Source organism: Manis javanica, chromosome 11, assembly GCF_040802235.1.
Source record: "Manis javanica isolate MJ-LG chromosome 11, MJ_LKY, whole genome shotgun sequence".
In the NCBI taxonomy this organism is placed as follows: Eukaryota; Metazoa; Chordata; class Mammalia; order Pholidota; family Manidae; genus Manis; species Manis javanica.
In genome coordinates this window covers 113,414,191-113,473,857 of record NC_133166.1, presented here as the reverse complement: position 1 = coordinate 113,473,857, position 59,667 = coordinate 113,414,191, and the positions used below count along the sequence as shown (strand labels likewise).

At 53.8% G+C, this 59,667-nt stretch overlaps 2 protein-coding genes and 2 long non-coding RNA genes across 5 annotated transcripts; 3 read left to right on the top strand and 1 right to left on the bottom strand.

The window, feature by feature from the left end:
• Window positions 1–1,567: 1,567 nt before the first annotated feature.
• Window positions 1,568–15,923, top strand: LOC140844550 (anthrax toxin receptor-like). The gene is made up of 15 exons (XM_073217416.1): window positions 1,568–2,574; window positions 3,855–3,923; window positions 4,635–4,706; window positions 5,868–5,949; window positions 6,060–6,093; window positions 7,087–7,166; window positions 7,249–7,317; window positions 7,685–7,765; window positions 7,853–7,913; window positions 8,456–8,548; window positions 9,655–9,724; window positions 10,288–10,378; window positions 11,902–12,126; window positions 14,061–14,147; window positions 15,627–15,923. The coding sequence occupies exons 1-15, from the start codon at window positions 2,390–2,392 to the stop codon at window positions 15,843–15,845; spliced, it is 1,518 nt and encodes a 505-aa protein (XP_073073517.1). The 5' UTR covers window positions 1,568–2,389; the 3' UTR covers window positions 15,846–15,923.
• Window positions 15,924–18,820: 2,897 nt separating this feature from the next.
• On the bottom strand, window positions 18,821–24,202 carry LOC140844549 (uncharacterized). 2 transcript variants are annotated; one of them, XR_012123064.1, is made up of 4 exons: window positions 24,133–24,202; window positions 21,743–21,951; window positions 20,470–20,651; window positions 18,821–19,674 (listed from the first exon to the last, which is right to left on the bottom strand). It is a non-coding gene; the product is annotated as an uncharacterized lncRNA (long non-coding RNA). The 2 variants fall into 2 exon arrangements; XR_012123063.1 differs by lacking the exon at window positions 18,821–19,674 and having other exon boundaries at window positions 20,134–20,651.
• A 5,169-nt stretch (window positions 24,203–29,371) lies between these two features.
• On the top strand, window positions 29,372–36,605 carry LOC140844314 (uncharacterized). Its single transcript, XR_012122469.1, has 3 exons — window positions 29,372–29,664; window positions 33,792–35,291; window positions 36,558–36,605. It is a non-coding gene; the product is annotated as an uncharacterized lncRNA (long non-coding RNA).
• A 91-nt stretch (window positions 36,606–36,696) lies between these two features.
• Window positions 36,697–49,648, top strand: LOC140844704 (anthrax toxin receptor-like). Its single transcript, XM_073217742.1, has 13 exons — window positions 36,697–37,409; window positions 38,569–38,650; window positions 38,761–38,794; window positions 39,788–39,867; window positions 39,950–40,018; window positions 40,386–40,466; window positions 40,554–40,614; window positions 41,157–41,249; window positions 42,356–42,425; window positions 43,008–43,098; window positions 44,623–44,847; window positions 46,740–46,826; window positions 48,311–49,648. Exons 1-13 carry the CDS (start codon window positions 37,351–37,353, stop codon window positions 48,527–48,529), a joined length of 1,251 nt encoding a protein of 416 aa, XP_073073843.1. The 5' UTR covers window positions 36,697–37,350; the 3' UTR covers window positions 48,530–49,648.
• The last annotated feature ends 10,019 nt before the right edge of the window (window positions 49,649–59,667 follow it).

Below are 59,667 nucleotides of genomic sequence, written 5' to 3'. Positions count from 1 at the left end.
CACTTTCTCCTTGGGGTTCTTACTGGTGGAGGCACAGGGTGAGGGCAGATAGCATGTAAAGGGGAGCAGCTGTCTGGGCAGAGCACAGTCCTTTACCTCAACATCTCTTCTGCTCAAAAACCCGGAAACCATCCTCCTGCCCCCACTTACCTACAATTCCCAGGGTGAACCCAGACCCCTGGGAGCTGTAGTTCCTACAAGAGGACAAGCGGTCAAGAGCAGGGCCTGCAGGGCAGCAGGGACGCAAGGCAGGGGACGATGCACGGAGCAGAGGGGCGCTGTGCACCGTTCCCAGGAGTGCCGGCACCTGCCGCGCTCTGGGCTCTCAGCCCTGCCCTCAGCTGCCACACTCCCCTGCGTGTCTCAGACATGCGAGTAGAGGCTGTGGCCAAACTTCCCCCACGAGGCTCAGGCCAGCCAGGTCCCCTCTAGGGTTTCAGGCTCAGCAGTCACAGCCCCACGCGTTGAAAACAAGAGCCCAGGGCATTCCAGAGGAGCTGCGTGACAGCTGTTCAGCCGGGTCTAGAGCAGAGGTGGCATCCTCTGTGGCCCTGGATTGGGCACGGACAGCAGATCCTGACCCTCTGACTGCCAAGTGTTGGGGGAAGCCACGTACCCTGTTGAAACCCCACATTCTCTTTCCTCAAGCACGGGTCTGGCTTCTCTGGCTTCCATTCTGCCGTAGGCCCCCCAGAAAGACGGGGGTGGGGGGGGACGGGTTAGACAATTGACTCCAGGCGGCAGAAAGTCCCCAGGCCCCCAGGTGTGCGTGTGCAGCTCAGACATGACCCAGGGCTGACTCACCAGGAGGTCTTGGCTCCTCTCTCAGTTATGTCGGGGTTGCCTGGTCCCTGCCTGCACTCATTAGCGGGCACCTTGGGATTTCAGAGCAGAAACCTCTGGCTGGGTTTGCACCTATGGAGGGAAGTAGGCCGGGGGCTGGTTCAGATGCAGGCACATCCCCACAAGTTCCTGGGAGTTCTGTTTTGGGGGCCGCCTGCCATAGTTGTGATCTGAGGAAAACACTTCAGCCCTTCCTCGCACAGACATATGGATGTTACTGTTGCAGTTAACGAGAAATCGAAGGTTATCGGAAAAGGCTTCCAAGATGTAGACAACAGGGAGGAAGTTATTTGTCAATTCAGATTTGGTAACGAGAAATTCCCGGTAAGTAGGCCCCTCCTTTCCTCCAGTGACAACCGTCCCGCATCGGGCTGCCTCCCCACAGTGAGCCCAGCCTGGACACCTGCCAGTGACACCCAGGAACTAATCCGTCCCCATGCACCACCGGGCACCAGGGAGTAGCCTTCACTGCAGCCCACGCTGGGATTGGGGCAGGGTGGCCCTCAGAGCTGCGTCCCCCTCTGTGCGCCCCCTGCCTGCACCCAGTAGGGGGCACCTGGGCATTTCAGATCAGAAACCCGTGGCTGGTTTTGCCCCTAAGGAGGGAAGCAGGGCGGGGTGCCTGATGTTCACTGGTGAGAGTGGTCCAGACAGCAGATTCAAATCCCTCCAAATGTATCTACATATGTAACTTCTGTTTTGCTAAAATACTAAGAGAGGTTTAGGAGAGTGGAGAATGTATGATATGATTCCAGAATTTACATGAAAGAGCAAGTGGGTTTTCCATGGAGGAAAGTCAACCCGTGCCCGCTCAGACATCTCTGAATTTCTAATCCACAGAACCTGTGCGCATATGAAATTTTTCTGCTTTATGTCCCTAGGTCTGCGATGGTTCAATACACAGAGCAGATAACTGGAATGTCCCGCATTCACAAAGGACACTGGCCTGCTTTCACAGCCTTCTTCTAGATCCTTCTATCCCTTGGGTGACTTCAGTGTCCCCACAAATAAACTTAGAGCAATCTTCTCTCCACCTCCCCACACTCAGTGATGTCTGTGTGGAGGCCCCCTCAGCTGCCCTCTGTCAGTTTACCAAAGGGCCGGGTTTCCTTGAAATTGTAGACTCCCTGGGAGGGTTTGGGATAAGGGACAAATGGAGGCCTCATCTTACTGCCCCTTCAAACTCCTGCCTGGGGATGCCCACAGGGAGAGCACCCGGCAGAGCTGCAGTTCACAAGGTCACCAGGGCAACCTATTGTCCATCATAATGGACCTACGTCAGCAGGGCGGGGTGAAGGTGCATAAGTAGCGGGGCCATCACCCCACAGCCCACCACTTGCTACTTGGACCCACAGGGCAGGTATCAGGTGGCTGCTGGCAGGTGCAAGGTATACTGATCAGAGCGTGAGTAGCGCTGAGGTCGGGAGTGCCGAGGACCCTGAGCGCGCGAGGAAGCAGAGGAGGTGTTAGCCTGAGGTGGCCTGCAGTTTACGGGGCCCGCCTGGGCCCCCAGGGACTGGGCCGAGGCAAGAACAGCGGCCCCAGGATGCGGGGCCCCGTGCTGGTGGTCTTCCTGCTGCTGCTGCCGCCATCTCCGCTCCCGACCACCAGGAGCACCCTCCGCCACCCCACCCAGGACCAAGGTCACGACCCCAGCTCCAGGCTCCAGGAGAGCCCAGCAGATGGGGAATCCTGCTGGAGCACTTACGACGTGTACTTCGTCCTAGACTCGTGAGTGGCCCACCTGCTCTAGTCGCTGCCATAGAACAGTGCTGTCCCTGGGGTCAGTAGGGGGCCCCAGGCTCTGAGAGAGGGAAGCAGGGACTGTCCGGTCACATTCAAGGAACAGACTCTCTGCGGACTCCCTGGGGCAGAAAGAATGCCCCAGGCATTTGTTCCCTGGGACTTTCCTCTTGAAAAGGATTGAAGGCCACCATGTGGTTTCTAGAGGACTCAGTCCCTCCAACCACATGGCCCAGATCTGTGGCCTGCATGCCCCTTAATCAGCGGGCGGGGAAATTGCTGTGCTGGGATTGGGGTTCCTGGGGTTCCTGCGTCTCTGTGTCTCCTGCTGCTTTGGGGTTCCATGTGTGCGTGATCTTTCTGTCCCTCTCTGTATAAAAGGTGGTGGTCACTTCAGTCTCCACTCTTCTTCAGGGTGAAAGACTCTGTGTGTAAGTGTAGATCTGGTGGAGAAGGTGACTTCAGGCTCTCTCTACTCCACCATTTACCCAGAATCCTGTTTCACTGGCTCTTGTTACCATTTTTGGCTTGAAGACTATTTTATCTGATATAACTATGGCTGATTTCTTCTGATTTCCACTTGCATGGAATTTCTTCTTCTATCACTTCACTTTTAACCGACATATATCTTTAGAGCTGAATGAGTCTTTTGTAAGCAGCAAATATTTGGGTTTTATTATGTACTCAGCCACCCGGTGCCACACACATTTAGAGTGATGCTTGGTGTGTAAGGCCTGGCTGTATCATCTTATTGTTTGCTTCTGCTTGTCTTGTATGTCCATTCTTTCTTTTTCCCTCGGTTTCTGCCTACCTTTGTTGTTTTCCGTGGAAGTATACTGTTTCCAGTTTAAACCTCTGTTTGGTCAGTGTTTCTTTGTGGAAACTAAGGCTTAGAGCTTCCCAGTCTGTCTTTTTCACACTTCATGCCACTAGTTTGTCTGTAATTTCATTTTTAAATTTATCAAGGAAATGCTTGAACATAAATTTAAGATAGAACACATTACAAATGCACACAACACACACACACACACATACACGCACACACACGCACACACACACACGCACGCACGCACACACACACGCACGCACACACACACACACACGCACGCGCACACACACACACACGCACACACACACACACACGCACGCACACACACACACACACACGGAGGAGCCTGCTAAGGGCCAGTGGAAGGCAGGGAAGGCAGCAACCGTGCTCACATGATACATGCACCTCCGTCTCTGACTCACGTCTTCTTCTTTTTCAGATCACAAGGTGTACACAACTGGATGTTCACACAGAGCTTTGTGCGGGATTTGGTGAACAGATTTAAAAAGTACGGCTTTTCAGCTCTGTGTTGCAGGGCGATTTCCTCTCTGAGTACTTTGCTGTTTAGATGCAGTGGACCCGGGCCTGCCTCAGGTCGCAAAGCTCAGGTCACTGTTCCGAACAGGAGAGAAGGACAGATCACACTTGTTTCCTAAAATCTCTGCAGCCCTGCTTGGCTCCTTCCTGGGGGTCTGTCCTTGTTTTCAGGGGCACATCTTCCCTGGAGGCCCTCACAGATTAGGAAATATGAATGGCTGAGGAGGGAGCATAATTTCTTTGAGGCGAGGGGGAGGGAGGTGGGGAAGATCGTCCAGGGAGGAGGAGAAGGGAAAGGACCAAGAATCTGTCAGGAGGGGAGAGGGGCGGCCAGCGAGGGAGGCCCTCGTGAAGAGCAGGTAGCTGCCTGTCTCCTGTGCACGCAGCAGCCCTGTGCGCGTGTGTGTGAGTGAGAGAGAGAGAGAGGCAGAGAGGGAAACAGACTTCCGGGCTTTGGGTCCGCAGGGCGCTCTGCCGCACTCTGACAGGAGGGCTGCGCGCCTGCCGGGCCTCATGATCCTTCACTAAAGTGATGAGAACTTGTGGAGTCCAGGAAATGGGCTCCACACTAAGAGACAGAACGGAGAGCAGGGAACTTGGGGGGCGCCCCCTGCCTGTTGCACACCAGCATCACTTTCACCCTGTGTGTATAGTTGCTCACAAGTCCATGTTTCCTCCCAAGCCCTGAACAGCGCATGTCATTCATTACATACTCGACGCAAGGCCACGTCAATATGCAGCTGACCTCGGACAGGTAAGTGTTTCATTGATCCCCTAGAGCAGACCCAGCGATCAGGCCAACAGGGAGGGCCAGGGAGCAGAGGGGGTCCCTGAGCCGCACCGAGGAGCACACGGGTGTGCAGGCACGGTGTCCTGGGCCCTCCCCTCTCTGCCCACCCCCCACCTACAGCCCTGGCCCCCCGGGCCCCACTGCAGCCTGTGCACTGGCCCTGGCCGGACCCTGTGCTGGTAGGCAGACTCCTCCCCTCCGAGTCCAGCCCTCCATGCTCAACCCTTTCCCTAGAGCAGGCCGACTGCGAAGATTCCCAGATCAGGTGGAGCAGATGTGGGGGCCTCTAGGGACACAGCCTGGCACCTGCGGTTGTGTGTCACTTTCTGCCCCGGGCCACTGGGGAAGAGGGGACAGTCAGAACCAGGGACGAAGGGATGGTATCACCCAAGTGTGGGTGCTGCAGTGGAGGGGAGCATGTTCCCCCCGAGTCTGGTGAGGGGAGCCCAGGAGTGGGTCCTGAACACCAGGCTGGGGCAGGGTGCTGGAGGAAGGCCCCGTGGGCCTGCATCCCAGGAGGGTCTAGGCGGGAGGCGGGAGGGGATGGAGCTTCTGAGTAGCAGGGAGGTTCAGATTCTCATGGAGGAAAATGGTTGGGAGTGGGAGGAGCAGCAGAAGGCCCGAGGACCCTGCACTGGAGGGGCCCAGGGCCCGTGGACAGGAGGGGCCACGGTGACCTTCCCAAGCTCTGCCTTAAGGGTGGGAGAAGAGTGCACCCTCTCCAGGGCCCCCGGGGGGCGGGCGTGCTGCCAGTCACACTGTGATGGAATCACACTTGGCATCTCCCCATACTCACCGGGGGCAGTCAGGGTGTATCCCGGGGTGAGGTCCCCAGTTCTGCACGGCTTAGACAGAGCTGAGCGCAGAGAGCCCAGGCCACATCTATGGGGCTAGACAGACGCATGCCCTCCCCACCCCACTCACCGGATACGGGACTGGGACGGTGGGAACCAGGCCAGCCAATGCCAAAGGCACGGGGCAGAGGGCCGGGCCAGGGCTGCTTGACGTGGCCCTCACCCGTCCCGGAAGGGCTGCTCGTGCAGACGGACAAGGGCAGCCTGGGGCCGCTTGTAAGAGGCAACCCCTCATTCCATCTCCCACCTGCTCTGATTTTTTTCTTTTCAGAAATAAAATAAACACTGGTCTTGTCGATCTGTTGAATGTCATACCTTCAGGAGCCATAAATATGCAGCACGGATTGAAAAGGGTACGGAATCTGGATTTCTGGGATGTGCCTCTGCTTTATGAGGTTGGCAGAGGGTCATCACTGGGTCGTCTCACTGTCCCCCCCCAACATCTTCCTTCCTTTTGCTGCAGGCGAATGAGCAGATGGAAAGAACACGTGCTGCAGGTAAGGGAGCTGCTTCCTCCTTCCTGGCGGTGGAGTCCCGGGAAAGAGCCAGGCCTGGGCCTTCCTGAGGCCGGGGCGGCCCTGCCCAGGCCGCGTCCTGGCGCTGACGCCGGGACCAGCTGCTTGCCCTCTCTGAGCGGCAGCCTCCCGCTCTGAGGGGTGGGGCTGAAAGCCACCCCGTGATGTTCCGCAGCACAGCCAGGGGTCCCGCGGACGACGCCATGGTTCCTAGGAAGTGGGGGGCGCTGGCCCTGGAGCCGGGCTGCATGAAGGAGAAAGGGGGAGACCCAGAGGGTCCTGGAGCGGTGGGGCCTCAGGGTGAGGAGGGAGCCCGCGCTTCCCCCTGCTGAGCAGGCGCTCCGCCCTGACTCCTTCTCCCTCCAGCTCCCGCCCTTGGGCTGAGGCTCCTGCTCTGGGTCTCCCGCAGTGTGAGCGACTGTGCCTGTCCCAGAAGCATCCTCACCTTGGCTGTAGGGTCTAGGGAAGCTGTGTGGCCCCGGGAGAGGCACTGAGCCTGGGAGGGGGTCTACTGCTCACCTGCCTCTTACTCGAGCCCTGAGCCTGGGTGTGCAGGTGCCCTCGGGAGAGCTGTGGGTGAGGCCCAGAGCTGGAACGGGCCTGCGTGGTCGGGCGGGAGTCGCGCACAGTAGGGGTGCCCCCTCCTGCTTTTGCTCCTCTGGAAGGCTGGTGCTTGTCCTGTGAAATTGCTGGCGTTGCCTTTCAGGGCTAAGGTTGTGCCATCTGGGAGAAGTGACAGTTCTGTAGGAGGAACCCTAAGCTGGGCTCAGTCTCCTCATCTGCAAAGTGGGTCCTGGGCTGGAGGCCCTCCTTGTTGCATGATAAGCTGCAAAGCCTTCCAGGCATGTGGGTGGCAGGTGCTCAGGTCGGGGTGGCCTCTCCCCAGGAGGGTGAGGTGTGGGGAGCAGTGCTCGGGTCCTGGAAGCCGGTGGCCGTTGCTCTCATTGACCCAGTCACGCCCTGCCTCTCCCGCAGGAGAGAGGGTCCCCAGCCTCATCATCGCGCTGACAGGTGGACCACTCCTACCAGAATCCTTTGCGGAGACAAAAGTTGAAGTGAGTTAAGCCCATTGTTAGCAGCCTTTGGGTCCACATATTTGGACCAAATTTATTATACCCAAGACTTCCTCTTTCTCAGGCTGAAAAATCCAGGCAGCTGGGGGCAACTCTGTATTTCGTGGGTGTGCAAGATTCCCAGAAATACCAGGTAATTCTGAGCAGCGAAAGGGGGGTCCCTTGGGAGCCTCGCAGGGGAAAGCTTCAAAGACGGCGCTCTCAGGGTCGCCCAGACGATGGGCCTCCACCCACCAGGAGGTCCCTGGGGAGTACGGGGGGGCCTGTCCGCTGAGGCTGGGCCCAGGGAGTTGAAAGATGTGCAAGGTGGCCGTTCAGAATGAGTAGCAAGTGTTGTGTAAGACCTGCACAGCAGAGGTGAGCGTGGAAGTGTTTTCCCTCCCCTGAGCGGGGGCTGCTGGAGGTGCCGGGGTGTAGCCCTCCGTGTCTGTGTCCTGGGACGGGGACCTCTGGGTCATCACCCCTGGCTGTGGGCCCAGGCTGTCTCCTCTCCCTTTCAGCTCCTGGAAATTGCTGGCACAGTGGGTCATGTGCTTGCAGTGGACACTGGGTACAGCGGACTGGAAGACATCGTTGACCCCGTGAGTGAGGGGCATGGAGGGGGCTGCACGCCGCGCCCCCGCCGTGCACGCCCGTGACCCTGCCACTCCTCTCTCTCTCTATTGCAGCTCATAGCCAGGTCTTGTGTAGAGATTACGTCTGTGGACTTCTCCTCTCTGTGCACTAGAGGTGATAACTGGGGTCGCTGTTGTAAACGCAGGAGTGTGTGTGTGTGTGTTTTGTGAATGTGCCATGTGTGTGGTGGGAGTGTTGTATGTGGTTCCAGTCTGTGTGGTGTGTATGAGCGCACCGTGTGTGTGTGTGTGTGGCGTGTGTGGCACATGTGGTGTGAATGTGTATAGTCTCAGGGTTGCCTGGTCCCTGCCTGCGCCCATTAGGGGGCACGTCGGGATTTCAGAGCAGAAACCCCTGGCTGGGTTTGCACCTATGGAGGGAACTAGGCTGGGGGCCTTTAATGGATGGACTTCGTGGGTCATGGGAAGTGGGGAGAGGCACCTAAGACTGCACCCAGCCCAGGCTCCCGGGAGTACGCCGTCAATGACCGAAAGGAGAAGATTTGGCCAGGGGGTTGCCCAGATGTGGGTTCAGCTACAGCTGCACGCCCCAAGGGTTCATGGGAATTCTGTTGTGGGGGCGGCCTGCCATAGCTGTGATCTGAGGAAAACACCGCCACGCTTCCCCACACAGATGTCTGGATATTACTCTTGCAGGGAAAAAGACCGTCAAGGTTATTGGAAAAGGTTTTCAGGGCGTCCGCAACGATGACGTTGTCTGTCAGTTTCGCACTGGGAAGGAAATCATCCGTAAGCAGCCCCTCCTGTCCCCCGGTGACAGCTGTCCCCCAGCAAACCAGGGCCCATGCTGGCCATTCACTGTGCACACCCCAAAAACCAGCAGCATGGACAGTGGAAGGGGTCACTGGCTGGGTGCTTGGGCACCTGCCGCTCGTGCCCAGGACTGAATCGATCCCCAGCACCATCATACCCCCGGGAGCAGCCTGTCCTGTAGCCCTGGTGGGGTTTTGGGTGGGGTGCGCCCTAAGAGATGCACCCCCGCCCTTTCCTGGGCTCTCCCTTCCCTTGGGAGGCAAGGACTCGAGTCCATGAGTCTATGGGAGGGAAGTCGACGCAGCCCCAGGGCTCTGAGTCTCTGCCAGGTCTGCCAGGATGGTGTGTTCACTTGAGATTGAAACATGATGCCATAAAAAACCCTAAAGGCTCCATTCCAAAACTACTGGAACTAATATCTGAATTCAGCCAATTCTCAGGATACAGAATTAGTACACAGAAATCTGTTGCATTCCTATACCCTAATGATGAACTAGCAGAAAGAGAAATCAGGAAAACAATTCCATTCACAAATGCATCAAAAAGAATAAACTACCTAGAAATGAACCTAACCAAGAAAGTGAAGGACACTCTTAAGAGAAATTAGAGAGGACACTAATAAATGGGAGTTCATCCCATGCATGTAATACTGGTTTGAAAACTCCTTTCCAGTCACTCATGCCTGTCCAGGCCCCTCTGCGTGCTGGGCTGCCGTCCCATCCTCCTCCTCTCCGGACTGGGCACATCCAACGGGAAAGTCAGTTTGCACCGCTTTGGGTATTTTTGCCCATTTAATCCTAGCCTTTCCCCACCCAGACACCAATCCTTTCCCCTGACCATACTTAGCATTGAGTTTTCATTCTGAGCTCCAACGAAGGGTAAGAATGTTCAGAAGGTCGCAGCTGAAATGACAGTCGGGTCAGCAGCACGGCACTTGGTGTGAGGCAGGTGCTCCCAGGCAGGCAGAGAACGGAAGCCGACATCCGCCAAGGGGCGAGCTCTGCTTGCCAAGGGCCACAGGAGGGGCGTCGGGGATGTGGGGACATGTCCATTGACATTATTTGCGTGTCACTTTCTTCCAGGAATGAAGGCTTTATCGGTGGAAGACACCTCCGTTACCTGCCCAGGACTGAAGATGAATAATCGGGGCCGGTAAGCGTAAAGCTCAGGGAATGTGGTCAGTTATGGGCACTATGGCGGGACCAGCGTGCGTGATGCGTCCTCTGGAGGAGCTGCTCACACCAGTTCTGGGAGGGCTCAGGGCTTCCTCTGCACCCACCTGTGCGGGTGGTCCCCTGAGGGGCTGTGATCCCCTGTCACCCAGGCTCTCTCAAGGAGGGCAGGATGCAGGAGGTGCCGGGCCCCAGGGACGGTACCTGTGGCCCAGGCACCTTTCAGGGCCAAGCCAGCATGCTCTGTCATGGAAAAGAGTTTGGGAGGTGACACCAAACAGCCCGCCTGGCCACTTGGCCCGTGGCCACGAGGGCATCTGGGCCCTGCAGGGCTCCTCACAGCCTGCTCAGCCTTCATTGCACAGGGGGCCTCATCTGTCCTGGGGTGGGCCCTCCTGCCCCGTGCTGCCCCCTACTCAGGGTCCTGAATACCCGCTGATCAGAGCTGTTACAACGAGGACCACGGTCGGGTGCAGGTTGAGCCAAGCGCACGCACGGTGCCGTCTGGGCTGCGGGTCACCGTCTGCCCTTTCTGTGCTCTAGGGCCGTCCTCATCGATATCAGCCTGGATAATGGCCTCACCTTCATCAAGAAGGATTTAGAGATCAGCAGGACGACCTGTGCGACGTCCAGGGTGAGACTACTGCCGCCCCCTGGGACTGTACTCTGTGCATCCCCGGACAGGGAGACACACTGGGAAGCCAAAGGCAGGAACAGTGTCCAGGGCAGGCCCAGCAAGTCGCTTGGGCAGCTGGGCACCTGGGCAGCACCTCACAGCCACGGCAGCCCCTGAACCTTTCCCTGGGGAGCGGTGCCCCCGCTCAGGCTTCAGAAGTGCCCTCGGGGTACCCCTGTGAAGGTGTCTGCGGCCGTGCAGCTCCTCTGCCCTGTTGCAAGCCCAGGGTCCCTGAAGGCACATGGCACCCTGCACTTGGAGCTCCAAGCAGACTCCGGGACAGTGCTGAGAGCGGCCCCTTGACTCCCACCTTGCCGCCTCCCTGGCCTGGGTCTCCTGGTGGGGAGTTCAGAGCTCCCTCTGGGTCTGGCTTAGGTGGGGGGTGGAGGCTGGAGGCTGTGTGCAGGGAGCTAGAGTCCAGGCCCTCAAAACTGGGGTCTCAGACCCAGGAGCCCTGGAGGCTGGGACCCCCTCCGGCCCTGCATAGTGGAGGTGAATTCCACTGCACTGGTGCTCGGGCCCCGCTGCGGGTACAGCCCCTGCTCCCACGCCTGGCTTCCGACAGCACTGACACTCCTGGGCATGTCTGTTTATACTTATCCCTGGATGTCTGCTCCCGGCAGCAGACGGAACTGACCCACTTGCCCATTGGGGTCCCACCTGGTGACAAGCGCCCTTCAACAGGCACATTGGGAGAAGAACTCAGGAGCCAACCGGTGTCTACTCCCAGCACAGTGGCTTCCCCCCCGCCCTGGCCTGGCCTCCCCTCTCCTCGGCCCTGCCTCCTGGGCACGAGTCCACGTCGCCCTGTCCCTCTCCCCCTAACCTGAAGCATCGCACTTGGGTGACCGGTTCAGGCCTTGCAGCCCCTGACTGCACAGATACAGTGGGCTTCTCCGTGACTATGAAGAAGAACAGGACAGGAGCCCCCATTCCTTACGGGCCTGCCCTGTACCAGGATGGGGTTTGAACCCTAAACCTCACAGGTGTCCCCTCACTCGCTCCTCCGGATGTGGAAGTGCAGCTCAGAGGGGCTGAGCAGCTCTGGGTAGGGGCCAGGGAGGGCCAGGCTATGGGGAGATAGACCCAGGGTGCTGCCCTGATGCTGCAGACCCCCTTCATCCCGGCCCCAGGAGCCCCCCTGCACCCCATGTGTGCCTTCACTGGTGGGCACCTCCCCAGGCCCCTGTGCTGTCAGCCCGGGCATGCAGTGGGCACTGCCTGTGGCCCAGCACGGAGGATGCCGGACACCCTGGCAGGGTTCTGGGTCAGAGCCTCTGAGCAGGGTCTGTGGCCCAGGGTGCTTCAGGGCCCTCAGGGCCCAGCCCCTGGCTCCTAGTCCTGCTGTGGCCTCTCAGAGTGGGGTAATCTGAGTGTAAGGGGGAAAGGTGGATTTGGAGGTGTGGGGTGGGATGCCAAGTGATGGGCACCACAGGAAGCTGCCCAGGTGCACGAGGACTTAACACGTGTGCTTTCCTCAGGAGGGGACCCCACCTGCCTTACTGGGTGCCACACCACCGCCTGCCCAACAAAGAGCCCTTCCAGATGGTGGGCCGGAAGACAAAGAGGATACTCAGCCAGATGGAGGGCCTCCCAGAGGGGTGTTCCTCAGTTTACACTCTCTCTACTGGGCTGTGCCCCTCCTGATGCTGCCCTTTTTCCTGGTGCTGTGCTGCTGCTGTATCTGGCGATGGCGCAGTAAAAGTGTGAGTGACCCCTGACTACACAGCCCTGTGGCCCAGGCACTCCCCAGCCGTCCCCCAAAGTATGGGGACTCCTGGCTGCCCCGGGATTCCACCTGTGGGAAGGTTCCCGTCAGTTCTGAGGTCATCACCTGCGCACATGGGGGCTCAGAGCCACCCTCCCATTCCTGGGCACACAGCCTGGCCTCTGAGGGGCTTTGTGCCTCAGGCTTGGCCCAGAGAGGGGACCTGTGAGCGGCCCTACCCCTGAGGAGAAGTGACCCCAGGCCCGACTCAGGCTTCTGAAGGACCCACAGGGACAAAGGCCAGGGAGGGGCCTCTGCTGTGGATTGGAGGAAAGCACAGACCCTGCCTGGGCAGCGATGGCCCCAAAGGGAGGGCCAGGTGCCCCCCGAATGCTCTCCTCTGGGTCAGCTGTACCTTTCAAAACACACATGGCCTCTGCCCATCTCTGGAGCCCTGTCCTTCCTTCCCAGTCACTACTCAGGGCCCAGTTGTCAGGGCTGGGCGCCAGGCTGGGCAGGGGACAGATGTGAAGTGCCCCCATTCCTGCCATGGCAGCTCCAGGACTGGTGTCTCGATGGGCCTTGGTCCCTGAGATACTGGGGGAAAATGTCACCTTCATGGCATGTGGCCATTGTGCTGCCTAACCAGGGCAACAGCAGAGGGCAGAGGCGGGCCCCGGGTAGGGCGGGCGCAGAGGCCCGGCTAGCTGGGCTCCCAAGGGCAGGCCCGGGAGCACTATGGGAGGAAGGACCCCGGGGGTGTGAGGGCGCAGCCCCAGCAAGACGCCGGAAGGCCTGAGGTCTGCACACTGGGGGCCTGAGGACAGGAAGCCAGGGTGCCAGGTGGACTTCCCTGAGGGCCGGGCACAGGGGCGGTTCAGGGTGTGCGGAGGAAGGGGGGAGGAGCAGGAAGGGAAGGGGAGGATCTCTTGTCTTCATAAGACGTATAGGGTGCTGATGAAAACCCCCCGTTAGATGCCTGCAGCAGCACCAGGCATCCTAGGCTGAATGTCTCCCCGGGGACCCACAGGGAAGGGTGGGCTCAGCGCAGGCAGGTGGAGCCAGCCGACCACAGACCCACACGCAGCGAGCACTCAGGTGGACACCCAAGGCCCTGCTCTGTCCCTCTGCTGCAGAGCAGGCCCCCTCCTGTGTACAAGGCTGAGCCAGAGCCTTCCAACCTGTGTTTATCACTCCATCTTTCTATTTCCCAGAAGCCACCACCAGCACCACACAAGGTAGGTCGTGTTTGCTTTGGTTGTGATGGTGTCAGAGCCTGCGGGCACACTGGCCTTCACAGTGAGCCCCCCCGCAGCCTAGGGCAGTCTCCCCCACCCCCAGCCCTCATGACCTGGGCAGGGAGAGCTGGCAGAAGAGGGTGACAGGGCCATGGTGGGCCCCCTATAAGATGTGGGGCTCCCAGTGTCACACAGAGGACACCCTTCTCGTGCTCCCTTCAGAGCCTGACCGAGGGCCTCTGTCACTGAATGAGCAACTCAGGGGCCTGTTTCAGCAACTGCTGTGATTCCCTCTGAGACAAGGGGCTTTTGTTCAAACGCCTGTGTGTAGGAGGGTCTTCCATAGGACGCAGGTGGGTTATGGTAAAGGGGCTCGGTTTCAGACCTGGTCCCCTCCTCTGAGTCCCAGAGTCCCAGGGCCAGGCTTCTCTAAGGAGGGCTGCCCCGGGAACGAAGGCGAGGTGATAGAATTTCTTGCCCTTTTGGGGAGCAGCCTTATTTGCAAACTAAGAGTTTGCCGGGTTTGCACTAGGGCGGCTCTCTCCTAAGGGACACGGTGCTGCCCCTTGGTCCTTGAGTTCTCCCAGCAAACACTGGCGGAGTGGCCAGGAAGTGACAGGTGCAGGGCAACAGCCACAGTGTCCCTACCCCAGGAGCTGCCCGCCAAGAAGCAGACACTGTTTTCTCCTTCTAGAGCCCAGCCGCACTGGCCCAGAAGTGCCCCTCGGTCATTGTATCGTGCTGTAGGAATCCTGATAAAGAGAAGATGAAGGTACCAGAGGTGAGAAGGGCCCTAGACAGGTGCTGATGCCCCAGGCTGGGCCGAGGGCAGCCAGGGGCAGGCGGCTCCTGCCCCACAGACACGGGCCCAGAAGGCCTGGCTTCTGTGGTGGTGAGGTTATGGGTGCTGGGCTTTGATCACCCGGCATCACAGTAAGGACATCATCTGGGCCCTAGAGGCCTGGGACAGAGAAAAGGCGTGAGGGCCCATATTCCCCACCCCCAGCTGGTCCCCGTCCCCGGGTCTCCCCTTATCACAGGCCCAGGCTTCTAGATGTGGGTGGCTGCCCGACAGGTGCCCCCGTCCGCGGTGCTGGCAGAGCTTGTCGTCCACTCCAGCCAAGCTCGGGCTTCCTCGGCCCTTGGGTGGATTGGTGAGAACACACGGGACGGCAGAGATCGCCCAGGTCAGGAAAAACCATGGAAGTTTTGTGCCAAGTTCTTCCTGCCATGAACACTCCCCAAAAAGCAGAGTGTCACCTGCTGCTCCTGCAGACGTCTCCTCAGCAGAGTGAGGGAGAGGACTGCAGGTTCCCGGGAACCCACTGAGGAAGGGAGACGGGCACCTGGAGGAGGGGCCTGAAGTAACCCCCACCCCAGAACCAGGGCCCCATGCAGTGAGGAGAACCCCGTCCTGCAGGGCACAGAGATGACAGGGGTGGATGGGCTCCCGGTTGTAGGTGTTGAGAAAGAAAGAGCCCTGTGGTGTCTGTCAGGCTCTGCCCCGGTCTCCCTGATTCTACATTAGTTTTGACAGATCCATTAAGTCCTTCTAAGTGTCAAGGGGCAGATGAGAGCCGTCCTGCTCTCCCTGCAGGCAGTGTGGGGCCCCGGGGAGCCCAAAACACACCTGCCAGAGATAGAAGCCCCTTGCTGGGGTTCATTCTGCCACAGTGCCTGCCCCATGCAGGGCAGGGTCACAGGCTTTGCGTGCACGCAGGCCAGGCTGCTGACAAGGGCAGGGCGTGGTGGTGAGGAGTCTAGCAAGCCAGCTGGGCCCCGGGGCTGGAGGCCCGGGCAGAGGGGAAGCACAGCTGAAGGTGGCAGCTGCCAGGAGCTGCTTCTCGGGGAGGGTGGTTGTGTGAGGCCTGGAGTAGGATAGGGCAGAGCCAGGTGCCCAGGGGAGAGGAGACGCTCGAGGAGGCCTGAGCAGGGAGGCCAAGGGCCCGGCCAGGCAGTAGGCACACAGGAAGGTGAGTGTGGACTTCCGGCCAGAGACAGAGGCGCCCAGGACAGGATATGGGCAGACTGCGCTCTGAGGCTGCATGCAGACAGGTTCTCGGAAGCCTGATGTTAGCACGCTACACGGTGCCGCTAGGCAGACCTGGGTGTGTATCCGTGGAACTCGGGCCATTAGGACAAGGGTGGGCTTGAGAAGACAAGGAACCTGGCAACCCCAGGAGTGAGGGAAATCACAGCCTTCAGCCCCCAATTCCAGTGGCTTGTCAGTGACATTTTCTCTCTCTCCTCTTCTCCCCAGAGGTGTGATTCTGCCGTCCCCCTAATGATGCCCCATTGTGAGTCGTTGTCCTGCGGCACGTGGATCTACCATCAACCCAGCGTCCATTGCTCCCACTTCAGCAAAATCTGCTCATGGTGCCAGCGTGCGCAACCCATTCGCTACCAGCGGAATGATGCCATTCATACCTGCTGCAACCTGGAGGCTCTGGAAAGCAGCTGTGAAAGTCTCAGCCCATAACGCGATTTCTACGGCACCCAAATCCCCGTATTGTTTTTTTAATATTTTGGTGTGATTAATATACACTTACATGAGCAACACTGTGGTTACTAGATTGTCCCCATTATCGAGTCCCCCCCACATACCCCATTACAGTCACTGTCCATCAGCATAGTAAGATGCTCTGGAACCACTGCTTGTCTTCTCTGTGATGTGCTGCCCTCCCCGTGCCCCCCCACATTAGTGTGCTAATCATAATGCCCATTTCTCCCCTTATCCCTCCCTTCCCACCCATCCCCCACAGACCCTTTCCCTTTGGTAACTGTTAGTCCATTCATGGGTTCTGTGAACCTGCTGCTGTTTGGTTCCTTCAGTTTTTGCTTTGTTCTTAGACTCCAAAGATGAGTGAAATCATTTGATACTTGTCTTTCTCCGCCTGGCTTATTTCACTGAGCATAATACCCTCCAGCTCCATCCATGTTGCTGCAAATGGTAGGATTTGTTACCTGCCACTTGAGGAGTATCAGACCCTCAGTTATCATCCCAGGTTGCTGTGGGGCTTGATGTAAGTCCCTTTTATGTATTTTATTTTTTATTTTTATTAAGGTATTATTGATAGACACTCTTATAACGGTTTCACATGAAAAACTGTGGTTACTACATTCATCCATATTATCAAGCCCCCCCATACCCCACTGCAGTCACTGTCCATCAGTGTAGTAAGATGCCACAGAGTCACTATTTGCTTCTCTGTGCTACACTGTCTTCCCTGTGATCCCCCCCACACCATGTGTGTCAATCATAATACCCCTCAATCCCCTTCTCCCTCCGAACCCACCCGCACTCCCCCACCCCTCCCCTTTGGTGACCGCTAGTCCCTTGGAGTCTGTGAATCTGCTGCTGTTTTGTTCCTTCAGTTTTGCTTTGCTGTTACACTCCGCAAATGAGGGAAATCATTTGGCACTTGTCTTTATCCACCTGGCTTATTTCACTGAGCACAATACCCTCCAGCTCCATCCATGTTGTTGCAAATGGTAGGATCTGTTTGTTTCTTATGGCTGAATAATATTCCATGGTGCATATGTACCACATAGAAGAAACTTCATTTAAAATAAACTTCGGAGGACTTTCTATACCAGAGATTGAGCGGACAGGCTCTGTGGTTCTGCGTATTGTTCAGGGGCAGTGGAAGAAGCAGTTCCCGCGGGCAGATCGCGAGGGGCCAGTGGGGGTCAGGCTGAAGCTGTTACCTGAGTATAATCCGCAAGGCCACAGAGAATGTCTTGCTTCAGAAGTAGCAAAATGACAGATTGTAGAAAGTGATATGAAGGCAATGAACAGTTTGAGAGGGAGTGTAAGTCCCGGGAGAGGAAATCCTGGGGAAAAATACCTCACAAACTGCAGTCCAGGGCCGGCTCTCCCCGCAGCTCTGGCAGAAGCAAGCAGGCCAGCAGCCAGCGCCTCCCCTTAAACTCTCAGGTTCAGACACGTCCTTGGTTGCCCAGGCAATTACCCGTTGACATGGAGATGCACTTCTCTCCACTCCTGAGGTTATGCAAATGCACTAAAGCCGGCGAGATACTCTGGAAATGCTACAATTTTACCCTCAGGGAGTTAGAGAGATAGTGTTTCTAGTAACAATCAGTTACTAGAAAGAGTGGCGTGGAAAGGCCTCCCTAAGGTGACTTGAAGTGGGAGAATGAACAACCCCAGCATTCCAGGGAGCAGCTAGTTGGAAGTCTCAAGGCAGGAAAGACCTTGGCATATTGTAGGACAATGGCTTTCTTTCTTTTTTAACCACAGTATACGGGATTCAGAAAAACACATTTTACCCTGCATTACACACGCATCTAAAACAAAGGTGTCGTGAAATTCTTCATAAATTGCTGAGATGCACTCTGGTATTTTCGTCAACATCAGATTCATTGAGATATAATTTACACACAGTGAACTGCATTCTTTTGAGGTGCACAGTTTTCTGTTTTTGACAAGTGTATACAATAGGATACATCGCCACGATCAAGTCAGAGAACATTCCATTTCCCTCAATACTCCTCTGCTCCTTTGCAGTGAACTCCCTCCCCAGTGTGAAATTACTGGTCAATAGTGATCTGATTTCTGCCCCTACAGATTTTTTAAATAGTTTTCCTTGATGTGTTTGTGTAGAGGCTTATTGATTTTAATGATCTTTTCAAAGAACGCAATTTGGCTTGATTTTTCTTTATTGTTCTTCTCAATTTAATTGATTCCTGCTCTTTTTTTATTCCCTTCCTTACTCATTTTGGATTTAATTAGCTTTTCTTTTTCTGGTTTCTTAAGGCAGAAGATTAGCTTTCTGATTTGAATCTTCTCTTATTTCTGGTTTAATGTTTAAGTTTCTGTTCAAGCACCACTTTGGCTGCATCCCGTAAATTGTGGAATGTTGTGATTTCATTTTAGTTCAATTCAAAACATTTTCCAATTTCCATTGTGACTTCCTCTTTGATCCATGGGTTACTTAGAAGTGTGTTGTTTAATTTGCAAATATTTGTGAGTTTTTTCAGGTATCATTCTGTTATTGATTTCCAATTTAATTCAGCTGTGGTCAGGGAACATGCCTTCCATGCTTTCAATTATTCTAAATTTGCTAAGGGCTGTGTTATAACCCAGAATATGATCTGTCTTGATGAGCTCCCGTATACTTCCGAACAGAATGCTGCTCTTCCACTGTTGAGTGAGATGTTCTCTAGAAGTCAGGTGAAATGCACTGATAGTGTGTTCAGGTGTTTATGTCTTTGCTGATTTCCTGTCTCCTTGCGTTACCCATTCCTGAGACAGGAGTATGAAAGTATCTGACTGTAATCGTGGATGTATCTCTTTTGCCTTTTAGTTCTGTAAGTTGTATTATATGTATTTTGAGGCTGTGTTCAGCATGAACACTTGGGGCTGTCATGTCTTATTCAAGAATTGATTCCTTTGTTGCTGTGCCCTCTCATCCCGGGTAACACTCCTTATTGTGAAGTCTACTTTGTCTGATGTGAATGGAGTCCCTCTGCTTTCCTTTGATGAGTGTTTGCATAGTAAATCTTTTCGCATTTGCATCCTTTTCTTTTTAACGTAAATATGGCTTTATATTCGTATTTATTGAGAGCATATTTGGGTCTTCCTTTTATTTTTGTATTTTGTAAGTTCAAAAATAAAACAGTTAACCCACAGAATGAGTGAAAATATTCCCAATACATATAGGCAACAAAAGACCAATAAGGAAATAATGAAGAATTTCTACTAATCAACAGAAGACAGAAAACACAATAAAAAATGAGCAAAAATCTTGGAGAGACACTTCATGAAGGATGACATTCAAGTGGCCAATACATCGATGAAAACGTACTCAGTTTCATTAGTCATCAGAGAGATGTTTACTAAAACCACAATGCAATACCACCACATGTCCCCAGAATGACTGATATGAAAAACATCACCAGCAGCAAGAGTTGGCCAGGATGTGGAGCAACTGGAACTCTTTTACACCGTTGGTGGGAATGCAAATTGGTGAATCACTTTGGAAGATTGTCTGGCAATGTCCAAACTGAGCATACATGAATCCCATGGCCAAGCAATTCCATTCTGAGGTATATATATCCCACAGAAATACATATATAATGTCGAGCAAAAACATTCACTAAAATGTTTATAGCTGCACCAGTAGAAGCACCGCAGTGGCTCCAGACCGGAAACCGTACGGACGCCATTAACAGGAGAACAGGTGAATCGTGGCGTATTCTCACTACAGGGTATCACGGAATGAAACCGGGTGGACCATGACTCTGCAACCGCACACACACCATGGGTGAGTCTCACTGACATGACACTGAATGGAGGAAGTCAGACACGAAGGATGACACACTGTGTGGCTCTTATTTGTATAAAATACAAAATAGTGGATGTTAATCTATGATGTCAGAGTCAGGAGGGTCTCACCCTTGGGGACAGTGATTGGATGGGGGTCCATGGGGCTGTCTGATAAGAATATACTGTAACTGTCCCCTGATCTGAGTGGTAGTTGCAAAGTTGTGCTCACACTGTGAAAAAAAATCAAGTAGTATATTTATGATATGTGCACTTTGGGTATGTATGTTCTACGTCAATCAAAAATGTTAAGGAAGAAGCAAAAACAAAAAAATCCCATTATTTTTTGAGACTTTCACAAAAAACAACAGGTCGCTGATCCCTAGTTTCACCTCCATTCCTGTTTAGAGGTCCCGGTCTTTATTTTACTTGAGCTGTTTGTTTTGTTACTAATTTCATAGTTTTATTTATTGTTATCAAAGTTATTCATGCACACGGTGTAAAGGTCCAAACAGTTCTCTGGGGCTTGTTGTAGAAACCCCCTCCCCCAACCTCATCGGCTCTTGTCTCATCCCATCCGTCCAATACAGCTCACTTTGGTTGGATGGATAGTCGCTGTTCACTTGTTACGACTGCACAGGCGTGACTCGCTGCATAACCTCTCCGTTCCCCTTGATCTAATAAATGTCCTTTTGTGTACTGTTTGCATGTGCTTACCGTTCATTACTCTATAACCCCCAAATATTCCCCAGTTTGCGCAGACACACTCAGTAGCCTGTCACGTACTCTGAATGACATCCCTTCTCTCAGTCCTCACCTGCTCCAGTGGGACCGGCTCCCCTCCAGCCCTGCTGAACAGCTGTGGGCTTCGGCACGCCCCTCACGGCCTTCCTGGGAGACCGCTCCCTCCTCTCCTGTGTTGGATCTCCTGTTTCATACGTACCAAGTCATCTTTATTTCCTTGTCCTGGTGGAGCAGGAAACCTCTTCTAAAAGTTTCCTGAGAAAAGGGGCATGGGAAGCAAAGCTTCGAGGTCTTGCATGTCTGAAAATGTATGTATGCCGTTCTCACACGTAAGTCATTGCTTAGTTGCTTACAGAGTCCTATATTGGAAAAATATTCCCTCAGAAATTTGAAGTCATTGCTTCACTGTGTTCTTTCCTCCAGTGGATGACATTCTAGCTCTTGATCTTGGCATAAAACCTGTTTTTCCTCTTAGTTCGGGTTCCCCAAGAGACCCTGAGACATGTGTGCACGTGGAGTCACTCAGTGGAGACACGCAGAGGGGAGCAGGGAAGGGATCAGGGGAGAGAAGGCGGTCACCATGCTGACTGTGACTGAGGGACTGAGCATGTCTAAGGCTTAGCTCTGCATAGAGATTTTGGGGAAATGGTGGCAAACATACATGTCAGAGTTCATGTGTGCGAGGGCAAGGAAACTGTGTTTGTGCACGTGACATCCTCACAGTCAGCGGCTGACAGCTGCTCCCAGGGAGGAGGGTAGTAATTCCCCAGCACTTCTGGCCTGCTATGAACCCCACAGAGCAGCCTTCCCTGGCTTTGGAGAGACTATCAGGCAAAAGAGAGCCAGATACTGGCAGTTAGACGTCAGCAGCAGTTCACTGAAGCGGGGCTGCCCAGGCCGTTAGCGGGGGGCGGGCAGTGATGTCTGCTGTGGCGACCTGGCTGGGCTGTTACTTGGGAACTCCCATCTGTATTCTTTTGTTTTTTCCTTTTGTCCATATTTTTCTGGACATCTCTTGTCTGGAGGGTTCCAGCCTGGCTGCCTGAGTTCTGAGCTCTCTGGTTCAAGGATTACCAGAAGATTAACCAGGGTTCCAGGGGAGGACCGGCTGGGAGTCTTGACATTCAGTGGGAGACTAAACTTTCACTTAATCTTCCTATTTCAGGATGACACCCTTGACTTCTGGGGTCCCCCTGACCAGAGACTCTATAATTGGTGCTTTTCATGGTATAAATTCTCAGACCTGTGCTGGTCGAGGCAGGGAAGTCACACACTTGCTCTCAGAGGAGAGGTATCGGGTTAAGTGGACTTTCAACCAAACATTCTGTTTTTAGCCCCATACTCACCTCCATAGGTGACTAGTGTCACTGATTCCTTTTGCAGCTTCTGTGATGTAAATCTGATTGCTTCTCTGCTTTCCCCAATCGGCTAAACTAGTCACAATTTACTTCTCAGATTTCGGAGTCCCAAACACGTTGCTGCTGCCGCCGCCGCCTCTAGTGTCTCCGCTCCGCCCCGTGTGGTGTCAGTGCGTGCCCTCATGAGGCGCCCTTACCTATACGTAGGGAATGGATGGTGAGGTCAGCAGGCCCAGGGGGCAGGGTTTGGACTCCACCTCTTTCGTGTTTTAGCTGTGGAGCTTTGGATGAGGTATCCAACCTCTTTCGGTCTGTGCTCCTTCATCATTAAAAAATGAGAATGCTGCTACCTACCTCAGAGGATTGCTCTGAGGAAAAAATGAGGACACATACAGGAAAGTACAAAACATATTGTTGAGCATAGGGTTGCGACTCAAAAATATCTTGGCTTCATTTTCCTGCATTTGGAGGTTGGGGAACTGGGGTGATGACTCAAGGAAGACAGCGAGGTAGACAGCAGGCTGGGCGGCTCAGGGGCAGTTTGGTTGGGCCACACCTCCACTGTCCTCTCTTTCATCCCTATTGCCATTGCCTTAGACCCTGCAGATACAAGATTTTAAAAACATGAACTTACTATCCTATATTCTGGTAACCCCTGTCCCTATGCCAATCACAAAAAAAGGGGGTTCTGGGTTTATTATCTCTAGAAATGAATGACCGTAGAACACCAATTATAAATGAGTCAAAATTTTTTCTTTGGGATGTTAAAATCCAAAGACTCGAGGCATGATAAAAAAACAGCTTTGGAAGAATAATTCAAGAGTTGATTTTTTTCAACACTGTCACATATATACATAAACACTGATACATGTGTGCACAAACAGACACACACACTGACTCACATCTGCATGTACACATTCAAAGAACTAGATAAAAATTCACTAGACTTTGGAGTAGGTAAGTCGGGGGGAAGCTGGGAGCTGGAACAGGTAATGTATGGAGAAACTACTGATGTCCTTTGATCTCTGCCCTCAGAAACGAAGTGACTTCCCCCTTTTTTGGTTGTGGCATCAAGCTGCTTGTGAGGAGGTTAGGATTGTTTCAGCAGGAATATAAAGAGAAGAAAAGAGCTAATTATGCATTTATTATGCATCTACTGAAATTCAGAAGGATTTTCTAGCAATGCAATAGGCTTGAAATCTGGACTCTAAGGAAGAATCATATTCGCTTAGCTCCCGTTTAACATAATCAAGATCCAGATCTAGAGTCAACATTCTACTAAAGAAGGAGGTAATTCAATTTCTTGTCTAACATCCTCATCTGACTATAATGGTGATAATCACACCTACCTCAAAGGAATGCTTCTGAAAGGAACTCCGATGTTCTAATGTGGCAACTAGTGTCATGAGGTCAAGGATAGGATGTAAGAGGAACGAGAATCCTGCCCCTTCTTGGCGTGGGGATCGAAGAAGAGGAAAGCCGGGAGGAGTCAGGAGAGCAAAGCTGGAATCATAGAGGCTTAACGTGGAATTGGGGAAACGGCTTCAAAAACATCTAGAAAATGGAAGAACTTTCCTAAATTGGCACAAACTTGTGTCTAATTTAGATGAGTGGGCAAATTAGGGTGACCTGGCAAGGAGGTAAGGCCTCCCCCTCTAGTCCTTCCCCAGGTAGGTACTGAGCTGAGCCATGGGCCTGGCATGGGGCACAGTGTGACAAGAAGATAACGAATGGACAGCATGTGGTTGGGACAGCTTGGGTCAGGGACTAGATGAAGGACGTGGTGGACATTTAGGGGGTCCACTGGGCTTTCCAGAACCACAGGGAGGTTGCTTCTGCTCGTAAGCAGCGATGAGATCAGACCCAGCCAAGGGAGACCCAAGAAATACTCCAGCTATTGAGATGAACCAAAGGCCAGCAGGGTGACTGTAACCAAATACACATTGACCCATAAGCACCCCTCCGGTGGCAGAACCCCCAGGAGGCAGAGGACCCAATGCAATGGGCCACCCTGGGCGTCCCTACCTAGTAAGCCACATTCCCCTCCCCGTTTGCAGGGCAAAGCTGCAAGGTCTGGGGACCTGCCTAGATTCAGGGCGCGCGCGAGGGTGGACACGCCCTCCCCACCTGGGTCCCACACGCTCACTAACAGCCCGGCCTGGAACCACAGTCTCTGGCTGGGCAGGAGGACAGCTGCCCTCCCCTGTCCTGCCTTGACACCAGTGACCTGGGTTCTGTCTGGCTGTGGCCACCCTCTCCTCAGCCTTGTGCGATGCAGGGGCCCCCCACCGGCGCCTTGCAGGTGCGCGGGCGTGGCCGGGGCGGGCGGCGGCGGGGGCAGGGGTCGGTGCGCAGCCGGGGCAGCGCGGGCGACTCACCTGCATGGCCGCGGCCCCGCGGAGTCGGCAGCGGCTGGCGGCCCGGTGTGCGCCCGCCCTGACTTCCGCGTGGGGGCTCGCCGCTCCCTCCCCGCCCCTGCCACCTGCTCCCGCCACGCCCCCTGCCCTTCCCTGGCGCCTTCCGGGGGACCCCTTCCGCCTCCGGAGGCCGTCGCCCCCACCTGCGGGGGACGCTTCCCGTTCATTGGGGGGGGCTGCCTCAAGTCCTCCTTGCTGACCCCAGGACCCCAACCTCATCAGCCTCCGAGGCCGATCCCCTAAGAGGAGAAACCGCGGCGGGAGGGCCGAGGGTGGGGGCAGATGCCCAAGAACCCAGCCTTCTCCCGGCCTGAGCCTAGGCTTTGTGGGCCCGGTGGGGAGGGCAGCCTCGGGGTCCTTAGGACGGGGGGCTGGCCCTGGGCTGCAGGACCGAGGGGCGGCTTCACCGCTTCCCTGTGGGTCAGCCGCAGACGGCTCCAGGCCCCCAGGGCGGGCCTGTCCTTTGGGAGACAGTAACTGCCCCCGGAGGAGGTTGGGGTGAAGCTGTGACTCGGGGCAGGAGCTCAGCTGGGCAAGGCACACGGAGACGCTGAGCTGCGTGTGGGGGCGTGGCCGGCAGGGAGGCGCCCCGACGTCACGGGGGTTAGGAGCTTCCCTAGTGTCGGGGGGCAGCACTACGCAGCCCATGCAAGCCTGGGTTGATCCGGACTTGAAACGGGCCACCCCAGGCTCTCCCGGGATAGCATGGCCCCCACCCACACTTCTGCTTGGGGGCCCCACGGCAGGCTGGGACAGGACCAGGGCCGGACCTGCGAGGTGGCAGAGGCGGGAGGGGGGGGGGCGTCTGGCAGCACAGACCCTGTGCAACTCTGATGGAGCAAATGTGGACAAACACACGCCAAGGTGGAGGGACAGAAAACCGCCACAAACTGTAGTGGCTTCATTAAGTCTGTCTGTTTCTCGGGAGGCCACCGGTCCAGGAGGAGCGGCACTTTTTGCTCTGCCGTCTTGAGCACATGGGCTCACCACACGGCTCAGAATGGCTACTCAAGCACCAGGCATCCCAGCCGCCTTCGAGGCAGGAAGAGGAGAGGGAGGGAAGCGCGCCCCGCCCTTCACAGGGACGGCCGCCGGCCACACCTCGCTGCAGGGAGCCCGGGAAGTCCGGCTGCCCTCCTGAGGACGAAGGTCGGCGGGTCCCGGGGGCACTCAGCAGCCTGCTCCGGCCGGAGGGCCTCGGCGCTGTTAGTGCTCAGGAACCGGACATCCGCAAGGGCTTCTGGGCTTCAGCGAGTGGAACTCAAGGTCCACATGCCCACTGAGCTGCTGGACTCTCCGTCACGCCCCCGTCTCAGGATGCTCTGCGCTCACATCTTCACGGTGTTGGGCCGCTAGCCGTCGGGGATTGATGGGTCATCTCCCGTGTCTACCCAGCCGCTCTCTTTTTCAGTGTCTTTACTCACAGTCCCTAGGTTATTCCCACAGAAACACTGCTTCTCGCTCCCACCTTCCCCAGGTGCTAGGGAACCTGAGTTACATGGGGCCCTTGCTCCTCAACAGCTGTACCTGTGGCCCTCGGAGCAAAGGCAGCGCCTCTAACGCGGGCGGTTGTGGCGGGGGGTGGGGGCACTGGAGTCACTTCCTGACCCTCGGTGGGCGATGGGCAGTGAGGGCAGATTCTGCCTGGTCCCACCTGAAGAGAAGCCCCGTACAGCCCTTTCAGAACAAAGGTGAGCAATGAGAACCAAAAGCCTGCAAACTGGTCATACTTTGGTCCATTAATTTACTCTTTGGAAACTATCCTAAGAAAAAAAATCCAAAAGAATGCAAATATGTATAAATGTGGTTTTTGAGGCAAAAACTGTAAACCACCTAGATGTTCAGCACTGGGGACAGCATGGGCAGCCACGGAATACTCATGCTGATTGGGCTGCTCTTAAAAACGACCCTTTCGAAGAGTTTATGACAACGCAGGAAGATGCTCGTGTTACAATTGAAGTGAAAACACAGATTGCAAATATGCACTTTTACAAATCTCAACTAATTTAAAATGCATTAAAATACTGGAAGAGCACATTAAATATTTGATATTTATATTCGCTTAGTGATTTGAGCTGTGCATAGTAGAGTTCTTGTTTTCTTTTATTTGCTTTCTTTGAACTTTCTACAACAAACACACTTACTGCTATAAACTTTATTATTAGATTTACATTATTATCATGCTAAAGTCTTTCATTATGAATTTCATTTTCCCCAGACTCAGCCTTGCTCTGTGCGTGAGTCATGAGTGCATCTTGTGAAGAATATGCAGGCAGGGGGGCCGCCCCGCTGCCTCACAGCCGACCCTGACCTGTCTCGGGCAGAGAACTGCAGCTGAGGCCCGTGTGGGCCTCCTGCTCTTCCCCTGTGGACCCTGGACCCTGCTCCCCTTTCCTTCTTCCTCAAGCCCCAGAGAACCCTGTCCCCTGTCCTCTTCCCTCTGAGGGCCAAGGTGCCGCAGGTGGCAGGCCCCTCACTTCCCACTGTCCCCAGGGTGCCTCAGGCCTCTTTGAACTGTGGGCTGGGGGCCACCTCGTGGAGCAGGTCAGGAGGACAAAGCCACTAGGCGTGCCCCAGGCGAATCGCACAGGCACGAGTGAGCACGGCTCGTCCCCACCCGGGATCTGACTTCCCAACCCCAGTGGCCTGGATGTGGCCCAAAGACGCTCTGATGTCTTGCTGAGGATGCTTCTCAGAGGAAGCACAGCCAGGTCACTGGGGCTTGGGGCCTGCTGAGTTCTCTCTGGACTGGTCCTGGGCACCCCCAGTCACCCTGGCTGACAGCACCTGTTTGGGGAGGCAGACCTCCCTGGCCTCAGGCCCCTGCAGGGTTGACCACTGTCCTACAATGGGCCTCTGCTCCTCGAGCCTGCCAGAAGCCGGTCCTTGCTTGTCACACCAGGGTAGCATTGTGTGGGGACCCAGGCCCCTCACCCCAGGGACACTTTTATCTCCCTGCTGCACCCCCAACACCTTCTGTGGCCTTACATTTTCACCAGTTCCTGTTTTCTGTCTTAAGGAGCTTAGAGCTGTTCGTGGCTGAGTTGGCAGTCCTGCTGTTTCCAATTCTTTCATCAACCCTAAGAAAACTCCAGGTAGCAGGTGTGCATGTGCAAGGGTGTTTTTTGTGATCTACTCACCTTTACAGATTTGCCACACCAGTGGGAAGAGCAGTCATTGTTCTTTACAAATTCACAACTTCCTGTCCCTTCCCTGCAAGGATATTTTTAGAAAGCATTTTTGCCAATATTTCCCCTACTTACCACCATGAATTCCCATGAAGGCCTAAGGAGACCTTGGGGTGTAGGCCAAGCCTCACCCACGTGAGCTTTGACCCAGGTCTGTGCAGTCTGGTCTGGAGGGACAGCAGCTTCCGTGTGTGGATAAAATGAACGTTCCTGTGGCCAGGATCCTCAACTGGCCCTGGCTGGCTTGCTCACTACACACGTGTGAGCAATACGTTGCTACTGACTCTACATAAAGAGCACTGCCTAGGGCTCTGGGTGATACGGTGGCACGGCTGCAAGGTGCAGGAGAGCAGATCAGAGAACTGGCGTGGTGGCAGCGCTGAGGACAGAGGCCCAGAGGACGGCTGTGCGGGATGACTGCGGGCAGAGAGGCCCAGAGGCAGAGACCGGCTTGCTTCCTGCAGACTCACGCTGAGTGATGGATATTAGCGATTGACCTGCCACCGTGGAAATAAAGTTGGGTATAACCCTTTCACCCCAAGAACACTCTACTGTCATTTCTTTGGTCACATTGAACCATAGTGAACTTGCCCGGGGCTGAAACCCATTGGCAAGATAATTGGTGACAGTCGGCAGGGTTCATTGGTGACAAAGGATAAAACAATAGATTGCCCAGCCAGGGAGGATTTCCAAGCCAGGCTCTCTCCCCCTAGACACAAAGGCTTTGCTTCTTGATGGAAAACTCTTCTACCCACTAGACCCTGACCAGGTATAGCCCCCACTACCTCGGCTTATACTTTGAGACACACATTTCTCACTACTTCCACCTTCTTAGATGGTCATTTGGACATGGAATTGTTCATCATATGGCATCTTCCATTTTTTAAGCCCTTCCTATCTGCCAGGAAACTGCTAGGTCCTTTAATGTCTTAATTTTCACAAAGACACCATGAGGGAGATACTAGGCCAACCCCCATTTTACAGATAATGGAACCAAGGCACAGAGAGGTAAAGTGCCTTGTCCAGGGTCACACAGCGAGTGCATGGGAGAGCTCAGGCCTGCAGTCCCTTCGTATAACCTTGCAGAAAACGGAACTCTCCTCTCTGAAGGATGCTTGCAGTGTGTGCGTGGGATGCAATGCAAGGAGATGTAACCCAGGCCTCCGAGGGCCAAAAGGATGCTGAAAACTGAGCATGTGGTTTGTGTGAATGGTTCCAATGAGCCCTTTGCGCCCTTGACCACCTGGCTGGCGTGCAGTTGTCTCTCAGCCCTGGCCTTCCTTAGATCCTCAGACTCGCTCAGGCTGTGCACAGGCTGCTCCCTCTGCCTGCAAAGCCGCCCTCCCTTCACGTGGTCTCTCCCTTGTCCCCTGGTTTGGGCACATGCCCCCCAGTCGTAGTTAGGCGCCCTCTGCTCCCTCTAAGCAGCCTGCTGGGCGTTTCTCTCCACCATTGTACTGGCTGTGGGTCTCCCCCAAGGTGCAATTTGCCAGGAGGCAGGGGCTGGTTCCCAGGACCCAGGAAACCCCGTAGCAGGTACTCCACAGATGACTGCTGACGATTCAGCCCCTGACATTTTCTCCAATTTCTTGCCGCCCATAGTCTCTCCAGGGGCTGCCGACCCCTGTCACCCTCATATGGCCTCCACTCAACATATCCCGCCAGATTCCGGTGCCTAGAGCACTCCAAGTTCACAGCTGCTCCCTGCCGAGGAGCACAGCGCCCCCCCGGGGCTAAGCCCGGTTTAAACCGTGAGCAATGCCTGGAATGTTGCCGTCCCCTCATCTCCCCCGTGAAGCCTCCCGATGCCCCGTCAGGACCCCCGGCACTGGAGACTGTCTGCTGACCCTTTCTGAGTTAGATGTGCCTCAGAGCAGGGCCCGCAGGGTGGCAGCGCGGGGCGGAGGCGGGAGGCGGCGCGGGCGGGCACGGGCGGCGGGCGGCTTGGGAAGAGGGGGCGGCGGCCCCAGGACTGGGGGTGGCAGCCGCGGGCCGTGTCGGTGGGCGGCGGGAGCGGCTGTTGGGAGCGCAGCGTCGTAGGAGGGCGGTGGCGGCCGTTACCGACGACTCCGTGCCCCCAGCGGGTGCCATCAGCGCCGGGCTCCGCGGACCCCCAGTTCGCACGCCTGCCCCCGCCGCTGGGGCGGCACCTCCGCGGGCTGACACCGCCGGGGCCCTGCGCCGCCGGCCGCCCCCGCCTCCGGCCTCAGACTCCGCGCACCACCCGCAGAGGGCCGCCCTTCCCGGGGACCCCGCTGCCTGCTCCCACGCAGACCTCGCCGCCTCCCAGCAGCAGCAGCTTGAAGTACGGAGCCGCCCCAACACTGGCGTTTTCTCCGGAAGTTTTGGGCCGGTCCAGGGCTCATTAGACTTTGGGAATGTATTCATCTCATTCATTTAACAATATGTGAAATGTGTGTGTGTGTGTGTGTGTGTGTCTCTCTCTCTCTCTCTCACACACACACACACACACACACACACACACACACACACACACACACACACACACACACACACACACACACACACACACACACACACACACACACAGATACACTTACCGTCCAGCCACACTGTGCCTGGTGGTATGCGAGATGGGAGGAGATGGGAGGAATTTGGGACGCAGGCCCAGCAATAAACAACATAGGAAAAGGCAGGAAGTGAGGAAGATTCTTAACGTCCTCTTCAGCAGACAAGCACTCAGCCCACCTGGGGGGCTGGGCAGGTGGTCTTGTTTGATAGGCTCTCAGACCCAGAGGCCAGTTATCTCAGGAGAAATCAGAGCAGTAAACTTCCTGTATTAAGTTAATTTTAAATATTCAGGGACCGCTTAACAGGTCTGCACCCTCAGCCCATGATCACATTCCTGAAAAATCCTTAAAAGGGGGAACCCCCAACCTTTCAGGGCACTCCTCTCTCTGAGGTCGCCCACACTTTCTAAGTGTGTAACCTTTTAATCTTAAACTTTCTCCAACCTTTCAAGGCGCCTCTCCTCGCTGAGGTTGCCTGCTGCACTTTTTCTCTCTTTAAGGAACTTTAAATAAAACCTGTGCTCTGCTCCACTACTGTGTCTCTGCCCTTCATGTCTTTGTCGCGCCAGGGACAAGAACCGAGGAAAATACACAACGTCCCCCCAACATTAGTGCGCCAGACAGGTTGTTTGGTTTTCCTTAATGAAAAAATAGTGTATGCTCTTGTAACTTGCATGGCATGTTAATTTGCTAAGGATTTCCACATTTGAAACTGGGGACCCCTAAAGGAGCCTGTTCCGGAAGCCCCTGGGTCTGCCGGCCTCTCCGGGAAGGGTGTTTCCTGTGCAGAGTAAAGGTGCACAGTTTCCTGCGTTAATATGGGCACGAGCCGCATCGTACGTACTTGAGGGTTGGCTATAGCTGCGCAGTGGCCAGGAGGTATTTGCATGACAGTGTAGACATAACCAATCTAAGAAATTCATTTTATTTTCCAAAAGAATTGGTGGCTTTGACCTAATTTTGTACCTGGCAGGGAAAAGGGGATAAATAAAGAGATGAGAGAACTTTCTCCAGGTCACTTGATTCATGCAGAGGCAGACGCAGAAAGAGGAGCCGGGGCTACTGACTGAAGACCGCCTCGCACTCACTTTTGGGTGTTCAACTCTGTAAGAGAACTTGTAGAGTTAAAATTGTCTATAATGTCGTAGGGTTTAGGGCCCTTACAGATGAGATTTTGTAGTTTCTGTTTGTGGTAAGGTGAATGCCTTTAACTGGGGAGTGCCGACCCCCCTTGGGCTGGACAGCGGGTGATCACTGCCAGAATGCACCCGTGTTTCTCTAGGCAGGGCCCATGGAAGCTGCTTCAGTGGTGGTAGAGTGAGTCCAGGTTGGCACAGTCTGTTTTCTTGTTCAGCTGCCATCGGATTTAGTCTTTTTTCATCTGCTATTTTCTGGGTGTCTCGGGAAGTACCAGAGGCCCAAGAGAGCTAGCATTCTCCTTAGGGAAATTGTTTACTGGCCTTAATTTGCTAATCTTTGGATCTGTTATTTGCCAGCTGCCTTTGAAGCGGGTGACCAGGGAATCTGTAAGCCTCAGTAAACATCTTTTATTATGTAAAATCGTCATTTGGGGGTTGTCAGCTCTGCAGTGAGGAACAGGCATTTGTCGCTTCTTACTGCCTTCAGGATGTAGGAAGTTGAGGCGGGAAGAGATCTACTGGCACACGTTTGCGTCTGTCTGGCAGATGAAAAACACTTAAGAGCGATGAGGGCCAAGACTTTATCTTGTTTTTACCTCTTAGGGAAATGATGCTGTCTTAGGCTGTCACCCTGAAACACTGCACAGTTTGTTTAAAAAATTGCTGGTGTAATTGCAGAGGTTCCTTGGCGCATGCATCCGGAGAAACTCCTCATCTGAATTTTGTAGTGAGTTAACTTTTGAACATGTAAAAAGATTTGTGGCGACAAATGACTTGGGACAGGAATCCTTCCAAGATTAATTATGTGCTTTCATGTCCTTTTAAAACCCGTGTAAGGCGTTTAATCTCCTTTAAATGGCTTGATATCACCTCCAGGCACATCCTAGTTAGTTGTGAAAACCCGAGCGCTGCCCTCAACAGCCGTTGAAGCAGTTGAAGCGTGGAGGCTGCCGGCTGCAGTGTGTTGTTTGAGCTTCTGTGTCTGTGTAGTTTTCCTGACTCTTTCCTTCCTGCCCACTACTTACTTTCAGAGCTTCCTTGAGTTTCCCTGGTCTGCTCCCAATTATTTCTAATTCGACTTTTCTCCTCCATTTGTTGCTGGTTTGTAAGTCCTGTAATTTGCAGCCATCTGCACAGCAGTCCGGTACGTTGAAGGACCAAATTAATGTCATTAGTCTCCACTAGTAAGATCGTTCTGAAGGAGACGCTGCTACAAGCCGCCCTGGGGGGCTTTCCCAAGCGCACCTCTCTGCGGGCGTGGGGCAGGGTTTCTCCCGGGATCAGTCCCAGCAGTAGAATTGCTGCAGGCAGGGGACACACAGGTGAACAGTGGGTGCACAGTGTGGGAATTCTCTCCACAAACCTGCGCTGGGCAGCACGTGGTGCCCTAGCCCCCACCTGGCCGCCCCAGGGCAGGCACCTCCCTCTGTGCCCCTGCCAGTCCTGGTGGTCAGCCACCCTTCCTCACCGCCCAGCTCCACCTGGCCTTCCCGGGGAGCCGCCCGCCTTCAGTCCCCTGTCCTTGGAGCCCAGGCAGCCTGGTATGTAACTGTTCTCCCAGAAAGAGTGCCCTCCCTTCCAGAAAGGATCTGTCTCTGTCCTGGGGCGGCAGGTCCCTCTGCGCTCTCAGAGCCGGTGGGCAGCGGGAGTGCAGCGGGGGAAGTACAGCTGCCTGCAAGCCGGCTGTGCTCACTCTTGGGGTCACTTTCTCCTTGGGGTTCTTACTGGTGGAGGCACAGGGTGAGGGCAGATAGCATGTAAAGGGAGCAGCTGTCTGGGCAGAGCACAGTCCTTTACCTCAACATCTCTTCTGCTCAAAACCCGGAAACCATCCTCCTGCCCCCACTTACCTACAATTCCCAGGGTGAACCAGACCCCTGGGAGCTGTAGTTCCTACAAGAGGACAAGCGGTCAAGAGCAGGGCCTGCAGGGCAGCAGGGACGCAAGGCAGGGGACGATGCACGGAGCAGAGGGGCGCTGTGCACCGTTCCCAGGAGTGCCGGCACCTGCCGCGCTCTGGGCTCTCAGCCCTGCCCTCAGCTGCCACACTCCCTGCGTGTCTCAGACATGCGAGTAGAGGCTGTGGCCAAACTTCCCCACGAGGCTCAGGCCAGCCAGGTCCCCTCTAGGGTTTCAGGCTCAGCAGTCACAGCCCCACGCGTTGAAAACAAGAGCCCAGGGCATTCCAGAGGAGCTGCGTGACAGCTGTTCAGCCGGGTCTAGAGCAGAGGTGGCATCCTCTGTGGCCCTGGATTGGGCACGGACAGCAGATCCTGACCCTCTGACTGCCAAGTGTTGGGGGAAGCCACGTACCCTGTTGAAACCCCACATTCTCTTTCCTCAAGCACGGGTCTGGCTTCTCTGGCTTCCATTCTGCCGTAGGCCCCCAGAAAGACGGGGGTGGGGGGAGGGTTAGACAATTGACTCCAGGCGGCAGAAAGTCCCCAGGCCCCCAGGTGTGCGTGTGCAGCTCAGACATGACCCAGGGCTGACTCACCAGGAGGTCTTGGCTCCTCTCTCAGTTATGTCGGGGTTGCCTGGTCCCTGCCTGCACTCATTAGCGGGCACCTTGGGATTTCAGAGCAGAAACCCCTGGCTGGGTTTGCACCTATGGAGGGAAGTAGGCCGGGGGCTGGTTCAGATGCAGGCACATCCCCACAAGTTCCTGGGAGTTCTGTTTTGGGGGCCGCCTGCCATAGTTGTGATCTGAGGAAAACACTTCAGCCCTTCCTCGCACAGACATATGGATGTTACTGTTGCAGTTAACGAGAAATCGAAGGTTATCGGAAAAGGCTTCCAAGATGTAGACAACAGGGAGGAAGTTATTTGTCAATTCAGATTTGGTAACGAGAAATTCCCGGTAAGTAGGCCCTCCTTTCCTCCAGTGACAACCGTCCCGCATCGGGCTGCCTCCCCACAGTGAGCCCAGCCTGGACACCTGCCAGTGACACCCAGGAACTAATCCGTCCCCAGCACCACCGGGCACCAGGGAGTAGCCTTCACTGCAGCCCACGCTGGGATTGGGGCAGGGTGGCCCTCAGAGCTGCGTCCCCCTCTGTGCGCCCCTGCCTGCACCCAGTAGGGGGCACCTGGGCATTTCAGATCAGAAACCCGTGGCTGGTTTTGCCCCGAAGGAGGGAAGCAGGGCGGGTGCCTGATGTTCACTGGTGGGAGTGGTCCAGACAGCAGATTCAAATCCCTCCAAATGTATCTACATATGTAACTTTGTTTTGCTAAAATACTAAGAGAGGTTTAGGAGAGTGGAGAATGTATGATATGATTCCAGAATTTACATGAAAGAGCAAGTGGGTTTTCCATGGAGGAAAGTCAACCCGTGCCCGCTCAGACATCTCTGAATTTCTAATCCACAGAACCTGTGCGCATATGAAATTTTTCTGCTTTATGTCCCTAGGTCTGCGATGGTTCAATACACAGAGCAGATAACTGGAATGTCCCGCATTCACAAAGGACACTGGCCTGCTTTCACAGCCTTCTTCTAGATCCTTCTATCCCTTGGGTGACTTCAGTGTCCCCACAAATAAACTTAGAGCATTCTTCTCTCCACCTCCCCACACTCAGTGATGTCTGTGTGGAGGCCCCCTCAGCTGCCCTCTGTCAGTTTACCAAAGGGCCGGGTTTCCTTGAAATTGTAGACTCCCTGGGAGGGTTTGGGATAAGGGACAAATGGAGGCCTCATCTTACTGCCCCTTCAAACTCCTGCCTGGGGATGCCCACAGGGAGAGCACCGGGCAGAGCTGCAGTTCACAAGGTCACCAGGGCAACCTATTGTCCATCATAATGGACCTACGTCAGCAGGGCGGGGTGAAGGTGCATAAGTAGCGGGGCCATCACCCCACAGCCCACCACTTGCTACTTGGACCCACAGGGCAGGTATCAGGTGGCTGCTGGCAGGTGCAAGGTATACTGATCAGAGCGTGAGTAGCGCTGAGGTCGGGAGTGCCGAGGACCCTGAGCGCGCGAGGAAGCAGAGGAGGTGTTAGCCTGAGGTGGCCTGCAGTTTACGGGGCCCGCCTGGGCCCCCAGGGACTGGGCCGAGGCAAGAACAGCGGCCCCAGGATGCGGGGCCCCATGCTGGTGGTGTTCCTGCTGCTGCTGCCGCCATCTCCGCTCCCGACCACCAGGAGCACCCTCCGCTACCCCACCCAGGACCAAGGTCACGACCCCAGCTCCAGGCTCCAGGAGAGCCCAGCAGATGGGGAATCCTGCTGGAGCACTTACGACGTGTACTTCGTCCTAGACTCGTGAGTGGCCCACCTGCTCTAGTCGCTGCCATAGAACAGTGCTGTCCCTGGGGTCAGTAGGGGGCCCCAGGCTCTGAGAGAGGGAAGCAGGGACTGTCCGGTCACATTCAAGGAACAGACTCTCTGCGGACTCCCTGGGGCAGAAAGAATGCCCCAGGCATTTGTTCCCTGGGACTTTCCTCTTGAAAAGGATTGAAGGCCACCATGTGGTTTCTAGAGGACTCAGTCCCTCCAACCACATGGCCCAGATCTGTGGCCTGCATGCCCCTTAATCAGCAGGCGGGGAAATTGCTGTGCTGGGATTGGGGTTCCTGGGGTTCCTGCGTCTCTGTGTCTCCTGCTGCTTTGGGGTTCCATGTGTGCGTGATCTTTCTGTCCCTCTCTGTGTAGAAGGTGGTGGTCACTTCAGTCTCCACTCTTCTTCAGGGTGAAAGACTCTGTGTGTAAGTGTAGATCTGGTGGAGAAGGTGACTTCAGGCTCTCTCTACTCCACCATTTACCCAGAATCCTGTTTCACTGGCTCTTGTTACCATTTTTGGCTTGAAGACTATTTTATCTGATATAACTATGGCTGATTTCTTCTGATTTCCACTTGCATGGAATTTCTTCTTCTATCACTTCACTTTTAACCGACATATATCTTTAGAGCTGAATGAGTCTTTTGTAAGCAGCAAATATTTGGGTTTTATTATGTACTCAGCCACCCGGTGCCACACACATTTAGAGTGATGCTTGGTGTGTAAGGCCTGGCTGTATCATCTTATTGTTTGCTTCTGCTTGTCTTGTATGTCCATTCTTTCTTTTTCCCTCGGTTTCTGCCCACCTTTGTTGTTTTCCGTGGAAGTATACTGTTTCCAGTTTAAGCCTCTGTTTGGTCAGTGTTTCTTTGTGGAAACTAAGGCTTAGAGCTTCCCAGTCTGTCTTTTTCACACTTCATGCCACTAGTTTGTCTGTAATTTCATTTTTAAATTTATCAAGGAAATGCTTGAACATAAATTTAAGATAGAACACATTACAAATGCACACAACACACACACACACACACACACGCACACACACGCACACACACACACGCACGCACGCACACACACACACGCACGCGCACACACACACACACGCACGCACGCACGCACACACACACACACGCATGCACACACACACACACGGAGGAGCCTGCTAAGGGCCAGTGGAAGGCAGGGAAGGCAGCAACCGTGCTCACATGATACATGCACCTCCGTCTCTGACTCACGTCTTCTTCTTTTTCAGATCACAAGGTGTACACAACTGGATGTTCACACAGAGCTTTGTGCGGGATTTGGTGAAGGGATTTAAAAAGTACGGCTTTTCAGCTCTGTGTTGCAGGGCGATTTCCTCTCTGAGTACTTTGCTGTTTAGATGCAGTGGACCCGGGCCTGCCTCAGGTCGCAAAGCTCAGGGCAGTGTTCCGAACAGGAGAGAAGGACAGATCACACTTGTTTCCTAAGATCTCTGCAGCCCTGCTTGGCTCCTTCCTGGGGGTCTGTCCTTGTTTTCAGGGGCACATCTTCCCTGGAGGCCCTCACAGATTAGGAAATATGAATGGCTGAGGAGGGAGCATAATTTCTTTGAGGCGAGGGGGAGGGAGGTGGGGAAGATCGTCCAGGGAGGAGGAGAAGGGAAAGGACCAAGAATCTGTCAGGAGGGGAGAGGGGCGGCCAGCGAGGGAGGCCCTCGTGAAGAGCAGGTAGCTGCCTGTCTCCTGTGCACGCAGCAGCCCTGTGCGCGTGTGTGTGAGTGAGAGAGAGAGAGAGGCAGAGAGGGAAACAGACTTCCGGGCTTTGGGTCCGCAGGGCGCTCTGCCGCACTCTGACAGGAGGGCTGCGCGCCTGCCGGGCCTCATGATCCTTCACTAAAGTGATGAGAACTTGTGGAGTCCAGGAAATGGGCTCCACACTAAGAGACAGAACGGAGAGCAGGGAACTTGGGGGGCGCCCCCTGCCTGTTGCACATCAGCATCACTTTCACCCTGTGTGTATAGTTGCTCACAAGTCCATGTTTCCTCCCAAGCCCTGAACAGCGCATGTCATTCATTACATACTCGACGCAAGGCCACGTCAATATGCAGCTGACCTCGGACAGGTAAGTGTTTCATTGATCCCCTAGAGCAGACCCAGCGATCAGGCCACAGGGAGGGCCAGGGAGCAGAGGGGGTCCCTGAGCCGCACCGAGGAGCACACGGGTGTGCAGGCACGGTGTCCTGGGCCCTCCCCTCTCTGCGCACCCTGACCTTCAGCCCTGGCCCCCCGGGCCCCACTGCAGCCTCTGCACTGGCCCTGGCCAGACCCTGTGCTGGTAGGCAGACTCCTCCCCTCCGAGCCCAGCCCTCCGTGCTCGACCCCTTCCCTAGAGCAGGCCGACTGCGAAGATTCCCAGATCAGGTGGAGCAGATGTGGGGGCCTCTAGGGACACAGCCTGGCACCTGCGGTTGTGTGTCACTTTCTGCCCCGGGCCACTGGGGAAGAGGGGACAGTCAGAACCAGGGACGAAGGGATGGTATCACCCAAGTGTGGGTGCTGCAGTGGAGGGGAGCGTGTTCCCCCCAAGTCTGGTGAGGGGAGCCCAGGAGTGGGTCCTGAACACCAGGCTGGGGCAGGGTGCTGGAGGAAGGCCCCATGGGCCTGCATCCCAGGAGGGTCTAGGCGGGAGGCGGGAGGGGATGGAGCTTCTGAGTAGCAGGGAGGTTCAGATTCTCATGGAGGAAAATGGTTGGGAGTGGGAGGAGCAGCAGACGGCCCGAGGACCCTGCACTTGAGGGGCCCAGGGCCCGTGGACAGGAGGGGCCACGGTGACCTTCCCAAGCTCTGCCTTAAGGGTGGGAGAAGAGTGCGCCCTCACCAGGGCCCCCGGGGGGCGGGCGTGCTGCCAGTCACACTGTGATGGAATCACACTTGGCATCTCCCCATACTCACCGGGGGCAGTCAGGGTGTATCCCGGGGTGAGGTCCCCAGTTCTGCACGGCTTAGACAGAGCTGAGCGCAGAGAGCCCAGGCCACACCTATGGGGCTAGACAGACGCGTGCCCTCCCCACCCCACTCACCGGATACGGGACTGGGACGGTGGGAACCAGGCCAGCCAATGCCAAAGGCACGGGGCAGAGGGCCGGGCCAGGGCTGCTTGACGTGGCCCTCACCCGTCCCGGAAGGGCTGCTCGTGCAGACGGACAAGGGCAGCCTGGGGCCGCTTGTAAGAGGCAACCCCTCATTCCATCTCCCACCTGCTCTGATTTTTTTCTTTTCAGAAATAAAATAAACACTGGTCTTGTCGATCTGTTGAATGTCATACCTTCAGGAGCCATAAATATGCAGCACGGATTGAAAAGGGTACGGAATCTGGATTTCTGGGATGTGCCTCTGCTTTATGAGGTTGGCAGAGGGTCATCACTGGGTCGTCTCACTGTCCCCCCCCAACATCTTCCTTCCTTTTGCTGCAGGCGAATGAGCAGATGGAAAGAACACGTGCTGCAGGTAAGGGAGCTGCTTCCTCCTTCCTGGCGGTGGAGTCCCGGGAAAGAGCCAGGCCTGGGCCTTCCTGAGGCCGGGGCGGCCCTGCCCAGGCCGCGTCCTGGCGCTGACGCCGGGACCAGCTGCTTGCCCTCTCTGAGCGGCAGCCTCCCGCTCTGAGGGGTGGGGCTGAAAGCCACCCCGTGATGTTCCGCAGCACAGCCAGGGGTCACGCGGACGACGCCATGGTTCCTAGGAAGTGGGGGGCGCTGGCCCTGGAGCCGGGCTGCAGGAAGGAGAGAGGGGGAGACCCAGAGGGTCCTGGAGCGGCGGGGCCTCAGGGTGAGGAGGGAGCCCGCGCTTCCCCCTGCTGAGCAGGCGCTCCGCCCTGACTCCTTCTCCCTCCAGCTCCCGCCCTTGGGCTGAGGCTCCTGCTCTGGGTCTCCCGCAGTGTGAGCGACTGTGCCTGTCCCAGAAGCATCCTCACCTTGGCTGTAGGGTCTAGGGAAGCTGTGTGGCCCCGGGAGAGGCAGTGAGCCTGGGAGGGGGTCTACTGCTCACCTGCCTCTTACTCGATCCCTGAGCCTGGGTGCGCAGGTGCCCGCGGGAGAGCTGTGGGTGAGGCCCAGAGCTGGAACGGGCCTGCGTGGTCGGGCGGGAGTCGCGCACAGTAGGGGTGCCCCCTCCTGCTTTTGCTCCCCTGGAAGGCTGGCGCTTCTCCTGTGAAATTGCTGGAGTTGCCTTTCAGGGCTAAGGTTGTGCCATCTGGGAGAAGTGACAGTTCTGTAGGAGGAACCCTAAGCTGGGCTCAGTCTCCTCATCTGCAAAGTGGGTCCTGGGCTGGAGGCCCTCCTTGTTGCATGATAAGCTGCAAAGCCTTCCAGGCATGTGGGTGGCAGGTGCTCAGGTCGGGGTGGCCTCTCCCCAGGAGGGTGAGGCGTGGGGAGCAGTGCTCGGGTCCTGGAAGCCGGTGGCCGTTGCTCTCATTGACCCAGTCACGCCCTGCCTCTCCCGCAGGAGAGAGGGTCCCCAGCCTCATCATCGCGCTGACAGGTGGACCACTCCTACCAGAATCCTTTGCGGAGACAAAAGTTGAAGTGAGTTAAGCCCATTGTTACCAGCCTTTGGGTCCACATATTTGGACCAAATTTATTATACCCAACACTTCCTCTTTCTCAGGCTGAAAAATCCAGGCAGTTGGGGGCAACTCTGTATTTCGTGGGTGTGGAAGATTCCCAGAAATACCAGGTAATTCTGAGCAGCGAAGGGGGGGTCCCTTGGGAGCCTCGCAGGGGAAAGCTTCAAAGACGGTGCTCTCAGGGTCGCCCAGACGATGGGCCTCCACCCACCAGGAGGTCCCTGGGGAGTAGGGGGGGGCCTGTCCGCTTAGGCTGGGCCCAGGGAGTTGAAAGATGTGCAAGGTGGCCGTTCAGAATGAGTAGCAAGTGTTGTGTAAGACCTGCACAGCAGAGGTGAGGGTGGAAGAGTTTCCCCTCCCCTGAGCGGGGGCTGCTGGAGGTGCCAGGGTGTAGCCCTCCGTGTCTGTGTCCTGGGACGGGGACCTCTGGGTCATCACCCCTGGCTGTGGGCCCAGGCTGTCTCCTCTCCCTTTCAGCTCCTGGAAATTGCTGGCACAGTGGGTCATGTGCTTGCAGTGGACACTGGATACAGCGGACTGGAAGACATCGTTGACCCCGTGAGTGAGGGGGATGGAGGGGGCTGCACGCCGCGCCCCCGCCGTCCACGCCCGTGACCCTGCCACTCCTCTCTCTCTCTACTGCAGCTCATAGCCAGGTCTTGTGTAGAGATTACGTCTGTGGACTTCTCCTCTCTGTGCACTAGAGGTGATAACTGGGGTCGCTGTTGTAAACGCAGGAGTGTGTGTGTGTGTGTTTTGTGAATGTGCCATGTGTGTGGTGGGAGTGTTGTATGTGGTTCCAGTCTGTGTGGTGTGTATGAGCGCACCGTGTGTGTGTGTGTGTGGCGCGTGTGGCACATGTGGTGTGAATGTGTATAGTCTCAGGGTTGCCTGGTCCCTGCCTGCGCCCATTAGGGGGCACGTCGGGATTTCAGAGCAGAAACCCCTGGCTGGGTTTGCACCTATGGAGGGAACTAGGCTGGGGGCCTTTAATGGATGGACTTCGTGGGTCATGGGAAGTGGGGAGAGGCACCTAAGACTGCACCCAGCCCAGGCTCCCGGGAGTACGCCGTCAATGACCGAAAGGAGAAGATTTGGCCAGGGGGTTGCCCAGATGTGGGTTCAGCTACAGCTGCACGCCCCAAGGGTTCATGGGAATTCTGTTGTGGGGGCGGCCTGCCATAGCTGTGATCTGAGGAAAACACCGCCACGCTTCCCCACACAGACGTCTGGATATTACTCTTGCAGGGAAAAAGACCGTCAAGGTTATTGGAAAAGGTTTTCAGGGCGTCCGCAACGATGACGTTGTCTGTCAGTTTCGCACTGGGAAGGAAATCATCCGTAAGCAGCCCCTCCTGTCCCCCGGTGACAGCTGTCCCCCAGCAAACCAGGGCCCATGCTGGCCATTCACTGTGCACACCCCAAAAACCAGCAGCATGGACAGTGGAAGGGGTCACTGGCTGGGTGCTTGGGCACCTGCCGCTCGTGCCCAGGACTGAATCGATCCCCAGCACCATCATACCCCCGGGAGCAGCCTGTCCTGTAGCCCTGGTGGGGTTTTGGGTGGGGTGCACCCTAAGAGATGCACCCCCGCCCTTTCCTGGGCTCTCCCTTCCCTTGGGAGGCAAGGACTCGAGTCCATGAGTCTATGGGAGGGAAGTCGACGCAGCCCCAGGGCTCTGAGTCTCTGCCAGGTCTGCCAGGATGGTGTGTTCACTTGAGATTGAAAGATGATGCCATAAAAAACCCTAAAGGCTCCATTCCAAAACTACTGGAACTAATATCTGAATTCAGCCAATTCTCAGGATACAGAATTAGTACACAGAAATCTGTTGCATTCCTATACCCTAATGATGAACTAGCAGAAAGAGAAATCAGGAAAACAATTCCATTCACAAATGCATCAAAAAGAATAAACTACCTAGAAATGAACCTAACCAAGAAAGTGAAGGACACTCTTAAGAGAAATTAGAGAGGACACTAATAAATGGGAGTTCATCCCGTGCATGTAATACTGGTTTGAAAACTCCTTTCCAGTCGCTCGTGCCTGTCCAGGCCCCTCTGCGTGCTGGGCTGCCGTCCCATCCTCCTCCTCTCCGGACTGGGCACATCCAACGGGAAAGTCAGTTTGCACCGCTTTGGGTATTTTTGCCCATTTAATCCTAGCCTTTCCCCACCCAGACACCAATCCTTTCCCCTGACCATACTTAGCATTGAGTTTTCATTCTGAGCTCCAACGAAGGGTAAGAATGTTCAGAAGGTCGCAGCTGAAATGACAGTCGGGTCAGCAGCACGGCACTTGGTGTGAGGCAGGTGCTCCCAGGCAGGCAGAGAACGGAAGCCGACATCCGCCAAGGGGCGAGCTCTGCTTGCCAAGGGCCACAGGAGGGGCGTCGGGGATGTGGGGACATGTCCATTGACATTATTTGCGTGTCACTTTCTTCCAGGAATGAAGGCTTTATCGGTGGAAGACACCTCCGTTACCTGCCCAGGACTGGAGATGAATAATCAGGGCCGGTAAGCGTAAAGCTCAGGGAATGTGGTCAGTTATGGGCACTATGGCGGGACCAGCGTGCGTGATGCGTCCTCTGGAGGAGCTGCTCACACCAGTTCTGGGAGGGCTCAGGGCTTCCTCTGCACCCACCTGTGCGGGTGGTCCCCTGAGGGGCGGTGATCCCCTGTCACCCAGGCTCTGTCAAGGAGGGCAGGATGCAAGAGGTGCCGGGCCCCAGGGACGGTACCTGTGGCCCAGGCACCTTTCAGGGACAAGCCAGCATGCTCTGTCATGGAAAAGAGTTTGGGAGGTGACACCAAACAGCCCGCCTGGCCACTTGGCCCGTGGCCACGAGGGCATCTAGGCCCTGCAGGGCTCCTCACGGCCTGCTCAGCCTTCATTGCACAGGGGGCCTCGTCTGTCCTGGGGTGGGCCCTCCTGCCCCGTGCTGCCCCCTACTCAGGGTCCTGAATGCCCGCTGATCAGAGCTGTTACAACGAGGACCACGGTCGGGTGCAGGTTGAGCCAAGCGCACGCACGGTGCCGTCTGGGCTGCGGGTCACCGTCTGGGCTGCGGGTCACCGTCTGCCCTTTCTGTGCTCTAGGGCCGTCCTCATCGATATCAGCCTGGATAATGGCCTCACCTTCATCAAGAAGGATTTAGAGATCAGCAGGACGACCTGTGCGACGTCCAGGGTGAGACTACTGCCGCCCCCTGGGACTGTACTCTGTGCATCCCCGGACAGGGAGACACACTGGGAAGCCAAAGGCAGGAACAGTGTCCAGGGCAGGCCCAGCAAGTCGCTTGGGCAGCTGGGCACCTGGGCAGCACCTCACAGCCACGGCAGCCCCTGAACCTTTCCCTGGGGAGCGGTGCCCCCGCTCAGGCTTCAGAAGTGCCCTCGGGGTACCCCTGTGAAGGTGTCTGCGGCCGTGCAGCTCCTCTGCCCTGTTGCAAGCCCAGGGTCCCTGAAGGCACATGGCACCCTGCACTTGGAGCTCCAAGCAGACTCCGGGACAGTGCTGAGAGCGGCCCCTTGACTCCCACCTTGCCGCCTCCCTGGCCTGGGTCTCCTGGTGGGGAGTTCAGAGCTCCCTCTGGGTCTGGCTTAGGTGGGGGGTGGAGGCTGGAGGCTGTGTGCAGGGAGCTAGAGTCCAGGCCCTCAAAACTGGGGTCTCAGACCCAGGAGCCCTGGAGGCTGGGACCCCCTCCGGCCCTGCATAGTGGAGGTGAATTCCACTGCACTGGTGCTCGGGCCCCGCTGCGGGTACAGCCCCTGCTCCCACGCCTGGCTTCCGACAGCACTGACACTCCTGGGCATGTCTGTTTATACTTATCCCTGGATGTCTGCTCCCGGCAGCAGACGGAACTGACCCACTTGCCCATTGGGGTCCCACCTGGTGACAAGCGCCCTTCAACAGGCACATTGGGAGAAGAACTCAGGAGCCAACCGGTGTCTACTCCCAGCACAGTGGCTTCCCCCCCGCCCTGGCCTGGCCTCCCCTCTCCTCGGCCCTGCCTCCTGGGCACAGACTCCACCTCGCCCTGTCCCTCTCCCCCTTCCCTGAAGCATCGCACTTGGGTGACCGGTTCAGGCCTTGCAGCCCCTGACTGCACAGATGCAGTGGGCTTCTCCGTGACTAAGAAGAAGAACAGGACAGGAGCCCCCATTCCTTACGGGCCTGCCCTGTACCAGGATGGGGTATGAACCCTAAACCTCACAGGTGTCCCCTCACTCGCTCCTCCGGATGTGGAAGTGCAGCTCAGAGGGGCTGAGCAGCTCTGGGTAGGGGCCAGGGAGGGCCAGGCTATGAGGAGATAGGCCCAGGGTGCTGCCCTGATGCTGCAGACCCCCTTCATCCCGGCCCCAGGAGCCCCCCTGCACCCCCTGTGTGCCTTCACTGGTGGGCACCTCCCCAGGCCCCTGTGCTGTCAGCCCGGGCATGCAGTGGGCACTGCCTGTGGCCCAGCACGGAGGATGCCGGACACCCTGGCAGGGTTCTGGGTCAGAGCCTCTGAGCAGGGTCTGTGGCCCAGGGTGCTTCAGGGCCCTCAGGGCCCAGCCCCTGGCTCCTAGTCCTGCTGTGGCCTCTCAGAGTGGGGTAATCTGAGTGTAAGGGGGAAAGGTGGATTTGGAGGTGTGGGGTGGGATGCCAAGTGATGGGCACCACAGGAAGCTGCCCAGGTGCACGAGGACTTAACACGTGTGCTTTCCTCAGGAGGGGACCCCACCTGCCTTACTGGGTGCCACACCACCGCCTGCCCAACAAAGAGCCCTTCCAGATGGTGGGCCGGAAGACAAAGAGGATACTCAGTCAGATGGAGGGCCTCCCAGAGGGGTGTTCCTCAGTTTACACTCTCTCTACTGGGCTGTGCCCCTCCTGACGCTGCCCTTTTTCCTGGTGCTGTGCTGCTGCTGTATCTGGCGATGGCGCAGTAAAAGTGTGAGTGACCCCTGACTACACAGCCCTGTGGCCCAGGCACTCCCCAGCCAGCCCCCCAAAGTATGGGGACTCCTGGCTGCCCCGGGATTCCACCTGTGGGAAGGTTCCCGTCAGTTCTGAGGTCATCACCTGCGCACATGGGGGCTCAGAGCCACCCTCCCATTCCTGGGCACACAGCCTGGCCTCTGAGGGGCTTACCCCTGAGGAGAAGTGACCCCAGGCCCTGACTCAGGCTTCTGAAGGACCCACAGGGACAAAGGCCAGGGAGGGGCCTCTGCTGTGGATTGGAGGAAAGCACACACCCTGCCTGGGCAGCGATGGCCCCAAAGGGAAGGCCAGGTGTCCCCCGATTGCTCTCCTCTGGGGCAGCTGTGCCTTTAAAAACACACATGGCCTCTGCCCATCTCTGGAGCCCTGTCCTTCCTTCCCAGTCACTACTCAGGGCCCAGTCGTCAGGGCTGGGCGCCAGGCTGGGCAGGGGACAGAAGTGAAGTGCCCCCATTCCTGCCATGGCAGCTCCAGGACTGGTGTCTCGATGGGCCTTGGTCCCTGGGGTACTGGGGGAAAATGTCACCTTCATGGCATGTGGTCATTGTGCTGCCTAACCAGGGCAACAGCAGAGGGCAGAGGCGGGCCCCGGGTAGGGCGGGCGCAGAGGCCCGGCTAGCTGGGCTCCCAAGGGCAGGCCCGGGAGCACTGTGGGAGGAAGGACCCCGGGGGTGTGAGGGCGCAGCCCCAGCAAGACGCCGGAAGGCCTGAGGTCTGCACACTGGGGGCCTGAAGACAGGAAGCCAGGGTGCCGGGTGGACTTCCCTGAGGGCCGGGCACAGGGGCGGTTCAGGGTGTGCGGAGGAAGGGGGGAGGAGCAGGAAGGGAAGGGGAGGATCTCTTGTCTTCATAAGACGTACAGGGTGCTGATGAAAACCCCCCGTTAGACGCCTGCAGCAGCACCAGGCATCCTAGGCTGAATGTCTCCCCGGGGACCCACGGGGAAGGGTGGGCTCAGCGCAGGCAGGTGGAGCCAGCCGGCCACAGACCCAGACGCAGCGAGCACTCAGGTGGACACCCAAGGCCCTGCTCTGTCCCTCTGCTGCAGAGCAGGCCCCCTCCTGTGTACAAGGCTGAGCCAGAGCCTTCCAACCTGTGTTTATCACTCCATCTTTCTATTTCCCAGAAGCCACCACCAGCACCACACAAGGTAGGTCGTGTTTGCTTTGGTTGTGATGGTGTCAGAGCCTGCGGGCACACTGGCCTTCACAGTGAGCCCCCCCGCAGCCTAGGGCAGTCTCCCCCACCCCCAGCCCTCATGACCTGGGCAGGGAGAGCTGGCAGAAGAGGGTGACAGGGCCATGGTGGGCCCCCTATAAGATGTGGGGCTCCCAGTGTCACACAGAGGACACCCTTCTCGTGCTCCCTTCAGAGCCTGACCGAGGGCCTCTGTCACTGAATGAGCAACTCAGGGGCCTGTTTCAGCAACTGCTGTGATTCCCTCTGAGACAAGGGGCTTTTGTTCAAACGCCTGTGTGTAGGAGGGTCTTCCATAGGACGCAGGTGGGTTATGGTAAAGGGGCTCGGTTTCAGACCTGGTCCCCTCCTCTGAGTCCCAGAGTCCCAGGGCCAGGCTTCTCTAAGGAGGGCTGCCCCGGGAACGAAGGCGAGGTGATAGAATTTCTTGCCCTTTTGGGGAGCAGCCTTATTTGCAAACTAAGAGTTTGCCGGGTTTGCACTAGGGCGGCTCTCTCCTAAGGGACACGGTGCTGCCCCTCGGTCCTTGAGTTCTCCCAGCAAACACTGGCGGAGTGGCCAGGAAGTGACAGGTGCAGGGCAACAGCCACAGTGTCCCTACCCCAGGAGCTGCCCGCCAAGAAGCAGACACTGTTTTCTCCTTCTAGAGCCCAGCCGCACTGGCCCAGAAGTGCCCCTCGGTCATTGGATCGTGCTGTAGGAATCCTGATAAAGAGAAGATGAAGGTACCAGAGGTGAGAAGGGCCCTAGACAGGTGCTGATGCCCCAGGCTGGGCCGAGGGCGGCCAGGGGCAGGCGGCTCCTGCCCCACAGACACGGGCCCAGAAGGCCTGGCTTCTGTGGTGGTGAGGTTATGGGTGCTGGGCTTTGATCACCCGGCATCACAGTAAGGACACCATACGGGCCCTAGAGGCCTGGGACAGAGAAAAGGCGTGAGGGCCCATATTCCCCACCCCCAGCTGGTCCCCGTCCCCGGGTCTCCCCTTATCACGGGCCCAGGCTTCTGGATGTGGGTGGCTGCCCGACAGGTGCCCCCGTCCGCGGTGCTGGCAGAGCTTGTCGTCCGCTCCAGCCAAGCTTGGGCTTCCTCGGCCCTTGGGTGGATTGGTGAGAACACACGGGATGGCACAGCTCGCCCAGGTCAGGAAAAACCATGGAAGTTCTGTGCCAAGTTCTTCCTGCCATGAACACTCCCCAAAAAGCAGAGTGTCACCTGCTGCTCCTGCAGACGTCCCCTCAGCAGAGTGAGGGAGAGGACTGCAGGGTCCCGGGAACCCACTGAGGAAGGGAGACGGGCGCCTGGAGGAGGGGCCTGAAGTACCCCCCACCCCAGAACCTGGGCCCCACGCAGTGAGGAGAACCCCGTCCTGCAAGGCCCGGAGATGACAGGGGTGGATGGGCTCCCGGTTGCAGGTGTTGAGAAAGAAAGAGCCCTGCGGTGTCTGTCAGGCTCTGCCACTGTCTCCCTGATTCTACATTAGTTTTGACAGATCCATTAAGTCCTCCTAAGTGTCAAGGGGCAGCTGAGAGCCGTCCTGCTCTCCCTGCAGGCAGTGTGGGGCCCCGGGGAGCCCAAAACACACCTGCCAGAGATAGAAGCCCCTTGCTGGGGTTCATTCTGCCACAGTGCCTGCCCCATGCAGGGCAGGGTCACAGGCTTTGCGTGCACGCAGGCCAGGCTGCTGACAAGGGCAGGGCGTGGTGGTGAGGAGTCTAGCAAGCCAGCTGGGCCCCGGGGCTGGAGGCCCGGGCAGAGGGGAAGCACAGCTGAAGGTGGCAGCTGCCAGGAGCTGCTTCTCGGGGAGGGTGGTTGTGTGAGGCCTGGAGTAGGATAGGGCAGAGCCAGGTGCCCAGGGGAGAGGAGACGCTCGAGGAGGCCTGAGCAGGGAGGCCAAGGGCCCGGCCAGGCAGTAGGCACACAGGAAGGTGAGTGTGGACTTCCGGCCAGAGACAGAGGCGCCCAGGACAGGATATGGGCAGACTGCGCTCTGAGGCTGCATGTGGGACAGACAGGTTCTCGGAAGCCTGATGTTAGCATGCTACACGGTGCCGCTAGGCAGACCTGGGTGTGTATCCGTGGAACTCGGGCCATTAGGACAAGGGTGGGCTTGAGAAGACAAGGAACCTGGCCACCCCAGGAGTGAGGGAAACCACAGCCTTCAGCCCCCAATTCCAGTGGCTTGTCAGTGACATTTTCTCTCTCTCCTCTTCTCCCCAGAGGTGTGATTCTGCCGTCCCCCTAATGATGCCCCATTGTGAGTCGTTGTCCTGCGGCACGTGGATCTACCATCGACCCAGCGTCCATTGCTCCCACTTCAGCAAAATCTGCTCATGGTGCCAGCGTGCGCAACCCATTCGCTACCAGCGGAATGATGCCATTCATACCTGCTGCAACCTGGAGGCTCTGGAAAGCAGCTCTGAAAGTCTCAGCCCATGACGCGATCTCTACGGCACCCAAATCCCCGTATTGTTTTTTTAATATTTTGGTGTGATTAATATACACTTACATGAGCAACACTGTGGTTACTAGATTGTCCCCATTATCGAGTCCCCCCCACATACCCCATTACAGTCACTGTCCATCAGCATAGTAAGATGCTCTGGAACCACTGCTTGTCTTCTCTGTGATGTGCTGCCCTCCCCGTGCCCCCCCACATTAGTGTGCTAATCATAATGCCCATTTCTCCCCTTATCCCTCCCTTCCCACCCATCCCCCACAGACCCTTTCCCTTTGGTAACTGTTAGTCAATTCTTGGGTTCTGTGAATCTGCTGCTGTTAGGCTCCTTCAGTTTTTGCTTTGTTCTTAGACTCCAAAGATGAGTGAAATCATTTGGTACTTGTCTTTCTCCGCCTGGCTTATTTCACTGAGCATAATACCCTCCAGCTCCATCCATGTTGCTGCAAATGGTAGGATTTGTTACCTGCCACTTGAGGAGTATCAGACCCTTAGTTATCATCCCAGGTTGCTGTGGGGCTTGATGTAAGTCCCTTTTATGTATTTTATTTTTTATTTTTATTAAGGTATTATTGATAGACACTCTTATAACGGTTTCACATGAAAAACTGTGGTTACTACATTCATCCATATTATCAAGCCCCCCCATACCCCACTGCAGTCACTGTCCATCAGTGGAGTAAGATGCCACAGAGTCACTATTTGCTTCTCTGTGCTACACTGTCTTCCCTGTGATCCCCCCCACACCATGTGTGCCAATCATAATACCCCTCAATCCCCTTCTCCCTCCGAACCCACCCGCACTCCCCCACCCCTCCCCTTTGGTGACCGCTAGTCCCTTGGAGTCTGTGAATCTGCTGCTGTTTTGTTCCTTCAGTTTTGCTTTGCTGTTACACTCCGCAAATGAGGGAAATCATTTGGCACTTGTCTTTATCCACCTGGCTTATTTCACTGAGCACAATACCCTCCAGCTCCATCCATGTTGTTGCAAATGGTAGGATCTGTTTGTTTCTTATGGCTGAATAATATTCCATGGTGCATATGTACCACATAGAAGAAACTTCATTTAAAATAAACTTCGGAGGACTTTCTATACCAGAGATTGAGCGGACAGGCTCTGTGGTTCTGCGTATTGTTCAGGGGCAGTGGAAGAAGCAGTTCCCGCGGGCAGATCGCGAGGGGCCAGTGGGGGTCAGGCTGAAGCTGTTACCTGAGTATAATCCACAAGGCCACAGAGAATGTCTTGCTTCAGAAGTAGCAAAATGACAGATTGTAGAAAGTGATATGAAGGCAATGAACAGTTTGAGAGGGAGTGTAAGTCCCGGGAGAGGAAATCCTGGGGAAAAATACCTCACAAACTGCAGTCCAGGGCCGGCTCCCCCCGCAGCTCTGGCAGAAGCAAGCAGGCCAGCAGCCAGCGCCTCCCCTTAAACTCTCAGGTTCAGACACGTCCTTGGTTGCCCAGGCAATTACCCGTTGACATGGAGATGCACTTCTCTCCACTCCTGAGGTTATGCAAATGCACTAAAGCCGGCGAGATACTCTGGAAATGCTACAATTTTACCCTCAGGGAGTTAGAGAGATAGTGTTTCTAGTAACAATCAGTTACTAGAAAGAGTGGCGTGGAAAGGCCTCCCTAAGGTGACTTGAAGTGGGAGAATGAACAACCCCAGCATTCCAGGGAGCAGCTAGTTGGAAGTCTCAAGGCAGGAAAGACCTTGGCATATTCTAGGACAATGGCTTTCTTTCTTTTTTTTTTTTTTTTTTTTTTTTTTTAAATGTGCTTTGCTGGAACTTTTTTTTTTTTTTTTTGAGAGGGCATCTCTCATATTTATTGATCAAATGGTTGTTAACAACAATAAAATTCAGTATAGGGTGGTCAACGCTCAATGTACAATCATTAATCCATCTCAAGCCTAATTCTCGTCAGTCTCCAATCTTCTGAAGCATAACGAACAAGTTCTTACATGGTGAACGAATTCTTACATAGTGAATAAATTCTTACATGGTGAACAGTACAAGGGCAGTCATCACAGAGACTTTCGGTTTTGATCATGCAATATGACCTATAAACAATCAGGTCAAATATGAATATTCGTTTGATTTTTGTACTTGATTTATATGTTGATCCCACATTTCTCCTATTATTATTATTATTTTTATTTTTAATAAAATGCTGAAGTGGTAGGTAGATGCAAGATAAAGGTAGAAAACATAGTTTAGTGCTGTAAGAAGGCAAATGTAGACGATCAGATGATCAGGTGTGTGCCTATGGACTAAGTATTAATCCAGGCTAGACAAGGGCAGCAAGACATCCACGGATGCAGAAGATTTCTCTCGAAGCAGGGGGGGTGAGGTTCTGAGCCTCACCTCTGTTGATCCCCAAATTCTCACCTGATGGCCCCCCTGCGACTGTGCCTGTCTTAGGTTGTTCCTCCCTTGAGGAATCTTACCCGTCTCTGGCTAACCAGTCATCTTCCGGGGCCATACAGGGAAATGTAAAGTTGGTAAGTGAGAGAGAAGCCATATTGTTTGCAAAGGTTAGCTTTTTACTTCTTTGCAGATTTATGCCCTGTGGCTTCTATGCCCAGCATTTGTCTCGAGGTATCTTTACCACCTGGAGGAATTATGATACTCGGTAAATTCGATCTGAGGCACGAATTCTATTTAAGGGTTGTAATTAGGAAGGAAGAAGAAAAGCTATAGATGTAGCATATGAAGGAAACTTGGGAGGATTGATTATTTCTTTGACATATCTTCTTGTAGAGTACCTTAAGTATGTATAGGTTTTAAACTACTAACTAATTTGCACACACATATTAACATAATAGGAATACGGTGACATAAACAAAGCAAATCTATAATTACCATCCATCTCCAGTGAAGCCAAGAAAAACAGTTAGGCACCCTAGGCATTTGTGAAAATTTATCTATGATATGATGGATATTGTCCAACTGTACTTGAACCATCAGACAAATTAAAGCAGCCCATTTCTGGGATCTGTTCACATCCCATATGTTCTTTTAACCGTAGATAGTCTATAGTCATAAGATTTTGGAGTGCTACAACTTGCACCCCTCCCAACTCCTGGTTGAGTTCCAACAGTACAGATCCGGTCAGATTCGTTGTCTCACTGTATGCACATGCCAGCCTGGACATCTCCCTCCTCATTCCTATGGCAAGTCCAGGAGACGGTGGGCTGGATGCAGCCACAACCGCAGCATCGCCCGGATCCCTGTGGAGGCTTTTTGATGATCATCCCCCGGCACGAGTCCTCCAGAGAGTGCTGATGCCGGAAGCTCCTCCTCATATCGTATCTTAGTTCATTTTCTGGGTATCCAAGCTAGGCCTTGATCTTCTGCATAGAAACAAAGAGACCCTTTGCCCACACTTTGACATGCCCTCTATACCACTGTGCAGAACTCATTGGAGGTCAGCACACAGTAACTGCTTTTTTTTTTTTTTTTTTTTTTTTAAATTAAGAGAAAGGAATATTATCAGAAAAGAGTACCTCCATAGCTGATCATCTGACACCCTTTAAGTGATCAACATTAAGGATATTTAAAGCATGCGTTGATCTTTGATTTACCAATAGTTTTATCCTGTTAAGGAGTAATCCCCCTTTTCTTTCTTTCTTTCTTTCTTTCTTTTTTTTTTTTTTTAATTTTTAATCTACACTTACATGAAGAATACTATGTTAACTATGCTCTCCCCTATATCAGGTCCCCCCTAACAACCACATTACGGTTACTGTCCATCAGCTTAGCAAAATGTTGTAGAGTCACTACTTGTCCTCTCTGTGTTGTGCAGCCCACCCTCCCCTTGTTCCCTCCCCCCCATGCATGCTAATCTTAATACCCCCCTTCTTCTTCCCCCCCCTTATCCCTCCCTGCCCACCCATCCTCCCAGTTCCTTTCCCTTTGGTACCTGTTAGTCCATTTTTGGGTTCTGTAATTCCACTGCTGTTTTGTTCCTTCAGTTTTTCCTTTGTTCCTATACTCCTCAGATGAGTGACATCATTTGGTATTTCTCTTTCTCCGCTTGGCTTATTTCACTGAGCATAATACTCTCCAGCTCCATCCATGTTGCTGCAAATGGTTGGATTTTTCCACTTCTTATGGCTGAGTAGTATTCCATTGTGTATATGTACCACATCTTCTTTATCCATTCATCTACCGATGGACATTTAGGTTGCTTCCAATTCTTGGCTATTGTAAATAGTGCTGCGATAAACATAGGAGTGCATCTGTCTTTCTCAAACTTGATTGCTGCGTTCTTAGGGTAAATTCCTAGGAGTGGAATTCCTGGGTCAAATGGTAGGTCTGTTTTGAGCATTTTGATGCACCTCCATACTGCTTTCCACAATGGTTGAACTAATTTACATTCCCACCAGCAGTGTAGGAGGGTTCCCCTTTCTCCACAGCCTCGCCAACATTTGTTGTTGTTTGTCTTTTGGATGGCAGCTATCCTTACTGGTGTGAGGTGATACCTCATTGTAGTTTTAATTTGCATTTCTCTGATAATTAGCGATGTGGAGCATCTTTTCATGTGTCTCTTGGCCATCTGTATTTCTTTTTTGGAGAACTGTCTGTTCAGTTCCTCTGCCCATTTTTTAATTGGGTTATTTGTTTTTTGTTTGTTGAGGCGTGTGAGCTCTTTATATATTCTGGACGTCAAGCCTTTATCGGATCTGTCATTTTCAAATATATTCTCCCATACTGTAGGGTTCCTTTTTGTTCTATTGATGGTGTCTTTCGCTGTACAGAAGCTTTTCAGCTTAATGTAGTCCCACTTGCTCATTTTTGCTGTTGTTTTCCTTGCCCGGGGAGATATGTTCAAGAAGAGATCACTCATGTTTATGTCTAAGAGGTTTTTGCCTATGTTTTTTTCCAAGAGTTTAATGGTTTCATGACTTACATTCAGGTCTTTGATCCATTTTGAGTTTACCTTTGTATATGGGGTTAGACAATGGTCCAGTTTCATTCTCCTACATGTAGCTGTCCAGTTTTGCCAGCACCATCTGTTGAAGAGACTGTCATTTTGCCATTGTATGTCCATGGCTCCTTTATCAAATATTAATTGACCATATATGTTTGGGTTAATTTCTGGGGTCTCTAATCTGTTCCACTGGTCTGTGGCTCTGTTCTTGTGCCAGTACCAAATTGTCTTGATTACTATGGCTTTGTAGTAGAGCTTGAAGTTGGGGAGTGAGATCCCCCCTACTTTATTCTTCTTTTTCAGGATTGCTTTGGCTATTCGGGGTCTTTGGTGTTTCCATATGAATTTTTGAATTATTTGTTCCAATTCATTGAAGAATGTTGCTGGTAATTTGAGAGGGATTGCATCGAATCTGTATATTGCTTTGGGCAGGATGGCCATTTTGACGATATTAATTCTTCCTAGCCATGAGCATGGGATGAGTTTCCATTTATTAGTGTCCCCTTTAATTTCTCTTAAGAGTGACTTGTAGTTTTCAGAGTATAAGTCTTTCACTTCTTTGGTTAGGTTTATTCCTAGGTATTTTATTCTTTTTGATGCAATGGTGAATGGAATTGTTTTCCTGATTTCTCTTTCTATTGATTCGTTGTTAGTGTATAGGAAAGCTACAGATTTCTGTGTGTTAATTTTGTATCCTGCAACTTTGCTGTATTCCGATATCAGTTCTAGTAGTTTTGGAGTGGAGTCTTTAGGGTTTTTTATGTACAGTATCATATCATCTGCAAATAGTGACAGTTTAACTTCTTCTTTACCAATCTGGATTCCTTGTATTTCTTTGTTTTGTCTGATTGCCGTGGCTAGGACCTCCAGTACTATGTTAAATAACAGTGGGGAGAGTGGGCATCCCTGTCTGGTTCCCGATCTCAGTGGAAATGCTTTCAGCTTCTTGCTGTTCAGTATAATGCTGGCTGTGGGTTTATCATATATGGCCTTTATTATGTTGAGGTACTTGCCCTCTATTCCCATTTTGCTGAGAGTTTTTATCATGAATGGATGTTGAATTTTGTCAAATGCTTTTTCAGCATCTATGGAGATGATCATGTGGTTTTTGTCTTTCTTTTTGTTGATGTGGTGGATGATGTTGATGGATTTTCGAATGTTGTACCATCCTTGCATCCCTGGGATGAACCCCACTTGGTCATGGTGTATGATCCTTTTGATATACTGTTGAATTCTGTTTGCTAATATTTTATTGAGTATTTTTGCATCTATATTCATCAGGGATATTGGTCTGTAATTTTCTTTTTTGGTGGGGTCTTTTCCTGGTTTTGGTATTAGGGTGATGTGGCTTCATAGAATGAGTTTGGGAGTATTCCCTCTTCTTCTATTTTGTGGAACACTTTAAGGAGAATGGGTATTATGTCTTCTCTGTGTGTCTGATAAAATTCCGAGGTAAATCCGTCCGGCCCCGGGGTTTTGTTCTTGGGTAGTTTTTTGATTACTGTTTCAATTTCTTTGCTTGTAATTGGTTTGTTTAACTTTTGTGTTTCTTCCTTGGTCAGTCTTGGGAGGTTGGATTTTTCTAGGAAGTTGTCCATTTCTTCTAGGTTTTCCAGCTTGTTGGCATATAGGTTTTCATAGTAGTCTTTAATAATTCTTTGTATTTCTGTGGAGTCTGTCGTGATTTTTCCATTCTCATTTCTGATTATGTTGATTTGTGTTGACTCTCTTTTTCTCTTAATAAGTTGGGCTAGAGGCTTATCTATTTTGTTTATTTTCTCAAAGAACCAGCTCTTGGTTTCGTTGATTTTTGTTATTGTTTTATTCTTCTCAATTTTGTTTATTTCTTCTCTGATCTTTATTATGTCCCTCCTTCTGCTGACTTTAGGCCTCATTTGTTCTTCTTTTTCCAGTTTTAATAATTGTGATGTTAGACTATTCATTTGGGATTGTTCTTCCTTCTTCAAGTGTGCCTGGATTGCTATATACTTGCCTCTTAAGACTGCTTTCGCTGCATCCCACAGAAGTTGGGGCTTAGTGTTGTTGTTGTCATTTGTTTCTATATATTCCTTGATCTCTATTTTGATTTGTTCATTGATCCATTGATTATTTAGTAGCATGTTGTTAAGCCTCCATGTGTTTGTGAGCCTTTTTGTTTTCTTTGTAGAATTTATTTCTACTTTCATACCTTTGTGGTCTGAAAAATTGGTTGGTAGAATTTCAATATTTTGGAATTTACTGAGGCTCTTTTTGTGAGCTAGTATGTGGTCTATTCTGGAGAATGTTCCATGTGCACTTGAGAAGAATGTATATCCTGTTGCTTTTGGATGTAGAGTTCTATAGATGTCTATTAGGTCCATCTGTTCTAGTGTGTTGTTCAGTGCCTGTGTGTCTTTACTTATTTTCTGCCCGGTGGATCTATCCTTTGGGGTGAGTGGTGTGTTGAAGTCTCCTACAATGAATGCATTGCAGTCTATTTCCCTCTTTAGTTCTGTTAGTATTTGCTTCACATATGCTGGTGCTCCTGTATTGGGTGCATATATATTTAGAATGGTTATATCCTCTTGTTGGACTGAGCCCTTTATCATTATGTAGTGGCCTTCTTTATCTCTTGTTACTTTCTTTGTTTTGAAGTCTATTTTGTCTGATATTAGTACTGCAACCCCTGCTTTCTTCTCACTGTTGTTTGCCTGAAATATGTTTTTCCATCCCTTGACTTTTAGTCTATGCTTATCTTTGGGTTTAAGGTGAGTTTCTTGTAAGCAGCATATAGATGGGTCTTGCTTTTTTATCCATTCTATTACTCTATGTCTTTTGATTGGTGCATTAAGTCCATTTACATTTAGGGTGACTATTGAGAGATATGTACTTATTGCCATTTCAGGCTTTAGATTCGTGGTTACCAAAGGTTCAAGGTTAGCTTCTTTAGTATCTTACTGCCTAACTTAGCTCGCTTATTGAGCTGTTATATACACTGTCTGGAGATTCTTTTCTTTTCTCCCTTCTTATTCCTCCTCCTCCATTCTTCATATGTTGTGTGTTTTGTTCTGTGCTCTTTTTAGGGGTGCTCCCATCTAGAGCAGTCCCTGTAGGATGCCCTGTAGAGGTGGTTTGTGGGAAGCAAATTCCCTCAGCTTTTGCTTGTCTGGGAATTGTTTAATCCCACCATCATATTTAAATGATAGTCGTGCTGGATACAGTATCCTTGGTTCAAGGCCCTTCTGTTTCATTGCATTAAGTATATCATGCCATTCTCTTCTGGCCTGTAGGGTTTCTGTTGAGAAGTCTGATGTTAGCCTGATTGGTTTTCCTTTATAGGTGACCTTTTTCTCTCTAGCTGCCTTTAAAACTCTTTCCTTGTCCTTCATCCTTGCCATTTTAATTATTATGTGTCTTGGTGTTGTCCTCCTTGGATCCTTTCTGTTGGGAGTTCTGTGTAATTCCATGGTCTGTTCGATTATTTCCTCCCCCAGTTTGGGGAAGTTTTCAGCAATTATTTCTTCAAAGACACTTTCTATCCCTTTTCCTCTTTCTTCCTCTTCTGGTATCCCTATAATACGAATGTTTTTCCTTTTGTATTGGTCACATATTTCTCTTAGTGTTGTTTCATTCCTGGAGATCCTTTTATCTCTCTCTATGTCAGCTTCTATACGTTCCTGTTCTCTGGCTTCTATTCCTTCAATGGCCTCTTGCATCTTATCCATTCTGCTTATAAATCCTTCCAGGGATTGTTTCACTTCTGTGATCTCTTTCCTGACATCTGTGATCTCCTTCCGGACTTCATCCCACTGCTCTTGCATTTTTCTCTGCATCTCATCCCACTGCTCTTGCATTTTTCTCTGCATCTCATCCCATTGCTCTTGCATTTTTCTCTGCATCTCTGTCAGCATGTTCATGATTTTTATTTTGAATTCTTTTTCAGGAGGACTAGTTAGGTCTGTCTCCTTCTCAGGTGTTGTCTCTGTGATCTTTGTCTGCCTGTAGTTTTGCCTTTTCATGGTGATAGAGATAGTTTGCAGAGCTGGTACAAGTGACTGCTGGAAGAGCTTCCCTTCTTGTTGGTTTGTAGCCTTTTCCTGGGAGAATAGCGACCTCTAGTTGCTTGTGCTGGGCAGCTGCGCGCAGACAGGGCTTCTGCTTCCTGCCCAGTTGCTTTGGGGTTTATCTCCGCTGTTGCTGTGGGCTTGGCCTGGCTGGGGCTGCTCCTCCAAAACGGTGGAGCCCCGTTGGATGGGGAGCGGCCGGGAGGCTATTTATCTCCGTAAGGGGCCTCTGTGCTCCCTGCTGCCCAGGGGGTTAGAGTGCCCAGAGATCCCCAGATTCCCTGCCTCTGGTCTAAGTGACCTGTCCTGCCCCTTTAAGACTTCCAAAAAGCACTCTCCAAACCAAAACAACAACAGCAACAATGAGAGAGGGAACAGAAAGAAAGAAAAAAAAAAGGAAAAAACAAGCGATTTTTTTTTTTTTCCCTCAGTTGCCGGTCCCAGGCACCCGCTCACTGGTCCTGCTGCCCTGTCTCCCTAGCACCAGGGTCCCTGTCCTTTCAAGGTTTCCAAAAAGCACCCACCCACCGGTCCCGCAGGGAAGCAACGCTCGATATTCTTTGTCCTCAGGCACTGGTCCCAGGCACCCGCTCACCAGTCCCGCCGCCCTGCCTCCCTAGCACCGGGGTCCCTGTCCCTTCAAGGCTTCCAAAAAGCACTCGCCAAAAAGAGAGAAAAAAAGGGGAAAAACACGCGATTTCTTCCGTCCTCAGGTGCCGGTCTCAGGCACCCACCCACCGGTCCCACAGGGAAAAACGCGGGATATTCTTTGTCCTCAGGTGCCGGTCCCAGGCACCCGCTCACCAGTCCCGCCGCGCTGCCTCCCTAGCACCGGGGTCCCTGTCCCTTTTAGGCTTCCAAAAAGCACTCGCAGAAAAGGAAAAAAAAAAGGGGAAAAACGCGCGATTTCCTCTGTCCTCAAGTGCCGGTCTCAGGCACCCGCCCACCGGTCCCGCAGGGAAAAACGTGGGATATTCTTTGTCCTCAGGCGCCGGTCCCAGGCACCCGCTCACCAGTCCCACCACCCTGCCTCCCTAGCACTGGGGTCCCCGTCCCTTCAAGGCTTCCAAAAAGCGCTCGCCAAAAAGAGAGAAAAAAAAAAAAGGAAAAACGCGCGACCTCCTCCGTCCTCAGGCACTGGTCTCAGGCACCCGCCCGCCGGTCCCGCAGGGAGAAACGCGGGATATTCTTTGTCCTCCGGCGCCGTTCCCAGGCACCTGCTCACCGGTCCCGCCACCCTGCCTCCCCAGCAACGGGGGCCTGTCCCTCTAAGGCTTCCAAAAAGCGCTCGCCAAGAAAAAAAAAAAAAAACCGCTCCGGTTTCTCTCCACCCGCCGGGAGCCGGGGGTCCCGCCGGGCCGGGGCTTGTATCTTACCCCCTTCGCAAGGCGCTGGTTCCTTGCAGGTGTGGATGTGGTCTGGATGTTGTCCTGTGTCCTGTGGTCTCTATTTTAGGAAGATTTTTCTTTGTTATATTTTCATAGCTCTATGTGTTTTTGGGAGGAGATTTCCACTGCTCTACTCACGCCGCCATCTTGGCTCCCTTGTCGCTTTTTTTCTTTTTTAACCACAGTATACGGGATTCAGAAAAACACATTTTACCCTGCATTACACACGCATCTAAAACAAAGGTGTCGTGAAATTCTTCATAAATTGCTGAGATGCACTCTGGTATTTTCGTCAACATCAGATTCATTGAGATATAATTTACACACAGTGAACTGCATTCTTTTGAGGTGCACAGTTTTCTGTTTTTGACAAGTGTATACAATAGGATACATCGCCACGATCAAGTCAGAGAACATTCCATTTCCCTCAATACTCCTCTGCTCCTTTGCAGTGAACTCCCTCCCCAGTGTGAAATTACTGGTCAATAGTGATCTGATTTCTGCCCCTACAGATTTTTTAAATAGTTTTCCTTGATGTGTTTGTGTAGAGGCTTATTGATTTTAATGATCTTTTCAAAGAACGCAATTTGGCTTGATTTTTCTTTATTGTTCTTCTCAATTTAATTGATTCCTGCTCTTTTTTTATTCCCTTCCTTACTCATTTTGGATTTAATTAGCTTTTCTTTTTCTGGTTTCTTAAGGCAGAAGATTAGCTTTCTGATTTGAACCTTCTCTTATTTCTGGTTTAA

What these genes read in the sequence shown, in the direction of transcription:
- LOC140844550 (XM_073217416.1), top strand. Translation starts at nt 2,390, where the DNA reads ATGCGGGGCCCCGTGCTGGTGGTCTTCCTGCTGCTGCTGCCGCCATCT. An exon ending in GGAAAGAACACGTGCTGCAG is followed by an intron (nt 6,094 to 7,086) that starts GTAAGGGAGCTG and finishes CCTCTCCCGCAG; the next exon opens with GAGAGAGGGTCCCCAGCCTC. An exon ending in AAGATGAATAATCGGGGCCG is followed by an intron (nt 9,725 to 10,287) that starts GTAAGCGTAAAG and finishes TCTGTGCTCTAG; the next exon opens with GGCCGTCCTCATCGATATCA.
- LOC140844704 (XM_073217742.1), top strand. Translation starts at nt 37,351, where the DNA reads ATGTCATTCATTACATACTCGACGCAAGGCCACGTCAATATGCAGCTG. An exon ending in TTGCGGAGACAAAAGTTGAA is followed by an intron (nt 39,868 to 39,949) that starts GTGAGTTAAGCC and finishes CCTCTTTCTCAG; the next exon opens with GCTGAAAAATCCAGGCAGTT. An exon ending in CGACCTGTGCGACGTCCAGG is followed by an intron (nt 43,099 to 44,622) that starts GTGAGACTACTG and finishes TGCTTTCCTCAG; the next exon opens with GAGGGGACCCCACCTGCCTT.